This window comes from Lontra canadensis, unplaced genomic scaffold (genome assembly GCF_010015895.1).
Source record: "Lontra canadensis isolate GAN:19392208 unplaced genomic scaffold, GSC_riverotter_1.0 scaffold8, whole genome shotgun sequence".
NCBI lineage: Eukaryota > Metazoa > Chordata > Mammalia > Carnivora > Mustelidae > Lontra > Lontra canadensis.
In genome coordinates, this window is record NW_022631002.1 from 31466531 (window position 1) to 31538349 (window position 71819).

Here is a 71819-nt window from a genome sequence, read left to right on the forward strand (position 1 = left end):
GAAGAATAACCTATTCTGTCGAAATAACTGGGATTTTCAGAGTTCTCCCGGCCAAGTTATAAATAGTTACGTTAGGATCCAGAATTTTTTTGTATTACTAAATTTGAAATAAATTGCATATATGTATTCTCATCTGTAATTACTGTGAACATTTTTCTTAAGTACTAACATTAAGTTCAGTCATATTCCATGTTTTAAAATTGAACTTAAGCAAAATCACATAATTTTCTTGAGACCAAAATAGAAATTTCTTTCCTCCATATATAATTGTATCTGGTGCGATGGCATGATAGAGGGTATCCAGACAAATGCTCAGGAAAGATGAAATGGTTATGACCCAGAGGGGGACGAAATGGAAACAGGGGGATGTCAGGGGGCTCTAGAGGATCCTCTGTTTATATTTATGAAGAGTTTGAGTCTCACTGGACTCATAAGCTTGACTCATGATTCCTGTTTCCCTAGCAAGGGAGTGCAGTAGGAGGCAGTCCCCATCCTCCAGAAGCTTCTAGCCTCCTAAGAAAGATGTAGGTGATAAACTAACCATGTCCGCATTGGGTAATTCTGAAGAAAATGCCAAGGTGTGATGAGGAAGACCATGGAGTCCTTTGGAAGAGCTCAGCCGGCAGAGCCATAGGCTCCCAGAGTTATAAGATGAATAGCTGATAAATCAGTTTTGTGTTTATCATATCATTGTTGGGCACCTTACTCTGTGCCTGTCTCGGATGGACACTGAGCATAGGAAGAAGCTGGTGATCTGATGAGGGAGTGGGCACTTACAGATAGAGAGAATCATGCTGCCATGTGGCGACAGCCAAAACCAGGATAACGCAAAGTCTCAGAAGGGAGCAGTGCCTCTCTCAGCCTGGTCATGGGGAATCTAATCAAGGAAAACTTCATGGAGGAGGTGACCCCTGAGATGGGTCTTCCAAGAAAGGAATTAGCCAGATAACATATTGAGAGTGAGGTCAAGGGTGGGCAGAAAGGAGATGGTGGTAGCTCGGGGAGAGGAAAGGCTGAGGAGGTCGGAGGGTGGGACAGGTGGCCAAGTGTGGAGAAGAGCTCATGTGTTGTCCTGATGTGACTAGATTTACTTTGAAGTTCCACCATCGGAATGATCAGTGAAGTCTGTATCCAGGAAGACAAGGGGGGGAAGCAAGGAGAGCAGGTAGGAAGCTGTTGCTTCAGTCCAGGAGAGGGGATGGATGCCAGGACTAGCACAGACAGAGGGGCGGTGGAGGTGGGACAAAGAGGAAGCAGAGTGACAACATGGAGAGATTAACAGAAGAGAGGATGGGTTAAATCGGGGTTGTGCTGTGTTCTAGGCCTTGAGCTTGTTAGGAGAAAAGTCTGGGCTGCAGGTCAGGTCTTGGGGATCCCCCATATTCATAAACCTGGAACATCAGAGTTGAGAGAGCCCCTGGAGATCATCTACCCATCCCACCACCCATTTCAAAGACAGGGAAACTGCGTTCCAGAAAGTGGGGGGAACTTGTCAGGTTCACAACAAATCTCTGAATCCTTTTCCAGACTGATGACTTCCTTTCAACGAAATGTTTTCCACTTTAATTGCTAAATTAGAGAACTAACTGGGGGCCGGGGGAGACAGAAATCCTAAGTGGAGTGATGGCTTACAACAGTGTTTCCTAAACTCAGGTAGCTCTCCAATGGCACTTGTAAATTTCACCATGGTCAGTTACCTTGTATTTTAATTAACTCCATTTTTTTTTTTTTTGCTTTAATGAACTTTTCAAAAGAGAAAGTTTATATCACATCCATACATGGACGCTGACTTTTCTTTTCCTAGGGAAAAAAAAAAAGGTAAACCTGAAACTTAACTCCATGAAAATAAAGCAATCATAAAGTGTTAGCCAGATACTATTTCCTGCCTGAAGCCTACTCTCTCTTTGTTAGAGAGAGAGAGAGAGAGAGAGAGATTGTTGGATTTTGGAGAGGTGTGAAAGACCTATTGGCACCAAACTGAGCCTTTTTGCTTGTCTCTGTGGAATTAGAAGAATATTGAAAAGAGAAATTTTGTCTTGCTGTGTGGTTCAAGGTTCTGAAGAGGTATGGCCCTATACTTCCTAAAGCATGCCACGCCTTGAGAAATACTGCGATAGTTAAAAAAACAACAAAAAAACCCCAAACAACAGCAACAACAAAGTATCACTTCCACATATCCCGAAGTTGGGCTGTTTTATTGATCTATCAAAGCAAAAGAATGAGAAAGCGCCAAGTTGGCATGCATCTGTTGAATGACTTTATCAAAGATACCATCAAACCTCTTTCAAAGAACTCTTCTTAAGAATGCTTTTGGTTTTGCCATTTCGGTTCAAACAAAGATGATTCCCTGTCTTGCCCCTGCCTCCTGGTATAGTCATAGCTCAATGAGAATTTACCTCCAAGGATTGTGCTTGTGGGCACCTGGGTAACTCAGTCGGTTAAGCGTTTTCCTTTGGCTCAGGTCGTGTCCTTGGGGTCCTGGAATCAAGCCCTACATTGGGCTCCCTGATCAGCAGGAAGCCTGCTTCCCCCTCTCCCTCTGCTGCTCCCCCTGCTTGTACTCTCTCACTCTCTGTCAAATAAACTAATTAAAAAAAAAAAAAAAAAGAGTTGTGCTTGTGCCGATGAACTGTCTGTCAAGATGTCTAGATCATTCCTCGAGGCTACCCCCAACTGCCAAAAGGAAGCAAGGGCATGATGGAATAACACCTCCTGGGAATTAAGTCTTCACCCACTAGGGGTAGGGGTATGCCGAGGACACAGCACACAACCTGGCTTAGTTTGGAACAAACTATGCATCTGTTGCTTTGCAAATGTATGTCCTGGCTGCGCTCTGTATCTTTTGTTTCTCAAGCTTCATAAGTTTGGATTCTCCCAAAAGCAGAGCCTGAGAAAAGGACTTGGGTGCAGATAGCTAATTTGAAAAATGTCCCAGAAGGCAGGAGTTGAAGGAGCAGGGACAGTGACAGAAGAAAGGAATAGAAGCCAGAAAGCATGGTGGGACTGGTTACTGCTACGGGACTGGCTGGGGACCAGGCATGTGGATGGATGGAGAAATGTCTACCACACCCACACCGAGATCAACTGGGCCACTGGGGTGTGGCTTGGGCCCCGGAAAGGCTGTGCTCACCACGTCCTCCCCTGCTCCCAGAAACGTGGGTGGCGTGGAAGCTGCCGGTAAGAGGCACCCCGAAGAGTGCCATTTCTCCTCTGTATCTTTCCCCCGGGGCGGTGGGAGAGAAGGGGGCTGTGGAGGAGGGCAGAGTCCTGCCTCGAATCTCACCTCTCCCCACCCACCCCACCTTTCTCCAGGGAGCTGCCCTACCTTGTCTTCTAGGAAACGTTCCAGGGGGAGAAACCCTGCTTTGGCCTCCCTCCCAGAGCTCCACTGTCTGTTTCAAGTTGACCTTGATTTTCCGTTTCCTTTGCTATACTGCTGGCTGGAGGGGGCTTTTCAGGGACCCTGGTTTTCAGGACCCAGCAGCCTCTTCACAGGTGTGATATGCGGTTTGAGCAAGCTGGTCTGGCTGGGAGGAGGAAGAGGAGCAGGAGGGGGAGCGGCAAGAACCATTCTCTGGACTCAAGAAGGAGCTGCGCCTACATCAGCCTCAGAGCCCTGTGCCTTTGACCCTCCCCCAGACAGTGGCCGGTGACCTGTCCCCCTTGCCAGAATGGAGGCACAGGTGGAAACTGCGGGGTGGGGGTTGTGGAGGGTGAGCTCCCCTCCCCAGCCTCCCTGCCCGCCCCTCTCCCCCGCTTGTCTGCAAGGGATGCAGAAATGTCAATTGTCTCCTAGCCCTTCCTTGGCTAACCCAATCAATCCATATGAAAAGAACGGATTAAATTGACGGATCCGCATATATTTAATGATTGCTGCTCTTTGACCAAGACGCATTTCTCAGGAAGCGCTTGTCACAAGCTATTGATAGAGTCTTTCAATCCCATCTCGCTGCACGTTGGGCTTTCTGGGTCCCCAACATGGCCAGTCTCGGGTGACCCCAGAGCTCACGCTGCAAGAAAATGAGTTGCTTATCTTCACTGGTGGGCGAGTGGGTTTAACTCTCGGCTTCTGGATCTTTCGGCAGACAGGGCTTCCCACGAACACGATAACATGACTTCCCACCCCACCTTTGTAATTTCTCGGGAGGTCTCTGCCGATTGCAAGGAGTGTCACGAAATGCTTGGATGAAATACTTCTCCAGTCCAATTTGTCATGACTGGTGATGCATTATGTGTGGTGATAATATTAGATACCAACCCTTGAGAGTTGGTCTTACATACTTACTGGACTTTATAGTCACAGAAACCCAGAATGGTTGATATTTTTGAATATCCCTCCTTTGTGATGAGGACACTGAGGTACAGAGAGGTTAAGGAACGTGTCTGACGTCACACAGCAATGGCAGAGCTGGGAGGCCAGCCCATCCCGTTAGACCGCACATACTGAGCCATTCACCACTGCACGATGGTAATAATACTTATGCGCGCCATCGAATTTTGTGTGTATGTTGGGTCTACGCCTTGTGATGACATGTGACTTAGATGCCAGGCTTAAAAAGATGGCAGCACAGTCTCCCTCATCCCTGGGGTTCCACTGTCTCTGCAGCCTCAAGGATGGAAAGTCTACAAGACAACCCAATTCCAGGTGAATGTCTCATCTTGCAATATTGTCCAAACACTTCCTCTACTCTCTATGTCTTTGTCTCTCTGTGTCTGTGTCTCCATTTGTCTCTGCCTCTATCTCTGTCTCTCTACCTCTCTGCAGCTGAGAGTCTGGACCTTCTAACTCAACACACACTGTAACTATCCATGTTTTAAAGACCTGTTTCATAGCTTCCCCAAACAACCATCTACCACGTATCTACCAGAGGCCAGCTGCTATGCTAGGAAAAAGAAAACACAGTTCCTGCTCTCAGGAAAGGCACACTCCTTTCTGCAAATGCGTGAAGACAATTGCAATATAGCGTAAGTCCTGTGACAGGTACCTTGGGGCACTGTGGTGACCCAGAGAAAGCATGCCCCCTTAACCAAGGCCACATGCAGAGGGCTTCCTGGAGGAGGCGATATTTGCACTAAGCCTTGAAGTGTACATGGTAATAGTCGGTTGAAAGAGAGCTTGCATTCAAGGATGGAGACCCGGAGGAGCAGGTATTAAAGAGCAGGGATGTTAAAGAGGTCACGTTGGCAGTCAGCAATTCGAAGGGGATGAAGGAGAGGGATGACTTCCCAGTCTCCCGTTTGCTGGTGGGGCAGACAGTGGTGTCACTTCCCAAGACAGTTGTTACAGGAAATGCCACAGGCTTGGGAGGGAATGGAGAGCTCAGACTGGGAAGTGTTGGGTTTGAGGGACTGATGGCCCATCATGGACACTGTCTGGAAGGTGGGTCTAGACTCCTGGCAATGTCCTCCTCTGCAGAGGACTGAAAGCTCCTTGCAGCCTGGGGCATGATTTGCTCTTTTCTATCTTCCAGAGAAGGGCCCTCAGGGCAGGGTCTACAGAATCTTGTCCATCTCTCAAGGAGACCCCAGAACAGATGACCACCACCTCCTGGAAGCTTCTGGGACCACTCCTAGCCCAGAACTCTCTCTCCTCTTCATTCTTACCACGTGACCTCTTCTCTAGGGGGTCACTTTATAATTGCGGCTGTTTAACTGACACATATGTACCTTGAAACCCTAAGTGACAAACTCCTGGAGGGAGTTTGCCACCCATCCCTGTCTGGCTGGGGGTTGGGGTCTCTTGCCGGCTCACTGATGGATGAAAGAAAGCTGCCCGCGGAGGGAGCTCTGGGATGTTCTGCTTGGTCTTCTGGTGTCCATAAATACAGGGACCTTGATCAGCCCTCTTGGGAAGGGGACATCTGATCAGGGAGGTGAGCCACTGAGGAGACCCTGAGATGTCTGTTCGGAGCTCACAGGGCTGGCCTGGGACCTCAGGGAAGCTGGATGTTGGGGTCCCCCCCGCCTCAACCCAAGGGGCTCCGCAAGGCAAATGCATTTTTAGCTCAGCCCCAACTCCCCGGTGTGGAAACACAGCATCAGAGTCCCAGGCTCTGAGAAGGCAGAGCCCACAGAGGGGCTGACTCCTTTTATGGCATCCTCCGTCCCTCTCCCCCAAGCATCCTGACCCTCCATACTTCATGCTTGACTCTCCCGCCCCACCGCATTCCTGAGCATTTGATCTAGAGTCTATAAGTAGATGTAATAAAATGCCAAGTTTCTTTAAAAAGAAAATCACAACCCCCCCCACCCCGAAGATCAACCTGGGGATCGTCCAATAACAAACAACAGGGCTTTGCACCCTGACGTGGGGCCGGGCCATGTCGCCTGCCTGAAGTCTCGAAATCCCGGGGTCCCTGCCTACAGCTCAGTTTTTGCCCATTATTTCTCTCTTAACCTGTGTTTATTTTTGTTTTGCTAAAGGAAGCCACACATAATTTAAGAGTAACATGAAGAGCCTGAGCTAAAAGGCTCTTCTCTCCCCTCTTTCTGCAGATGGGCAGATGTAGAGTTGAAGGGGATGTTGGATTTGGTCCTTTCTGGCTTGTGAGTGTGACCAGACCAGGCAGCGTGCACAACTCTGGTCCTTTACTTGGAGGGAAAGTGAGAGGGGAGGCGCCCCAGATGCAGCGCCAGCCTAGGCAGTCTTCCGTTCTCTAACCAGACACTGTAACAGCCTTCACTACCAGACGGTTACTAGGTAATCTTCCCGTCTGTTCCCTTGTCAGACTTCAACCTTTCCTTCTGTAAAATGATGGATTCCATTGAGCGTCCTGGCAGAAGGGGTCACGTATCCAAGCCGATGAGAGAGGGAGGGTTAGCAGACATCTAGAACCCTCGTTCTTCTGGCTTGATGTAGACGTGACTTCAGGGGTCAAGGGTGTGCATTGCACGCCACACCTTCTGTGAGGCCTGCCCAGACCAGGAACCCCAGGGCCTCCCTCCTCCCTACCTTTGCCTCCATGATTAATCCTAGATACAATTCTTTGTCTACAACAGAGCTTCTTAATCTGAATATAACTGACATTCTGAACCAAAGACTTTTTCATTCTTGGCTTAAATCCTTGTGCATTACAAGGTGCTTAGCACTGTTGGCCTCTCTGCACTGGGTGGCCAGTGACACCTTCCCCTAGTTGTGACAGCCAAGAAGATCTCCAGACACAGCCCAGGATCTTGGAGTAGGGGGCTACAAAGTCACCCCCAGTTGAGTACCATGGTCTATGTGATCATACTGGTTGTATTGTTTTATTTTAAAGCATGCCAATTCATTCATTCATTCATTCATTCATTCCTCATTTATTAGATTTTACTTGAGAAAGAGAAACAGAGATAGAGAGAGCTCAAGCAAGGGAAACAGCAGGCAGAGGGAGAGGCAGACTCCCCACCAAGCAGAGAACCTGATGCAGGGCTCAATCCCAGGACCCTGAGATCATGACCTGAGCTGAAGGCAGATGCCTAACTGACTGAGCCACCCAGGCGCCCCTTACACAGGACTGTATTGTATTATTTGTCTTTTGCACTCACTCTGAGCTCCCTCCTGGTTAAAGCTGCATTTTATTCATTTCTCTGGAACACAGTGTGTAGCATTGGTAGGAGATACAGTAGGTCTTGGAGCCCAATGGACTTTTTGAGCTTTTTAATACTGTAGTTGTCCTCTTATGAGAACTATTCATTGCTGGTGAGTGTCAGGCATCTCTGTTCTGGGGATACACTGGGGATCGTCAAGAAGGGGACCTTCTGTGGCACTTGCATTCTCGGGGGAGTAGGCTGGTGAGGGGAGATGAGCAATAAATGAAAGGACAAGTGAGCAAGATCATTTCCAGCAACGATGAGCTCAATGAGGAGAATATTTAAAGGGCTGGGGGAAGAGAGTGCATAGAGTGTCTTAGACAGGTGGTAGGATACCTCTCTTATGAAGGTGACCTCTGAGCTGTCCTTGACACTTAGAGGGAGGGCAGAAGTACTTCTCTAAATTATTCATCTTTGCTTTCCCATCAATCTCCTAGTGGTCGGCACTTAGTAGGTACTCCATAAAATTTGTTGGTAGAGTGAATTCTCTCCCCTGTCGGTGCAAGGAGAGTCCGGGTTGCAAATGCTCACCACCCTTTGTGTTCTGGTGTCAGTTCTAGAATTATCAACTAGTGGGGTGTGAGCACTGCAATGTTCGTGGACAAAGCCTGAATCAACCCCCCACCCAAATCATCCTGTCTCCATGCAGTTCTGTTTATACAAAGCAAGTTTCTTTAAAATAGAGGAGACAAGAATCTCCTCTCCAAATCAATCATTTAATCACACATCAATCATCATGGGCATTTAAAACCTGAAACCACATCTATACATTCTGGCCACTTCCCGGACCAGGTGTGAACCCCAGGACAGACCGCGGGGGGAATATGTGAGCTTCCCACTCAGATCTACCTTGCCGATCAAGTGTGCTCCGAGGACTGGGTAACGTTACCATTGTGCTCGGATAAGAAAGCCCCACTCCGGCCCCCACCCCACAGCAGGGGGGAAGGAAAAAGAGCTTAATCATTAATAACACTAACTTGCATTTCTAGAGCCTTGAAAATGAGAATTTTGCCCTTTTTTCCCTGGGAGTAAATTGGGTCAGAGTGTCCCCAGAATTTACATTTCAATTAAAAATACAATAATAACACATTGTGCTAATAGTGAATGATTCCGACTCAGGGGAAGATGACACCGCCCGCTACTTTGTTAATGAAAAGCCCCCTTCATTCGGACGGGCCACACATCAGCGGTCACAAATCTCCTGTCTTGTTCTGGGTCTAGCGGGTGGAATGGGCAGGGAGGGGTGCGGCTGGGGGATGCAAGTGAGGCACTGGGACCTTGTCCTGCAGGCCTTCCTGAGGAGGAAGTCTGGCAGCACTGCCCAGTGCCAGTGGCTCCTGTTCTGCCCCCAGTCCACCTGTCAAAACCCAACCTGACTTGGCCTTTAAAGCCAGCCTTTAAAAAAGTAAATAGAGCAGAATTGTTGTTGTTTATTTGCCCCCTTTGTGGTTTTTGTTGTTGTTTGGTAGGTTTTATGTGTTTGTTTTTGTTTTTGCTTTTGTTTTTTTTTGCTTTTCTAGGCAATAGCCGGTGGCATCAGAGAACTTGCCACAGGCAACCCCACGCCCCAAGGCCTTTGTGAGTGGGTTGAACTTTTAAAATATCCCCCATCAGCCTCTGGAGTTGGAATCTGAAAGAAACTTCAGCTCAGGGTTGCCCCTGAACCTGTGGGCCTGGTATTGTTGCTGCTGAGAGCAGAAGCGATTTTCAGGCCAAGGGAATGGTGGCTGCCTTTGAGGGGGTTGCCTTTGAGGGGGTCTTCTGCCTCACTGATCTTCAGACCTGGTCTAAAACTCATCCACACCGATCCCTTTATCTAGGTGCAGGACACATGGGAAAGGGAAGGGAGAAGTCACCCTGGCAGGCCTGGGCTTTGGGAGAGCCTGCTCCCAGGACACCGCAAGGAGAGGGCCTTGCTTCCCAGACACAGGGCGAAGAGGTTTGCTCACACATTTGTTTCTGAAAGTAAATAACCAGGTTCGATCCTATTTTTACTGGAAAACGACCTTTATATGTGGGGAGAGAATATCACGCAGCACGCTTTCTCAGGAGAGGGGGGACCTTCAAAAGCAGGTATGGGATCCGTGAGCAGGCAGGCGGTAGTTGGGAACCACGGCTATCTGGACACATACCACCCCAATCAGGAGTTCTCGATGGACCCCTCATGGGCACAGTTACTCCCATCTGTGCAAGGCCAGCACAGGTGACTGGGAAACATCTGAGGATGTAGTAAGCACAGCCAGTAAATGTGGGTCGTTGCCTTCCATTGGGTGTTATTCAAAATCTTTTAGTGGATTTAATACATAATATAATATAGTATAATATAATGTAGTACAATAATGATATAATATGAAATACAATAATAGGATATAATATATAACATAATAATAAAATAAAATAACAATATAATGCCATATTAATATTTTTGAACATATACTGAAATGAAATGCCTCAAATATTCAAATCCCAAGAACTCTGGAACCTTGAAAAAGGTACAAAAGCAAGTGCCTCAAACATGTCATTCTGCAACCAGGCTGTGAGACCAAGGGATCTGGCTCGAGACTAGGCCTCTCTCTCTCTCTCTCTCTCACTGTTTCTAAATCACTGAAGAAAGAGAAAGATCATCAAAGATTCAGGCCCTTAAGTTTTGAAGTCTAATAATCACCAAGAGTATAAGTAGCATTTTTTATCATAACACTTTGTTTATCATGATACTCATTTTGTCCCAAAATGTGAGCCAAGGAACATTGGGTGCAGATGATCCACAAAGGTGACATTCATTAATATCGGTCAATTATTCCTTTCTTGTTTTCTTTAAGAACTCAATCCATCTGCACTGACACTCAGCCTGACACTGAGAACAGGCCCCCCCACCGCCCAAGGTAACCTGCCTTCACTACTCACGTGAGCCTGACCACATTCAGGTCTTTGTGAGCCTGACCACGTTCCAAGACAGTCCTGCTCAGGCCAAGTGTCTGAATTCTGTGAAGACCCATCCACTCCAGGGAACACACCAGCAGACATTTTATGCCCTAAGATTCCTTTGACTCTGTCCTCTCAAAATCCTTTCCCTGCTGTTTCCACCAATCCTGAACTGAGACACCCCCCTGAAACCATGTTTTCTCAGCTGATTCTGGCCTGGTGTAATATGCCCTGAGACACCACCAGAACTCTGCCAGAGTCCTAATCTCCTTTGCTGTGTTAACAATGAACTTGGGTTGGTCTGGGCAACAGGTTGTGTGGGTCAGGTTTTAGGAGCTCCTGTTTGGCCTCTTTCTATCTTTCTGATTACCTGCGTTGGAGGAATCTCTAACAGGTACTAGCTTGTCTCTGTCTCCTCTCAGATTTTTCCCAATCTCCTTTTTAAAATAAACCATGGGCCTTGGGATGCAGAGCTTTTCAACTGGCAATGATAGCTAGCAAAAATGTAAACAGGGTGTTTTTTTTTAGTTGTGTTAGTTTTTGATTCTTTTAAAAAGTTGGGTCAAAATTATACAGCAACACTACTTAATCCATAACTGAAGAGTATCAGGCTTATAATAAACAGCAAGGCCCTTGGTCCACCCCTACCCCTAGCCCCCAAATTCAAATTCCCTGAAACAAACACTATTGATTCTTACGGAAATTTCTTCTGGGTTTTTTTTTTCTCTCTGTAATTTTAGATGACATGTGTATGCTACTGTCTCCTGATTTTTCTCACACATCGGGTAGATATTATTAATTTCCACATATAAACAATGAGCTGTCTCTTAGACCACTTCTTACTTAGACTGATTCTCTCCTCCTTCAAACTTCCTGCCATGGGTTTGTAGTATTTTTTTTTTCTTTAATTAAATCCAGATTTAGTGTTTTCATGATGATGAATGGGTAAATATTATTCACAAGCTTAGTTGGGTAGTGTCTTAGGATGTCATTCTCTCCTGGCCTTTGCCTCCGTTGGCTTGGTGCTCTTTGAATGTCTGGGTGACTCTTCCCACACCCTCCAGTAGCTCTGTACAAAGGCCTTCAATCCAATTTTACACCCGGCCACACCTGTCAGTTAATCTGTCAGTTCCATTTATTCCTGGAGACATCCCTCCTGGAGCCATCCACCCTCCTGCCCCATCTGATCCTGTGGCTTCCCAGGCCTACAGCACAGCTGTCACCAGGGCTTCCTTTGCTGTTGTTCTAAGCATAAGCTCCTGTGCCCTGGGTATCATGTCTTCATCTTTCTTGATTTACCCCCTTGTTTTGGTGGAGCACATCCCTGATACTTTCCTGAGAAAGGGTGCAAATTTTGGACACCATTAAGTACCTTTGAAAAAAATGTCTATTATTTCCCTTCCCTTTTGGATTGATAGTTTGGCTGTGTATAAAATTTAAGGGTTGGAGTAATTTTCCTTCAGAATTGTAAAGGTACTACTATTCCTGGGCTTCTAGGGTTGCTGAGAAAGACTACCGCCTCACTCATTCTTACATTTTTATATACCTGGTTATGTTGTTATTTTCTTTTTAAATTTTCTCTCTGGAAGATTTTAGGCCCTTCTATTTCTGCTGCTCTGAAATTTCATGATGATATCTTTTGGTGAGGTTATTTGTCCATTCCTTCTGAGGGGTTCACAGTGGAGCCATTCAACCAGAAAACCAAAGTCTTGGGGCACCTGGGTGTCTCAGTTGGTTGAGCAGCCCCTCAATGGGCTCCTTGCTCAGCATGGAGTCTTCTCGAGATTGTCTCCCTGAGCCCCTGCCCCCACTTGTACTCTCTCTCTTTAAAAAGTAAATTAAAAAATCTTTCGAAAAAGAAAGAAGGAAGGAAGGAAGGAAAGAGGGAGGGAGGGAGGGAGAGAAGGAGGGAGGGAGTGTAGGAAGCCAAAATCTTTAGTTTCTGGGAGATTTTCTTGTATTATTTCTTTGATAATTTCCTCCCCTCTGTATCCTCTGGGATTTTTGTTTGTTTGTTTGTTTTTGCTTTTCTTTGGCTTTTCTGTTTGTTTGTTTGTTTGTTTGTTTGTTTGCTTGTTTTGGGGTTTTTTTTGTCCTTTGGAATGTCTATTATCTAAATGGCAGACCTGAAATGATTCACTTTTTTTCTTATCCTTTATTTGTTCTCCTCTAACTGGTTTTTCTTTAAACTTTCCCTGAATCTTCCTTCTTATACTTCTGTTTCTATGTTGTGGATGTAATACCTTTTCTTATCTAATTATAACAGAAGCTGCAGAGTCCACAGGGTCCCCCTCGGGCCTTACCATTTTAGCACAAGCAGGCCAGGTGCCTAAGAAGAGTGTGTCCTCCAGGTAGTAAAACACTAAGGATTTGTGTATGTTGTTAACTGCCTTTTCAACTTTTAGAATATGTGTCATAAAGGTCCTTTAATGATGGAAGGACTGATTTTATTACCAACCTTGACAAATAATAAACTGTCCATCTTCCCCTGGGGTGGAATTGGGGTCTCCCAGCAGGAAGTTGTTGGGAGAGGGAATCTAGGGCTCTGATAGATTCTAATTCAGGCTTTCCATTCATTTTACTGACTGTAGCCCTACCTGAATTCCCACCTTTCCAGGAGATTTTTAGAGGCACTCTTGGTCAGAACAGCTTACCTCTTTGCTTTCTTCCTCACTGACCCAATTAATCTATTCTTTCATTAGTCTCCAAAATTTGGTTGACATCTGTCATTTGCTAGCTACTCTTCTGGTTTTTTGTTTTTTGGTCCTGTGGATTTATGCCTTTTTGTTTTTGATCCCTTAAGTGTCATTTTATTAGGGTTTTAGCAATGAGCCGAGTAAGACATTTGTGTTTAATCCGCCGTGAACTCCCATTGTGTTAATTTTTATAGTCATAGTCTATTTATGGTGTGCAGTATTGGTTTTCCAGTTTGGGCAGTGATAAAAAGTTTTCCTTAAAAATAAATATTCTTTTGTTTTCCTATAAAAGTGAGTTCAATATAAAGAAAAAATAAATAAAATGCAGGGCATGGCCAAATACATGACAGTAATATAAAAATGGTAGAAATTTGACATTTACTGAATCTTGTTCTCTTGTTGCAACAGATAAGACAACATTATTTGTGAGCATTTCTTCCTGGCTACCCCGGGAGGGAAGGCTGACATTGATACTGAGCTGCTCACTGATTTCATAATCAGAGATGACACCACTGCAAAAGTCAAGGTTGAGGTAGGTATGGGAATGTGTGTTCCATGGACTCTTCCCTGAGACAAACTTCAGAATGGGCCTGTGGGGACAGGTGCTGGATTGGGAGCACAACTCAAGTGAAAGAAGGTAGTTTCTGACCACTCACTATGGCTCACTACCTGTTCATTTGGCTCAAGGGTCAGCATGGTTCCTGTCCCACTGGGTTCCATTCACTGGGAAAAGGAAGGTTGTGCTCTGGGAAAAGGAAGGGTTCTGCTAGCAATCGTCCCCAGACACGTTCAAGGAATGCAGAGTAGATTCTAGAAGTTGGTGATGGAAGATGATCCCTGTGTTTTCTCACAGAACCTCCAACGTCCAAGATCCCGTTCATGCTTCATTTTTCCCTCAGTCTCAGCACACTGGACCATATCCACTGCCTTACCCAGCAGAGAGCCCCAGCTGCGTGTGATGGGGCTGGTCTTCTCCTTTAATTATTGCCCTTCCCTACTTCGGGACATGGAAAAGAGGGGTCTCAGCCCCACTCTGTGTGGAGTAGATGTCTGCAAGTGGAGAGCTGGCTGGGGCTGGCTGCATGGGCTGTTTGTGCTTGTGGTGTTGCGATTAAGGAGCATTGATTGGTCTTGGCTTCTAGTGAAAGGAAATCATTCCTGCAGCCTCTGAGGTTCTGGTTGCTGATTGCCTGGGGGTTATTTGTTTATTTAAGTGAAGAAAGTAATGGGCAGTGGCGATGTCTGAAAATTGCCTGGGTTTGTTCCCTTTTTGCTTACCTGTCCCTCCCAGGTACCATTACTCTCAAGCACCTATTGCAAGGGTAATCTATCTCTGATGGGTTAAGTCAATCAGCTCGCAGCCTGGGTAATGGGAGTGGCCGCAGAAGGGGGTTTATTTGATCTGTAGGCACAAGCTGAGGAGCCAGGAAGAAAGCCCAGTCCTTCCTGGGACCAGGGTTCTCCCCCGAGGCTGTGCAATTGTCAAAGCTGGGAAGGTTCCAAGCTGAAGCCAGCTTAGAGCCTTAGTGCAGAAAGAGGAAGCTATAATGGTTGGGGGTTTTGTGGCATCTGTATTCCAAGGTAACATCGCCACTGCCCATTACTTTCTTCACTTAAATAAACAAATAACCCCCAGGCAATCAGCAACCAGAACCTCAGAGGCTGCAGGAATGATTTCCTTTCACTAGAAGCCAAGACCAATCAATGCTCCTTAATCGCAACACCACAAGCACAAACAGCCCATGCAGCCAGCCCCAGCCAGCTCTCCACTTGCAGACATCTACTCCTTGATATGCAAGCAAGGTGATGTGCAAAGTTGGAACAAAAGAAAAGAAACTTCATCCTTACTGGCTCTTTATTTTGAGTTTCAGAAAAAGATTTGTTAGATGAAAGTTACTATAAATAAATTTTAAAACCACTGGCCTCCCCAGTTGGCTCATTGTTCAGACAGGGCAACTGAGACACTGTCATACCTTCAGCCTGGTTTTGGGGTTTGAAGATACAAGCCGGAGGCAATTGTATTTTCCAAAAATGGTCATAGTAATATTTCAGAATTCCAAAGTTTTTTCTAAATCTTTCTGGTCTCTGTCAAGATGTGAGGTCTATTTCTCCTCCCCCTGAACCTGGGTGGGTCTTTGCCCCCAATGAACAGAGATGCTGGAGACACTGCCACATAACTCCTGAGGCCAGGTTAGCAAGGTGGAATGGCTTCCTCCTGCTTTGCTTGCTCATTTTCTCCAACTCCTCAGACCCATGCCTTTAAAGCCCTGTGCAGCCATGTGAGAAGTTTGGCTACCGATAGCCACCAAGATGGCAAGACCTCACGGACAGAACACCTCAAGGGATGGTCCAGTGGCCCAGTTGGTCAAGCCCATGGACCAGACATGTGAGTGAAGAAGGCCTCCAGATGATTCCAGCTAGAGCCATAGTCTAACTGTAATGGTTGTCCAACCCCATCTCCCAAGCAAGAACTGCCCAGTTGAGCCCAGTCACCCCCCAGAACTGGGAGAGGCAATCATAGATCACCACCACAGCTTTAAGGACAAATCTGTGGCAGATCACCCCCAATAATCAATAACCAGAAGACAGAAGGCACACCATTGTGAAATAGGATGATCAGACATCTTCACCCCTTGATGGAAAGATCTAGTACTTTCTCTGTTCCCCATGTTCTCCTCTCACATCTGTCTTTCCTATAGAGACCTGTTAAGTCTGCAGCCTTGGATTTTCCAAATTCCTTCCATGCCTTCACCTACTCCAAAGGAGAAGGTTCTAGCTGGACTTCACATTGGACTTTTCTTTAAGTGTCAGCACATTTCAATGGGGCATGAAAATGCTGGCTGGAGACTAGCTTATTTTTCAGGCTGTACACTTTCTTAAAAAGATCTATTTAATATGTTCAATAGGAACTTACCAATTCCTTGCTGTCTGCCGGTCACTGTGCAGCTCACCTGGGAATGGCAAGGCAGGTGGAGTTCAAGCCCCACCTTCAAGGGACTTTTAATCTCACAGGGGAGATGGAGATCACAATGACTAACTTCAGGAGGTATGGGATGCTGAATTGATATGCAAGCAAGGTGATGTGCAAAGTTGGAACAAAAGAAAAGAATCTGGGTGGGGGGGTTGCCTGGGTGGCTCAGTCATTTAAACATCTAATTCTTGATTTCAACTCAGGTCGGGATTGTGAGATTGAGCCCCACATTGGGATCCACACGGGGGCTAGGAGTCTGCTTAAGATTCTCTCTCTCCCTCTGCCCCCCACCCCAGTTCACACTCTATCTCTTAAAAAAAAAAAAAAGTCTGGGTAAGGATTGAACTGGTGGAGCCCATGGGAAGAGAGTATGCCTAACAGAGAGAAAACCAGAGTAAGACTCAGACATGGAATTCAGTTTTGGGGGACTAGTGGAAAAATATGGAAACAAATTTAAAGTGACAGTTGAGATTACTAGGGAAGAGAAAAGGACCTACAATAATAGGAAGGAATTTATTTACTACATCAAAATTAAGCATTTTATTTCCCTAAGAGTCACTAAAGACAGTCAGCAGGGGGTGGCAGCCTGGGAAAACAGTGACTAGGTAAAGGGGTGATGGCTGACACACCTACAGAGAGGTGTTCAACCTTCTAATAATCAGCAAAATCAAAAGTAAAGCATGTAGGTAACATTCTGTACCTATCACAATTGGTTAAAACAAATTAAGTAGACATTTTTCCAAAGAAGACATCCAGATAGCCAACGGACACATGAAAAGATGCTCAACATCACTCATCAGCAGGGAAATGCAAAGAAAAACCACAGTAAGATGTCTCCTCTTACTGGTCAGAATGGCTCAAATCAACAACACAAGAAACAATAAGAGTTGGCGAAGATACAGAGAAAGAGGAACTTGCGTGCACTGTTGGTGGGAATGCCAGCTGGTGCAGCCATTCTGGAAAACAGCACAGAGGTTCCTCAAAAAATTGGAAATCAAATTACTACCCCATCTAGTAATTTCACTGCTGAGTATTAACCCAAAGCAAACAAAAACACTAACTCAAGAAGATACAGGCACACCTATGTTTATTGCTGCGTTATTTACAAGAGCCTAGATATGGAAGCAACCCAAGTGTTCATCCATAGATGAATGGACAAAGAGGTGGTATGTAGCATAAAAAAGAAGGAGATCTTGCCATTTGCAACAGCATGGATGGACTTCGTGGGTATAACGCTAAGTGGAATAAGTCAGTCAGAGAAAGACAAATACCATAAGATTTCACTCATGTATGGAATTTAAGAAACAGAACAGATGAACATACAAAGAAGAAAAGAGACAAATAAAAAAGGTAGACAAATACAGAGAACCAACAAGAGATAGGTGGGGGATGGATGGAATAGGTAAAGGGGATTTTAAGAGCACACTCACCTCAGTGAGCACGGAAGAATGTATAGAAATGGAGAATGATTATTTTGCACACTTGAAACCCAAAGAACAACGTATGTTAATTATCCTCCAATCAAGCAGAAGAAAGAATGATACCAAACATCGGTGATGATGTGGGCACACAGGACCCCTCAGGAAATGCCAGGGGCATATAAACCAACATGGCCATTCTGGAGAAGACTCTGTTAGCACTTCTGAAACGGAGTACAGACAGACTTCAATATCTTGTCGTTCCCCGCCCTGGCCTCTCACAGCCCCCGTCAGAGAAGGTGTCCTTCTCGGGTAGGTGCGAAACGATGTTCTTTGCAGTGCAGTTCTGTGGCTGGGAGGTAGAGGTGACCTGGTTGTCCATCTAGGACAGTCCCATGGATAAAACATGGCCGCCTGCAGAACACGAGACAGTGTTCAGAAGAAGGATAGGTCCCTCTTTTTTTTTTTTTTTTTAAAGATTTATTTATTTACCTGACAGATCAGAAGTAGGCAGAGAGGCAGGCAGAGAGAGAGAGTGGGGGAAGCAGGCTCCCTGCTGAGCAGAGAGGCCGATGCGGGACCCGATCCCAGGACCCTGGGACCATGACCCGAGCCTAAGGCAGAGGCTTTAACCCACCCAGGCGCCCCAAGGATAGGTCCCTCTTAAAGGCATGGAGTATGGTGGGAGAAGTAGAACTCCACAGCACCATACCATTTATAGGAATATAGAACATCGACACACAAAGCAGCACTACGCATTTTACTAAGACAGAGGCATGAATGATTGTTTATCTAACAGGTGAGCAGGGACGCCTAAGGGGAAGTGAGGGGCCGGTAAGGGGATCAGAGATAGAGTGAGCCGCTTGCTTAGAAGTAAAGGATCTCAATTCTTTGTCCCCCGAAGTTAGAAAGAACAACAGGAAGAAAGCCATGAAAACCACCCCCTTGCAGAAGTAGGGGGTCAATGGATGTGTTTTGAATGCAGGAAGGCTGCCCGGCAGGGGCGGGTCATCTGGGCCACTGTTGTTTCGGAGACCTGCAGGATAACCGCTGTCTGAGAGCTCGTCTTCCTCCGAGAAAGGTGAAGCCATCTGCCATGTGCTCTTTTGGGGGCTTCTGGGGCCCGGCAATCCGTCTGGGCAAGAGTTCTGTCCAGCCTGGTGAAAAGGGCTTGGTGCCTCTAGAGGGAAGCAAGCATTATCTGAAAAATTCACTCCGTTCAACTCTCTTCCCCTGACAGGGGCGGATAAATGAAGCATTCCTGTAATTGTATGTAAATTGTGCTTCTAAAGTGCTTGAAAAGTTTGGTGTCTGGAGTTGGCTGAATGTCACCCTCTGCAAGTTTCTTCACCCTCTTAATTTGCCTAGTAAATCCCTTTTTTTCAGAGTGTGAATTACAGTAAAAGAGGTTTATCTCTTTGGCATTCTGTCAACCAGCCCTGGGGTGCCGGACCAGCGAAATGATAATGGATGCTGCTGGTGGTGACCCCCTCCTCCTCACTGCCAGCTTCTGAGTCATCTGAGAAGGTTGAAATGAATTTCTGCAGACTTGCAGCATTAAGCACACGGAATCGCCAAGCCTTTGAATGTTGGCCACGTGCACAGTAGCGTACTTGGAAACTCCGTTGGGTCAAGGATTTGGTTGACCAGAAGGCCCATGCCTATTGCCATGGAATCATGACGGTCTCAGGGTTTTGGGACCTGGAAATTGTGATGTTCTGGGTCATGGAGCTCTCTTTCCTAAGGGAGATCTTCTTGTAACTGATGCCACAGAATGAAAAGTGGGTCAAAACGTTCTTGCTTGCTGTCACTGCTCAGTCACCTTGGGGTGGCTTCGAGAAGGCCACCAATTTTTGTCCCTCTCCCCTTTGAAAAACAGAGTCCATTTTCCTGGCCCTACAAGGAGGCCTGCCTCGGTGTACTTCAATGCTAGACTGAGACAGAAGGGACGAGGTGCAGGCCAGGCCCCAGGCACAGGAGAGAAGCTCTCTGAGATGGTCGAGCCTCAGCCACCGCCTGACTGCCTCTGGGTGAGGGATCCCAAGCCAGAATAACAACAACATAGTAATAAGTTGTCACTGTTTGAAGTCCCTCTATTTGGTGTGATTTATTAGGAAACACCAGGTAAAGGAAACAATCTTTATTTTTTTGACTGAGAAATTATGGAAATATTAATTAATGCGTTGACCACTCCATTACCTAATTTCTTGTTCGTTTTTTTTTCTACTTAAAAACTTTAAGTGCGTTAAAATATATATGACTAAAATCAATCATTTTCACCCTTTTCGAGACCTACGGTTCAGTGATGTTCAAGACATTCACAGTGCTGTGCAACCCCCTGATGTCACCACTGTCCATCTCCAGAACTTTTTCCTCTTCCCAACTTGAAACTCTGTCCCCATTAAATAACTCTCCATTAATAACTCCCCATTCTGTCTCCCTCCAACCCCTGCTAACAGAGATTCTGCTTTCTCTCTATGGATTTGACTACTCTACGTACCTCCTATAAGTGGAATCATCCTTGTGATTCAACTTTTATGTTTTATAAAACCTCTCACCCACTGGGATGGTTAATTTCATGGGTCAGCTTGACTGGCCCAGGTGTTTGGTCGAACATTATTCTCAGTGTTTCTGTGAAGATGTTTTTGGATGAGACTGACACTTAATTTGGTAAACTGAGTAAAGCAGACATCCCTGCATAATGTGGGTGGGCCTCATCCCATCAGTGGAAGGTCTGAATAGAACAAAATGCTGACCTTCCTCCCAGGAAGAGAGCATTCTTCTGCCTGAAGACCTTCAACCTGGACTAGCAGACCTTCCTGCCTGATGGTTTTTGAACTGGGACATCAGCTTTTCCAGGTCCTTCAGCAGCTCTTAGACTCAAACTGAGACACTGTTTCTGTAGACTTTGGACTCACCAAGCCTCCATAATTGTGTGAACCAATTCCTTGTAACTGATCTCTGTGTATATGTCCAATAAGTTCTGTTTCTTTGGAGAACAATGACTAATACACACACCATGTCCTGAATTGAGATTTTTGCCCCAACACAGACTGTGCGGAAACCAAGCGGTGTAAGGTCTCTGGTTAAGACTTGCTATTGTAATTCACTTATGCCGTAACCAGACAGAGACATCTCCCAGGGGCTTCCTTGGTGGGAAAAGAAGAAGCTGTGTTTTCAGGGGGTACCTAGGGAAAGACTATGGATATTGTCCTGTGTCCAGCTGAAACTTGGACCTCCCAGTGAGCCTTGCAAATCCTCCTTATTCAGGCCTGTTTTCAGTTCAATAGGAACAGACACAGAGCAAGGGTAGGGGATGCAAAATCAGGTATGGACACATAGATTCAGATTTAGAATTATTATGTTTGTCTGACTGTGGTCAACAGACTTGTGCCCAGTTTTGCTACGCTTTGTAGTTAATTAAAGAAGTCATGAGTTGGACACAGAGTCCAGGAGGGCATTCTTACCCTTCAAGGAACTAGAAAACGGTGTGTGCTGAAATACACTGAAATATTTTATCTTTATATCTGCCTATAGGTGGAGTGTTTTCTCTCTCCCTGCCTGCATTCACTCTTGGTGAAGTCCTCCTTGGGAATATGAGAAATGCAGTCAACAACCAACCACAGTCACGAGCAGGCAACCAACCGCCAAACCACCCAACAAACATGGGAGGCTCCATACCATTTTAGCTGTGACGTCTCTTATGTTTGTCTCAAATGATCTCAGGTGTGTGTATTCATCTCTGCATTGTCCTGTTCAGACCAGAAAGGCAGAGTCTAGTTAGTCTAAGTGTTATGAACAGAAGGTATTTAATATAGGGGTATGGTGACATGGTTGACAAGAAGAGGTAAGAAGCCCAAAGAGGTAGTGGGCCAATCTGAGATTACAGATGGCAGGAACCCACTGCCCACTCCCAGGAGTAAGAGACAGTTGTCAAAGAGAGGGTACAGATTGCTGGAATCCAAGGGAGAAGCTGTCGGGTAGGCTCTGAAGGCATCCAGGGCACCTCCATTGGCTGAACTCAGTTGGAAACCAATGCCTATGGAAATCTGGGGTGCATCGTGCAGGGGTGAGTCCTCCCACAATCCAGAGCAGAGCCAGAGCAGAGGATGGGTGAGGGATGCCCTGAGGGCGAACAGCCACCTACGATGTGATTGAGCCCCAAACATGTATCCTAGTCACTGCGTGACCAAATCCAGACCCGCAACCCCAAAAAAACCTTTTTAAAAATCAACATCTCGTGGGAAATTCAGAAAGGATTGGACTTAGGGGTAACCTCGGCTTTACCATTTCCTGGCCACATGACATGGTGTGACTTGTTTCATCTCTCGAATCCTAGTTGTGAACCGGGATAATTACAGTACATTTCTCAAAAAATGTCATGAGATATTGTGGGAAAAAAAGACCAGCCTTGAAGTATGGCTTTTCACATTTACTCAGGATCAGCAGGGAGGAATAAGGGGCCCTCCCCCGGCCCCCACCCCCCGGGGTTGAGCTGGGGGACTTCCCCACCTCAGTTCTCAACATATCCATCTCATTGGTCCTCCTTTATGTATAAATGCAAGTGTTTGTACATGATACCTAGCACGTAATTCTTAATCCATCATACAGGTGTTTATTCATAAATAAAAGTAATTTTAGACATAGACAATACATAAATATGATATCTTCCACCTCTCGCCCCACTTAGCAGCTTCCAGAAAATGTGGTGGAATTCCTAAGAAAAGAAGGCCTGGTACTCCCAAGAAAACAAACTTCAAAAGGCTATTACATTTGAAAAGACATTCAAATATACATTTTGGGAAAATAAAGGAAGTCGCACTAAGTGGGGTCAGATATGCATTTGAAAAGAAATTCAAATGTCCCTTTAGAAAAAAAAGCAGTCACCGGCCTGTTTGCAAGAACAAAGAGAAGCAAAACCTTGAGGGTTGGTAAGGGTTCTGAGGATTGTTCTGAGAGGTAAAACTATAAGCATGGTTTTTATTTTTTAAACCTTTCCACTTTCTAACATGTGACACGGAGCTCGGTTCATTTTGAAGGGGCTGATTTTAGTAACAGAGGATCAAATAAGATCATGCAAAAAGCACACTTAGCACAGGGTCTGGAATGCAAAAAAGTGCTTAAAATGCGAGAGCAGCATCATTACCATGTGTGTGCGCACGCGCATTCACGCACGTGTGATTTTAAGGAGTGTAAATGGGTGGCTTTTTGTCCTCTGTCCTTTTCTCCTGGTTGCCTCTGAAGTGCTAGGAGAACTGGGGCAGCAGGGGGAGGAGCGAGGAAATGGATGGATAAAAAAATTTTGGCAGCCCAGGATCATGACATATTTTTATGCGGCGATCAGTAGGAGGTGTGAGCAAGTGAGTTTGGTTTGTTTTTAAGCTTTAAGAGGTAAAATGCCAACATTTGCTAATACTGATCACAAAGGAGAGCTAGTCAAGTCTATGCACACACAGTCACCACTCATTTGCATGCCGGGCTCTTGACAGGGTGGGTGAGAAGAGGTGACCACATCTCCCAGGGAATGTCACCTCTGCCTGGTTCACCTAAGGTCGTACGTCACTCATGGACAATCATTCAGGTCTTTGGTCTTTGTGGATGTTGTCCGCCATGAACATCTTGGGCACCCGACTGGGAACCCTAAGGGTCAATGTTACAAAAATATCTTTGGAGCTTGTCTCTGGTGACTTTTCCTCACTGCATTCTCGTTTCCGCTCCGAGTGCTCTAGACTCCTTTCCTTGGTAGAGGTCTGGCAGGATTCTCTTAGGTTGCTAGTCTACTCTCTTTGCTGAGGGAGGATGACGTGGGAAAGGACCAGAAGTAGTTCAGCCCCCTTGTGATCCACAGATAAATCCTTCCTTGTGAAGTTTCTGCCCTTGGGGTGGCCCAGTCACCCAAACTCCAATCAAGCCAACCAAGGTCTAAAGGTTCAAGTCAACCAAGCTCAAGCTCTTGGTTGTGCATGACAACTGGAATATTCGGGGTTGATGCTCACAGATGTCTTTGATGCCCATCAATTCTTGACAGGTGCAGCTGGTGGAACCCCATGGAAACAGCTGCCTGGTGTTTCCCCTTATTCACATATTGCTTTTTCAATCAACGCCATCTTTCCTCTGACAATATTGCTCTTCTGTTCCTGTTACCCAGCTTGCCTGGAGAGCTCGAGAAGCTCAGCGGTCAAGGTCAGAAGATGAAACACCTTGTCCAGAGAAGAAAGGGATAGTTGAAGTTCTAAGATTTTAGCCAAAGATAGATAATACCAGGTTCTGTGGTGGAGGAGTCTAGGAATTAGAAGAGTTGGCTTTGAGTCTCCCACCATTCATCCGCCTGGGTGGCTGGTGCCATCTCAAACAGGTCACGTGTCTCGCAGACCTGTTTCCTCATCTGTCACACGTGAATAATCACAACACCCCTCCCACCATCCGTGCCTGAGTCCAGCAAGGATTTGGCGAGAATTTCAACATGGTTTGTAAACTTGAAAGGATGGCCACGTAAAAGGGATTATTGTCTTGTAATTAGTATTATTAGGCATTGTTCCTGCCCAGGTTGTTTTCACTGTCATGGGGAAGATAGGACAACGTGTGCAACGGTTAGCACACAAGATGGTATCTAATCCATAGCAGGATTGTTTGGGCTCACTGTCGGCAGGAGTAAGATGGAGAAGAATATTTGAGGAACGCCTCAGGACACTGGCAGTCCTTGAGGTGGGCAGGGAAGTGCAAACTGGCTGGGATAAAAAGTTTGAAATGGTGGGAAAGTCTTTCTGCTGAATGACTTTCTCCAAGGGTAACGGTCAAGGGGATCCCCAGGCCACTTCCATGATGCTCAGTCTTCCAGACTAACGCACCTCTATCTGACCTTGCGTGTCCCAGAGGATTCTGAAGGAGTTCCTTCTGACTCACACAGTAGTTTCCTGGGGGCAGCCAAGCCTGGCAAAGTTATTACATGGTCATCAACATCTGGATTCAGGTGTGCGTTTGGTGTATTTCCAGATATGTGACTTTTAGGAAGTCACTCATTCCCTGCCCTGAAGTCCACATAATGCTGCTGTCCATGTGTTTTGACTTTGGAAGGTTTCAGTGATATAGTAACAGGGGTAATGGACATAAATGAACTTCAACACACGGAAAGGGTTCATCATTCTGCGAAAGATTTATTTTCCTTAAAGCGAGTATAATTCTCTCCAAAGTTGAGATGGTGACTAATATTTTTCAATTCTCCAGTCACCTGGCCCTGAGCTCTGCATCCAGCAAACAGGTGGGGAAGCTGTAGACACCAAAGGAAGTTAAGAAGGGTTGGATGTGGGGATGCCATCTTGTGTTCTGTGGTGAGGCTGTGTTCAGCCAGGAGAGAAGCAAGCCTCATGGACCTCTTTTGTCAGGCTCAGTCTCAATCAAATTCTGATATTTCCCTGCTCATCCTTTGGGTTCACCTAGCCCCTGAAAAATGAGGTAAATCAGACAACAGACATATTTTGTCATCTTGGATATAGAAGGTGTCATTATGGAGAGCCATAAATGAAGAATCCCACCCAATGCCATGATCCAAACTGAAAATAAGACATCATTTTTGTTTCCTATCTTTTGCCTGGCAATTCCTAGAGTCTCAGCTTCAAGAACTCCTGAGTCATTTATTCATTGTTTTTTCTTGTATGGAACAACTGTTAGTGAGTCCTTGCTCTATGCCAGGCTTGGGGCTAGGTGTGCTAGATTTCATGATAATTAAAGTTGACCATGTCCTTGACTTCCTATAATGTAGACTCTAGGGAGGGATGGAGACATCACATAAATGAATAAATACTTAATATTTCAGGTGACTAAAGGGTTTTGAAAGAAATAAACTGGGAATATCTCAGATTTGAAGGTTACTTTTGAAAGTATAGTTAAGAAGACTTTTCCATAAGGCAGAGGCCTTTGAGCTGAGAACTAAAGCGTAAGGAGGAAAAGTTAGTTTGAAGAGTTTGGAGAGAGAGGCATTGAGCATAGCAGGCACAAAGACACTGAGGCATCAGAGAGAATTTAGAATGTTTAAAGAGTTCAGAGAAACCAGTGTGGGGAAAGAGGGAAAAGTAAAGATAGGAAGGTGGGAGGGGGACAGAGGCCCAGTTCATTATGGAACCCTCGAGGTCTTGTCAGAGGTGCAGACTGTGTTCCATATCTAATGGGAAATGAGTCGAGGGTTTCAGGTATAGACATGATATGAAGTTCAAGTTGGGAGTTTCTGCCTCACAGATAGCAGTCATGGGCACTTACGCTAATGGCCTGGTTCCTTGTCTCTCCCTCACCCCACCCACTAGAACATGAGTTTCGTGAAGGCATGAAGTTTCTTGTGACCCTTTCATTGTTGAATTTCTAGGAACCCGTCCAGTGCCTGACCTTCACTAGATACTCAAGAAATATTTATTGAATTTAATCAAAGTGGAAAAGATAACTAAAATGCTGGGGGAGCTGGTGGCAAACACCAAAGGAATCAGGTGCTCAGGGTTGAAGGGTTTCAGGACAGAAGCCTATCACTTCCGGTCAGGGTAGCCAGGGGAGGCTGCCTGGGAGAGGGGGCCTTGAGTCAGAGACTTGAAAGATGAGTAGGTTGCATGTAGACATAGGGGAGGAGAATCTAGGCAGATGATGTCACGTGTCCAAAGATTGCCAGGCCCTTAAAGAATTAAAACTGGTGAGTGCTCATTTCACCAAGCTTCCAAAGCTAAGTGGATTGGAAATAGACATAGCAGAGGATTCTGGGAGAACGGGACAAACACAAGCTCTCTCCAGCGAGTGGATTCACCCTCTGGGTTTATGCAGTTGATTGCCTATGCCCTGGGGGGTTCAAAAAAACAGTCTCCCATTCCATCATCTGGCAAATCTCATCCTCAGCCTTGACAGCAAAACCCCAGACCAGTCCCATCCCTCAAAACGTCCCAATATTTCTTGATAGACACTTTTGTTGTCTTACGTGCAATAGAATTGTAATCACCTGTATTTAAAACTAATGGATTTGAAATAACCTGCAGGCTTCCACTTTAATGAGAGTTAGATTAATGAAAAAGGACCTTTTGCCTCGGATTGCATGACAACATTTTCAAATTACATTCCTGGAACAGAGAATTCACTTATTCAGAGTAATTGGATGCTGACTTGGGTTAATACGTACAATGTCCTTAAATGAAAATGTTCTATTGTAAGTGGAACTGTATGATACCTGAGGCTTTCTCAATAGATTTGGTTGGACTCTGAGTTAATTATACTGCATGCTATTTTTTGAATGAATTCAAGCATGAATTCTACACGGTAGAGATTGGGATAATTATATTCAATTCTGCTTGGTGCCCCGCTGAAAGAATTGACCTTTTAGATAAAACGAGTCTCCCGAGCAAGAAACCTGAAGAAAGTCTACACAAAGCCGGCAGATGGAAGAGCAGAGAAAGTCTTAAGTAAGAGGGTAAATGGCGGCGGGGGTGGGGATGGGGATGGGGGGCGGGGAGGCAAGCTCAAGAAACAGTAGCATCAGCAAGATTGATTTTTTTGTCACGGGAAAGTATTTCTGTTTTGTAGCTTGTTTTGTATCCTTGGTACATAAAGGTATAATTTAAAACCATTGATTTTACTAAGCTGTTTTCTCATCAGTAACACGGCTCAGAAGTAGCAGCATGAAGAATGAGACGCAGACCAAAAGCAGCCTCTGGAATATCTCTGGGTGTGAGCAGCCCCCCCGCCACCTCCACCCCCGGAAGGACTAGAGAGATGTGAGAGCCGCCATCTTGGGCTGGACCACTGGGCTGTCCTGCCTCCCACTGTGGCTTGGGGCCTAGGGATCATGGGTTTAGAGGTCAGATCCTTCCAGCAAGCCCCACCCCGGATTCCCCCAGCTGAAAGCCCGGCCACTGCGTACTAGGTGTGTGGCTTTAGATGAGAAGCTAACCCTATCTGAACCTCAGTTTCTGCATCTGCCAAATGGGGTTAAGCTCACAGCTTTGGAAGGAGGATTCAACAGCTATGAAACACTTAGCCCGGTGTGAATGCCCAGTAACCATTAGCTGCTTTCACTTATATAATTCTGCTTGTTTGTGAAATCTCTCTCTCCCCCACAAAACGTGGGGAAAAAGGCAACTCATTAAGAGAGTTAAACCCATCAGGAGGATTAAAAATACTTCTCCTCTTGGGGAGAGGAGGAAACTGGAATGAAGGGGACCTTCTGGACACTGGGTGTCAAGGACGTGTCCTTTGAAGGCTGCCACAGGACAGGGAAAGATCACTAAGCCTCCCTGGCCAGCCTAGCCAGAGGGCAGCCCAGTGCACCCAGCCAAAGGGAGGCTCCCCGCTCCGGTAGCCTTCCTGAAAGCAGAAGACTGTGCGTTGCCTCTTTGGCCCAGCTCCCCAGTTAATAAGCACTCTCATTATTCCACGTGTAGGAACAGGCCGCATAGGACACACAGTATCCGTCTTTACACAAGTCCCGGGCTCTGACCACCACTGGGGACAGAAAAATGACTTAATCTGTTCAAGGGACTCTTTCAGTGTTGGTGAAACTTGCTTTCCTGACAAGTGTGGCCACACTCCCCGGCCTGGCTGTGTCTATAGTCCCCTCCCCGGGCGATCCTTTGACGACCCCTTCTGTCCCAGCCTAACCATCCTGCCATAAGATAATGCTTCCCTCACGCTGTCCCTCTTTGCTTCCTGGGGCTGTTAAATTGTTGCAAACTTGCTGGCTTAGAGCAAAAGAAACTTATTCTCTTGCAGTTTGGAGGGTCAGAAGTCTGAGTCACCAGACAAAATCAAGGTGTCGGCTACAATCCCCCCAGAGGCATTAAGAGAGAAACTGTCTCTTGCCTCTTCCAGATTCCAGGGGCTGCCGGCATTCCTTGACTTGCGGCCACATCACTCCAACTGACGTCTGCCTCCAGGGTCCCTTTGCTTCCTCTTCTGTCTGTGTCGTATCTCCCCTTGCCTCTCTCTTAAAAGGTCACTTGTGATGTCATTCGGAGCCTACCGAGATAACCAAGGACAACCTCCTCATCTCAAGATCACATCTACACAAAGGTTCCCATTGAAGACAACATGCACAGGTGACAGGGTTGGGACTCAGTGTCTAAAAAGGCCACCATTCGGCCCACTACACCAGCTCACAGTTTTACTGCTGTCTCTCTCCCTTCTATTTATCAGGGGACATTAACCTGGTCAGGACCCCGCTTTCTTTTCCCTCAACGGGGAAGCATTCATTGACCACTGAGTTAGTGTGGGTTTCACAGACCCCCACCCCTTTTTCCTGGGGGTTAATCTTCTAACCACCTTTGAGGGCTACACAGGAAGTTCCCGAGTTCTCCCTTATCGCTAGCCCCACTGGCAACACCTGTCATTTGGAGTTGCAAAATCCTGAATTTCCTTTGGGGACCGTTGTCCCATGGAAAGGAATGTAGCTCTGTCCATGTGGTTTGAAGGCAGTTAGCTTCCCCCAACCCCGCAACCCCAAAGTACCTTGAACAATGTATACTACTTAAAACTTGCCAGTGACTTAGTACATCTTGGTAAGAATATACGGGAACTGATGGGAGATCCATCAGGACCAGTCAGAGCGCTTCACTGCCCCTGTCCATGGTGAGTGCTTCCGGGCTGGGCATGTGACCCAAGTCCTGGTGAGACTCAGACCTGGACTTCTACTAGCAGAGTCTCTTTTTCTCTCTGATAGACTTGAAGCTGGAAGGATATAAGCCCACAGCTGCTTGGCACTGCTCCATGGGGAATCTGCCCTAAAATGGAGCCCATAAGAGGAAAGAAGAACCAAAACACGGAGGACAAATCTAAGATCCAATGACCAACTTTTGACTTCCTGGATCCAGCCGTGCCTGAAATGATCTCTATCCTGGAACATTTCAGTTGCTTGAACCACATCACCTTTTTTTCCCCCTTAAGTTAATGTCAGTTGGATTTCTGTCATTTACTATTGGGAGAGTTCTCACTAACACATTTGCCATGCAGCTGCCTGCTAGTAGTTGACTTCTTGAGTCTAAGCAGGAGACACTCAATATCACACAGGGCCTAGAGCCCACCTGTTCTGTGCTAGGTACTATGCCTGGGCTTCATACATGAAAAGAGAAAGCCTCCATTCCTCCTATCACAGATTTTTTTTCATTAAACTGGGGACTCAGGAAATAAGTGAAGTCATGCTTCTAGTTGATCTAATTTATGAGGGTTTTCCTCATAGCTTTATCAGCCCATTCACTCTGACCTTCAGATCTTTTTCTATTGTGCGTGAGATATTCAGTCCTACCTTAGATATCCTAACAGTAGGATTTTTTCCTCTGTATGTCTGGGTGTTCAACACCGAAACAATCTCTCTGATTGATGAAGTCAGCGGAGCTTCATTTATGGCCTAAAGAAGGCTGGCTTTGGCCTAGAGAAGCTCCGGACCTGTGAGGATATACTTCTTCCCTGCTAGTATTTTACGCAAAACAGAACTGCGTTGTCCCTTTTTGCCTTTTAGAATGGTCAGAATTGCTGCAGAGTGCTGGGGAACTCTCAGGGGCACTTTGTAAGAAAAGCTCAGCTTCTTCTAATCTCTTCCTGGTTCTGATCACTAAACACCTTCTCACTTTAGGCACCTTTGGCCCTCCCCTTTTGGGGTTTGACTCCTTATTTTCTTAAAGTAACTTCCATGCCCCGTGAGGGGCTTGAATTCACAACCCTGAGATCAAAAGTGGCATTCTCCACTAACTGAGCCACCCAGCTCCCCCTGACTTTTCATTTCTTTTCTCCTTCTCCTTCTTCTTCTCTTTCCTCCTCCTCCTTTTTCTTCTTCTTCTTTTCTTTCTTTCTTTCTTTCTTTCTTTCTTTCTTTCTTTCTTCTTTCTTCTTCTTCTTCTTTTTAAAGTTTTATTTATTTCGGGACCCCTGGTTGGCTCAGTCAGTTAAGCACCTGCCTTTGGCTCAGGTCATGATCCCAGGGTCCTGGGATCGAATCCCACGTCAGGCTTCCTGCTCAGTGGGGAGTCTGCTTCTCCCTCTGCTGACTGCAGCTCTCCCTGCTTCTGCTCTCTCTCTCTCTCTTTCTCTCTCTGACAAATGAATAAATAAAATCTTTTTTTAAATTTTTACCCATTTTATTTGAGAGAGACAGAGCAAGAGAGAACACACAGCACATAAGCAGGGGGTGGGACAGCAGGAGAGGGAGGGAGTGGGACAAGCGGGCTCTGCACTGAGCGCAACCTCAGCCAGAACCATGAGTCAGGAGCTTAACCAACTGCAGCCCCCACTCACCCTCCGCCCCTACTCCTTATTTCTTAAATGAAGGAACTGACCTTGGTCAGGTTTGGCATCTATTTCCTATTGCTCCCAAGTCCATGCCACACATTTCTGGCTCATCGCTGTGTTTTTGCTCATTGAGCCTAAACACAGCCTCAGAATCCTTCTCAACACTGAGCTGGGTGATCTTAAAGTTTCTTCGAAATCTTACTTAACTTTATATGATCCTGAGGCTTTCGGACATTTTCACTACCTATTGTTTAAACTTTACCCCTTTCCATCAATAGCTGGGGTTCATGCGGTTCCTGTCCCCCCCACGCCCCAGACATGGGGCAAGGTTGGAGATCTTGCGTCCCTCCCCCAGATCCAGGAACGTCAGCAACATAGCTCAGTATCGTGAGATGGTGCCCAGCAGCAGAAGGTCTTATTTCCATAGCTCTGTGCAGATTTAGAGGCAAACATACCCTAATTAATTCCATTATACAGTTAATGTAATTAGTCAGATTTACGTGTAAGGACCAACACTTGTGACTCAAATATTTCCATTGTTTTTTGTTTTCCTCTTCTTCGAAAGGTTCCAGCCCCTTAAATTTGTACATTATCTGTGCCTGCTATATCTAGAGAATACAGTTGTCATTCACTTCATTTAATTAGCTTATGGATTCTAAATTATCTGCTACCATAAAATGTGATTTTATACTGCAGATTACAAAGGTTTTCAGAAATTAAATATGCCACTTTTAATTGGTGAAAAGTACCCTAAAGGATTCATAATATTTTTTACTGCACTTGCATTTAGGCTCAAGAGAGAGAGAGAGATTGAAGATGTTTAGTAAGAAATGGGATTTGGGTCAGTGAGATTGGTGATGAATTATTTGGAATAAGGCAAATCTGGAGGGATGAAGTCATAAATATAACCATCAAAGGATTGCGTCTGAGCAGTGAGATCAGTGAGTTGAAAACGGAGCATCTCCTGGTTTTCATACTCCCAGCTCGTCATTTTGATGGACTAACCATGTATTTATGGCATACAGCTCCAAGTTTGCAGCGATGACTAAAAATGATCTATTTTCTGCTCTGCTTTTCCAGCTATTAAATCCATAATCATCTGCGTATACGGCATTACCACACCTTCTAACTGCATTCTTGGCCTTATTGATGGCTAGGCTCAGTTGTACAGCTGGGCGGCCATTGTTCCGGCCAAAGCAAACGGCTTCTTTTTGATCCTTGGACTATGGAAATGCCCTACACGCTGGTCATAATAAAGGGGCTGGGTTATTGGGAGCAACTTCAAGGATTTCCACACTCATCTGTCTTCATGGGTTGCAAATAAAAGTTTATAAAACATGACAATGGGCATAAAAAATCTAGAGCCTTAAAGAGAAGGTTTGGAAAGAGTCAGAGGTCAGGAAATGTGAGTGAGGCCGTGAGGTGTCCGTGCCCCTCTGGGGCCCTCTCTGTTTCGAGAACCCGGTCCTGATTATCCTCTAAAATCAGCAAGGTACAGTGCCTGCTCTTTTGAGTGAAGGCATTGAAGGTCTCTGTTAGAAGCAAGTGTGGAGCTAGGGTTAACTCTTAGTACTTTCATGGTAATTAATTTTATGGGCTGAGTTTGGCTATGGGAAACTGGCTCTAGTCTGAAAGGTTTTCCAGGGGGAAAAGACAACAGTGCAGACTTTGGTAGCAGGCTGGGGAAAGATGGGGATTTGAGAAGCCCAAGCTTGCGTGAGAGTCTGAAAGGGGGAAGTGTGCAAAATTAATAATCGTTATTATGAATAGGTCATAATGCCTAATCCTAGTGTTACGTTTTATTGAGTACATACTATGTGCCAGGCACCGTGCTGGACTCTTGGTTCTATTGGCCCCCGAATGCAAGAGATCAATTATAATACAGTGTAGATTTCACAGAAAGAAAGACAACCATGGGCTGAGATACATGGAATGACTTATCTGCAATCTCACCGTCCACAGAATTAGGTTGTACAAGCAAGTCTGTTTACTCCTTAGGCCAGCTGGGATGGCAGAGTGCTGAGGAGAAGGCTTAGAGGCGTGCTGGGGGAAGCTTCTTGTTCAGGCCAGCAACTTCCAGAGGGTTCTCCCAGGTCAGTCCCCCGCTGACGGAGCACCTCCTCTGGGGAGAACAGATTCTGGTCTGCAAGAGGGAGGCCAATGGGAATAAGATTCTGCCTCAGGCAACTGGCCAGGAATCTCTTTCCAGACTCGATCTTCTAGCTCCTTCTGATTCTCCTTCTCTGGAATATACCCACCCTTTGTTTTCTAGGTACACGTGGAACGTGGATCCTCCATGGCAAACTTTCTTCTCCAACCTTGAAATACTTCTGCCTTTCCTAGTAAAAAGTCACCAGATGGCCTCATTTTGGAAAAACTAGAGACAAGCAAAGGGAAAACATAAAGATGCTTCTGGAACCTATCACGCAAGGGTGGAAAGCAGCGATGTATACATCTGTCCATGCGTGCACATGCACACACACACACGTGCATGCACACAAATGAGTTTTCCTTGCTTTCACATTTCACAGGAGGGGAAATGCCAACGCACAGGGTTTCGCTCTCAGCCTCCCTGACCCTCAGATTTCCCGCTGAGTAAAGGGGACAGATCACAGTGCCTTCCTCACGTTAATCTTTGTGAGGACAGGAGGAAGGAAGCTGGTAGAGAATTGAGAAGAATCTTACACGAAAAAGCGCTTAATAAGCATTACCTGCAATCCCAACTATTAGCAAAACTCTAACATGGTCACACTTCCGTGCTATTAAGCATCCTTGGATAGTATCTCTTTACAACAATTTTACTCTTTTTTCATTATGCGAGTAAATATGCGTATTTATAAAACCAGGGATAAACAAAATGATAAACCGTAAAGCCATCCATAATCCCATTGATAAGGAGATGACTACCATTGCATTTTAGTTTACACATTTGCAACTTCATTTAATATATACACGTGTCTGAGCCTCTACAGCACCTGTGATTTTATAACCCACTCTTCTGCCCCCTTAAAAAAAGTGGTTGTGCCCATTATCTCAGGTAATTATGGGATTTGCCCCCCACCCTCCCACCCAGAAATCAAGAGAGCTCAACAATAGTCCATAGACAAGACTGGACATAATCTACTGAGTCCATTCTCTACAGCAAACATTTAGTCCTTTCCCAAAATTTTGCATTTGTCCACAGTGTTGCCACATCCTTGGGTCCTGGGAGAATACATTCCCAGGATGGGGATTTCTGGGTCAAAGAGTTTGCGGTCTTTAAGGCTCTCGATAACGGTGGCCGCGTGCCCTCGGGGCTTTGTGCAGAACCGCAAGGCAGTCCTGATAGTGCATGACAACCGGGTTGTTGCTACCGCTGGCTGGCGACAGATTTTGAATCCCAGCTTGGTGACTGTATTAGGCATTGTGCTTCTGGGCCGCCAACCCTCCTGGTCCATTGAAGAATAATCAGCAAACGCCTGTTCCCTTTGTGTGTGTGTTAGCCTAAGGATAGCAGGAGGCATACTTGAAAGAAATAAATGATTAGGTTCGACAATGGAAAGGTAAACAGAATCATAATTCACAAGATTTCCCATTGTTCTTTGCTGACTTTAATTCTATAGCCATAAAGCAGACATAATCAGCGATTCAATGCAAGACCCTTATTGAACACGTACTTTGTACAAAGCTGGCAGGTAGGTGCGAAAAATAGTACTGGATATTTGTACAGTGTTCACACTTGGCAAAGTGCTTTCATATGCTTTAAGGGGAAAAAAAAAAAAAAAAAAAAAAACAAACCCTGAGCAGGGACTCAGGAGACCTGATTTCTAGAGTTGCTTCTACCATATAATTGAAGTGTGACCTCAGGCTGAATTTCTCTGCTCCTTGTGTAAATTCAGGCTAAGAATCCAAGCCTTTTCTGCCTTAGAGGGTTTGTGTGATGCTCAGGTGAGATGTTGTAAGGATTCTATGGATTTACAGAGTGAAGCCTGTTATAGAAATGGGCTGCGATATTATATTTTTTAATTAGCTCTAAATTGAAAATGACCTTGGAGATCATTTAGGGCAGTAACTTTTCCAGCCATCTTCCAGGGAGCCCAAAAGTTTCTGTGGGGCCTCCGTGGGGAGAAAGAGGAAGGTGAGGAGGGCTTGTTTCCCCACTGTCCATTCCAACTCTTTACTTCCTCCTCTGGAATCCGATTGCTCACATGGGACCCTGGCAAGTTACTCAAACCCCTTTGGAGTCTCATCAGTTTCCTCATCTGTAAAATGGGCATATGGATTGCTGTGAAGTTTAATAAGTGAATAAGTCTACAGTGTTCAGAATCACAGCAGGCACATAACTCATTCTTGCTATTATTTTTATCCTCCACCTTGGGGGTTTTCCTAGGGCCAGATTCCACTGAAAATAACATTTGAAAACAAAAACCTTTGTCGTCTCTTACTCCTTTATTTTGCGGATGGAAAATTTACAGCTTAGAGAGGCCAGCGTCAATACACTTACTGAGAATCTGCCACACCGGAACATGCCTGTGTCTTAAACATCGCCGTGACCATGGTCCATGAGCGGAAGCACTGTTATCCCCCTTCCCGCTGTTAACCTGCTGGTGGGTGAGAGGGCCCTGTGAAGGGGGTTGTGTGCTATCTCTGGGACTTGGGCGCTTTCTCAGAAAGTCTTGCCATCCAGGTTCTTCTAATAAGAAACCAAAAATTTGGGGGTGCCTGGATGGCTCAGTCGGTGAAGCCTCTGACCCTTGGCTTCAGCTCAGGTCATGATCTCTGTTGTCATGAGATGGAGCCCTGCATCAGGCTCTTTGTTCAGTGTGGAGTCTGTTTGAGATTCTCTCCCTCTTCCCCTCCGCCTCTCAAATAAATAAATAAAAATGAAAAGACTTTATTTTTAAGTAATCTCTACACCCAACATGGGACTTGAACTCACAACCCCAGCACCCCTAGGACTTTTTAATTACAAAAGTAATTCATGGGAATAGAAGGGTATAGGGCAAGAAATGAGACATAATTACCTCTCAGATTCTCAATCCTGATCAGTGTTCTCTTTGAATCTTTTACTGCACGTATAATAAATGAATATCTTTTTTCCTTTTAAACAAATGGAGCCAAACCAAACATTTGTTGCTACACACTCTTGCAAAAAAGGTAACAATTTAAATTTTTTTTTTAAATGTTGACCTTTTTCTGTTTTAATGCAGATAGCTCCTTGCCCTTATATTTAAGTGTTCCATCGTGGTTCATTATCAGGACATACCTTAAATATTCTACTAACCCTTTCTTAACAGCTAGTTACATTGTTTCCAGTGGTTTTATTATTATCATTTCATTAAAAACACAATTGTTTTCATATCCTTCTGGAGTGACTCCCTTTTGCAAGGATGCCTGTGGGATTTATAGCTGGAAGTGGACTGGTTGAGTCATGAGATGTGTGCTTTTAAATTTTTGACCGTTACCACCAGGTGACTCTCCAAAAAGACGGTACCAGGTTTACAGTTCCGTCCGTGGTGGGTGAGGATGTGAAGAGGCTGGGCTCTGGAATTGGTCAGCCTGAAATGAATCATCCTTCCATCACCCCGTTGCTGCAGGACCCTGGGAAAGTTACTTAATAAAGACTTTCTTGCCTCTGCTCACTTGAAAATGGAGATGGAATTTGTCTCTCTATCATGAGTGGTTATATTCCTAGACCATGAGACACATCCACGCTTACTCAGTGCCTTGCACACTGTGACCCCCGAACGCAGGTCACCTTCTGTATTGAACCTGTTGCTGCCCTGACCTTCCATCCCTTTACCCTTTATCATTGGGGTCCTTGCCCACCTGCTCACTGTCAGTTTCTGCATTCCCTTGCCTCTGGCTTTCCAGGCTGCAGGAAGCTTTTGTGCTCATGCAGGCTCTTCGCAGGACAGAAGGGAACACCCTCCTAGCACTTCCAGCGGAAGTGAGTATGTGAGCCCCCCAGATCACTCACCTCTTGGTCTAGGGAACACTGAGGGCCCCCTGTGCCTCACCACAGCTCCCCCCACTTCCTCGGTGGCCTTCGGTTCCAGTCACAGGGGCAACACACTTCTCCCTTCACTCCCCCTCGGAGACCCCAACCCTGATGCTCTCAAGGGCCCCTCCCAGATCAGCTACTTGTGCTCAAACCTGTCTCAGGGGCTGCTTCAGGCGGCTCCAAATTAGGATGAGTTTTAAGCCTTGCCAATTTTTTTTTTAAAGATAATGTTTTATTTTTATTTAATTATGAGGGAGATTGGCCTTCTTTTCATATTACTGGCCAAATATCTTGCTTTTCTCTGCTATCAGCGTGTTCTTGTACTTTGCTCATGTAGCTGTTGGGCTGTTTGTCTTTTCCTTATTGATTTGTAAGAGCTCTTTGTAAATAATAAAAATTAGCCCTTTGTCTATTATGTGATGCTGTTTCCCACATGGTTGCTTAGCTTCTGACTTGGTGTAGGACTCATTTGTTTCTTTCTTTTCTTTTCTTCTCTTCTTCTTCTTCTTCTTCTTCTTCTTCTTCTTCTTCTCTTTCTTTCTTCTTCTTTTTCTTTTTTCTTTTCTTTCTTGCCATATAGATGTTTGAAATTGTAATGTAACCAACAAGAAGCTCAGATTTAAAAATCACTGTTTCTTTCCACTCTTTTACTGCTTTGGTTTTAGTTCTTCCCATAAAAGAGGCAAATATGATGGATGGCACACTCAGCCATCTACTCACGGGTGAGTTTATATATAAACACATATAGTTATAAATTACAAAAAAATTATAGATACTATGTTACACACACACACACACAAACACACACACACACACACACACACACACACGGTCAAGTTCTAGAATTAACTTCTCATCTCGCCGCTCTGGAAATGATCCATGTGTGACTATAGAATTCTGTGTTCTTGGTGGCTTTCTCTCTCGTTTTACACACCAAGTTTGCAAGACAAACCCGCTTCTCTGTGGTCCAGACCGGCCTAGGCATAAGTCACGTCCTGCGTGTAACACCCATCGTGGAGAATTTTTTTTTTTAAAGATTTTTTATTTATTTACTTGATAGAGACAGAGAGATCACAAGTAGTCAGAGAGGCAGGCAGAGAGAGAGGAGGAAGCAGGCTCCCTGCCGAGCAGAGAGCCCGATGCGGGGCTCGATCCCAAGACCCTGAGATCATGACCTGAGCCGAAGGCAGAGGCTTTAACCCACTGAGCCACCCAGGTGCCCCCATCGTGGAGAATTTTTGATTTCTCTGTGTATAACTTTGCTATGTACTGACAGTTATAACTGCATGTTTAGAGTTCCATCAGTCGCTCTTCTTTTTATTTTTAAATTTTTTTAATTTTTAATTTTAATTTTAATTTTGTAAAAGATTTTATTTATTTGTTTGAGGGAAGGAGAGAGAGCCAGAGTGTGTGAGACCCCGCGCGGGGCAGAGGGAGTTGAGTTATGTGTGGGTTTGGTTTCTTGTTAGTCTCCTTGCTACAACCAACCTTCCCTGCATGAGGGCAGGACTCTGTCTGGGATCCCTAGAACCTGACTGAGCCAAGGTAGGTGCTCCAAGTGACGGCCCACGTGATCCTTCCATGAGAGGAAGGATCCAGGCTGCTCAGGGGTGGGAATAGGGATGACTCCCCAGTGAGAGGTATCACTGGCTTCTTCTCACTGGCTTCGTGGTCATGGTGCCCACAGACTGGACCCTCTCAGTTTACAGAGAGAACGGAGCACTCGGCTCAGACACTGTGCAGGGCATCACTTGTGTTTAAAGTCCCCAAATGGACGTGACTCTCCCTGCCGTGTCCCCTGGAACTTGGAATCTGCTCTAGAAGAACAGGAGAGCCATTTCGAGAGGAGACCAGAGACTAAAAAGTCACAGTCAAGTAGAAGGGATCGAGGGGTGGAGCGGAAAGATGTCCCTGCCTTGGTAAGGGCCCCAGGAATCCCAGGAAGTAGGACTAAACGGCCTTATAGTTACCAGCGAACTTTCCAGCAGGTGGATGTGCCTGCACAGGACAAGGAGATGGCCCACAGGACTGAAAGAAAACTGGCTTAAGGTTAAACTACGTGATTTCAAAGACCGCCCAGGAGGTTAAGTGCCCTGTGTCCTTCTCATCCTCTCGCTCTGCCTTTCTCCATCTTCCTCTGCCTCCGTCCCTGTCTGTCTGTCTGTCTTACCCTTCCTCTCGATCCCTCTTTCATGCCCCGTGCATGTATTCAAATATCTGTATCTCTCTCCCTCTGTGCTCCTTGGATGGTGCACGTGTAAGCGGATGGTCTAGCATGTGAGCTCATCAGCAGCCATTTGAACGGATTCCATAAAACCTTTCTGAAACCAAATCCAATGAAAACCGACCCATAAACCGGGTAGAACAAAAGGGCTCTTTGGACTTGAAAAGGTTAGAGAAGACTGCAGGGGCCGCGCACATCGTTCGATCATGTTCGAAGCTGGGGTTTTAATTTAGTTTTCCTATTTCCCCCGTAGAAGTTCCTCACTGCTCAGCTGCTAATGCATTTCCAACTGAAATTTTGTAAATTATATTGGGAAACATTCTCAGCTAGAATAGATTGTGCAAGCTCTCATAATGGCTTCCCGCTGCTGCTTCTGGCAACATGGGCTCTTCAGGAACACCGCATGGGCACGCATGTCCTTAAGAACCTTCTCCATCTTATCCTTGGGGCCCACGGCTCTGCGTTCTTCATGTTGGCTGCAAGCAGAGCAGGCTTTCCAGCAGCCTGAAAAGCTGGGCCATCTTACGAGGACATCCTCTCAATACTTCTGTTCATCTTAAATAAAATCACTTCCTCCCACCAAGTCTATGAAAGGATGTGATTCTTCTCAAGTATAGTTCAGTCTGACCATGTTGTTCCTTATCTTTAAAATCTCCTGCAAAATAAATCCCCCCCCCCTCTTTTTTTCCAGCCAGGCATGTAAGGCTATCTGAAATTTTTGACCCTGATCCATTTTCTCCTCCTCATGGGTAAACTCAGTCTCATCAACTTCTTTCCCCTCTCCACTTACACCTTGACTCCCCATCCTTCATCTGGACTGGTGTGCAGCTTCCCACCTGTCCCACTGCTCGACCCGCTGTCCCACTCCCTCCCCTCACCCCCTACAGACAAAAGCTTCACCCTCAGAATAAAAGCCAACCCCTACCTATGGTCCGCCATGCCCTTTGTGTCATTCTCTAGCTGCTTTTCTCGAACACGTAACCTCATTTTCACATCCCACCCCTACCCCAGTCCACCCAAGGCCTTATATTTGCTGTTCCCTCTGCCTGATGCCCTCGTCCCTTGGACAGCACATGGCTGGTGACCTTACTTCATTCAAACTCAAATGTCATTTCTAGAGGTCAACCCTGTGCATCTGACTTATACTACTAAAGTACTTACTAACTGTTGTCTGTTTCTGCATGGCACAGTGCCTCCCAATCTATCCTTCTCCTCTTCCTCTTAGTAATATAACCCACAACTTTTATCTAGGTAGAGGGTCGTCCAGCTAGAGACTACATTTCCCAGCTTCCCTTGCAGCTAGACACGCCCATGTGACTAAGATCAGCCCAGTGGGCTAGGAGCTGGAGTGATGTCTGTGACCCTCAGTTCAGGCCCTTCAAGGTCGATGCCTGCCCTACACTTCCAGGTGAAAGACAACACCATGCTGGGTGTTGGCAGGGCAGGTGGGAGGAACCTGGGCCTCCCATGACTGCCTACTGGACTTGGCCTTTCAGTGAGAGAGAAATAAACCTGTTTTGCTAAAACCATTGTTGCTTGGTTTCTGTTAATGTGGCTGAGTCAACGTATGCACTGAAATGCACCAATCAACCATCAGCTCCAAGAGGACAGGGATCTGTATCCCAGCACTTGGACCAGTGACTGGTCCACAGATGGCCCCAGCTAAGTATTTGGTGGCTGAAGTTGTGAAGGTGGGTGGGAATGGGGAAGTTTCTGCAGGCTCTGGAATAATAGAGAGTAAGGCAGCAACTCAAAGGCAAGCATTCCTCTGCATAACTGGCCACCCGACACCGGACGTCGGTGGTTGGGACAGAAGCTCCCTGGATCGGGGGCCAGGAGGCTGACCTGGGCACTGCAGCCTCCTGGCCTGGGCAGCCTCCATCAGGCTTGGTCACCCTCTGATTCTCGGTGTCTCCTACGGTGAAATGGAACCCAATTCTCATCACGAAGGTGCAGAGACAGAGAGGTGTGGGTACTATTTGGGGAAGCCCACCAACGCCCCTCAGGGGAAGGCTATCCCTGTGTCACCAGGACTCAGACACCTGACCCAGAGCTCTGCGTGCCACCTAGGGAGGGAGGTCCCATCCAGCTACTGCCCTCCCCGTAGGTTTAGCCTCTAACCCACAGAGTAACGATGGTCTGGCAGCCAGGGGCTGGCCAGGCTCAATCCACCAGGAGAGGAAGCGGGATCTGGTGGAATTCAGGGCAGTTTCCTCTTTGCTTCATTTTGGAGGCAGGGAAGAAAGCGGTGGTGAGCCAACACAAGGGATGAGTGAATTCCCCATGCCTCATTGCCAAAAGCAATAGAGCCAGTAAGCCGGTAGAAGGAGTGCCTATCCTTGGGGCCGGAACATAGGGGAGCCATGTTCTGACCTCTGAGCCGTCAGACCACCCACATCTGGGTGAGAAACAGGAGAATTTCATTGATTTATTCATTTGTGGATCCCAGAGATGCGTCTGCTGGGAGGACAGACAAGTGACTTTTCAAAAACTTTACTTAGTCATTCAGGAGGCACTTATATTGTACCTACTACATACCCTGCACAGTGCTAGGTGCTCTAAAAGGCAAGGAAGAAAGGAAGAGTACAAGCTCTCATGGAGTGCCCATCATGATCCTTCCGCATATAGGCCAGTCTCTAGTGCATCTTCTTATGTCCTCAGAACACCCTCATGAGGTACATGGTATTTTTACAGAAGATAAGGCTAAAACTCAGAGAGGTTAAGCAACGTGCCCAAGGCCACACAGCCGGGAAGAGGTGGAGTGGGGAGAGGCAGGGCCCTGCACTAGCTGGCTCCAAAGACTATCTTTTTTCCCACAGCAGTTCAGGGAGGCTGGGAACTGCTCCCTGACCTCTAACAGCACCCTCCCTGGACTTGCTATTAGTCACTTGGTATTAATAATTATTATTATTAGATTGTCTATTTTAAAAACCCTTATTGGGGGTGTCTGGGTGGCTCAGTCGGTTAAGCATTTGCCTTCAGCTCAGGTCACGATCTCAGGGTCTTGGGATAGAGTCCTGTGTCGGGCTCGGAGGGGGGCCTGCTTCTCCTTCTAGCCCTCCCCCCACTTGTGCACACACTCTCTCTTTCTCTTTCTCTCTCAAATAAATAAACAAAATCTTAAAAAAAATAAAAAATAGAATAAAAACTCTTATTGGAATATATCACATACACAGACAAGTACATATATTCATTAGGAGGCTATCCGATAGATATTCACAAATACACCCAGGCAACCAGCATCAGATTAAGAAACTGAGCATCGAAGCCTCCAGAAAGCCCTCTTGAGTTCCCTGTCCATCCCTACCCCACCCGTCCCGAGAACCGCCCTCCGCACCCCACCCCACCCCTGACCTCTGACAGCACAGATTTGTATCTGATGGCTTTCACTCAACATAAAACCTTGTTCTCCCGGCTGCATAGTATTTCCTTGTGGGAACATACCAAGTCATTCAGCTGTGTCCTGCTGATGGGCCTGCGGGCGCTTTCCAGGGGTGCTCCTATGAACACGAACGTCCACAGGCACATCTATTGGGGGACCCGTGAATCTATCCCTCAGGGATATCCACCTAGGAGGGAAGTGCTAGGTATCTTTCAGGCAATCTCTCGATGCTTTCCCCCAGGGACCCTATGAGCTGGTACAATTATTAGCCTCATTTTACAGCTGAGCGAGTTTAGGCTTGAAGCGATACTCCCAAGATCCCCCAGGTAGAAGGCAGCAGACCATATATAACCCTGCTTCTCTGACTTCAGAGCCCGAGCCCTTAACCCCCGCATTTTACTACAACATTCTATGCCTCTGCCTCTTCACCTAGTAGCTTAAAAAAAAAAACCAAAGAGACAGACAAGACCCTCTTTGAGACAGGTGGCATCACGGAGAGCTGGCCAAGAGCACAGACGCTGGAGTGGGACTGCGTGGGTGCCGACCACCGCTTAGGAACCTCGTGACTTTGGACAAGGGTTTTACTTTTCCGTGTCAGTTTCTTCCTCTGTAAATTAGGGGTGGCTGTGAAAATTAGATGGGTTTAAAAATGAGATTTAAAATAGCTAGAGCAGGGGCACCTGGGTGTCTAAACTGGTTAAGCCTCTGCCTTCAGCTCAGGTCATGATCCCAGGGTCTTGGGGTTGAGCCCCGCACCAGGCTCCCTGCTCAGCGGGAAGCCTGCTTCTCCCTCTCCCTCTGCTGCTGGCCCCTAGTCGTTCTCTCTCTCTCTCTCTCTCAAATAAATAGGTAGAATCTTTTAAAAAAAGACAAATAAAAATAAAAGCGCTGAAGCATTCCTAGCATGGGCAAACACACAAGAAATGTTAGTTAGTGGTTAGTAATACCGTGCAATGAGTAACACTGCGTGGTTACAAAGTAAGATAGCCGGTTACAAAGTAAGATAGCAGGTTTCACCTGTGTGGTTTGCACCTGATGCTTACAGCTGGAAGGGGGCTAAGCGCTCTTTGAGTCCAAGATGCTCATTTTACAAAGGGGAAAGCAGAAGCAAAAAGAGAGGAAACCCTCCCTCCCGGCCACCCAGCCTGTTCATGGAAGGGTGACAACGCCCCGACCACCCCCGCGTGCTCTCCTTCATGAGCACCACACTGCTGCAGGAGGAAGGAAAGCTCCCCATTTGTTGCTTGTGCTCCATGAAAAGGCTTTACGTCAACAGCGGCACTTCACAGCCCTCGTTTCCCCCTGTAGCTGCTGATCTCGGTCCTTCTTTAAGGTCTCCTTATCGAGAGAAGCCTTCCAGCGAAGGTGAGCCGTTCGTTCCGGTTTCCTTTGGGTTTTTCTGAGTGTTGAGCCTACAAATCTCACTTTGCTTCAGAGTGGTGGGTCCCAGCTCCCAGCCTACCGGTTATGCTCCGTGTCCCCCGAGTTAGCCAGCCCATGAGCCCACATGTTTCCCAGGGATGCCTCCACAAAGCTGCAGGACAGGAACATGGGGAGCCAAGACTTCCAGGTGAGCAGTTACTTTCCGCAAAAGACACACTGGCTACAGTTTCAGAGAAGAGTGGACAAAAAGTCAAACATCTCCAGAAATAGGCAGACAGACATCTCAGTGTCTGGGGCTGGTTTTATATTTCCCAGATTACAGCGAGCTCCTGGGTAGAACATCAGATGATGCACACACCAAAACCTTGGGAATAATCGTATATGTTGATGTATTTATATGCGTGTGTGCACAGACACGCACACGCGCGCGCACACACACACGCGCGCACACACCCAGATACCCATTTCATTCACCACCTTCCTCAAGCTACACATAAGGGACACTCAGTATCTATTTGTCAAGTAGCTGAAAACACAGGTGTCTGATATGTTTGGGACTGTGTCATGGTCCAGTGGAAAAGCAGCAGAATTAGAATCAGTTGGATCGGACTTTGAGTCTCAAGTCTGCTGATTTAAAGGAGCTCAAATGTAAATGCCAAGAGGACACTGTAGGTCATATAGGGAGATTAGACTGTTGGAAATGGACCCTCCCTCTCTCTCCAAAGAGGGCGGGTTCTGCTCATTTCCAGTGTCCGCTGCCGAATAGCAAATCCGGATTTTTTTTTAGAGGGGGAGGGGGAGAATGAGGGTCAAGTGTTCTGATTTTTTTTAAATGTTGGGAGCTAATAAAAAACACAAACCAAACCAGACCCAAAATACCGTGTGTGCCAAGTAAAATAGAACCGAGGCCTGGGCTGGGTTCTCAGGCTCCTGTGCAGGCAACCTCTGTAGCACATTGGTGTCTCCCCGTGCCTCAGTTTCTTCAGCTAGAAAACAAAGAGGCTAGTGCCTGCCCTGCTTTCCTCTCCATGAGGCCCTTGTGTGAGTGCCCCCCTCAGCCATTATGACTCTGTGTCACCCAGGACAGCCGTTTCCTTTTCTGGAGGAAGCGATACTCTGACCTTTTCCAAATATGTTTGAACATTGTTGTGCTTTTCCCACAAATTCCGTTTGTACCAGAAATATATATATTTGTCTCCTTTTCTGCCTTCTCCTAGAAATGTGGAGCGTTGTGTTAGGTAGTCAATCTATCCCAGGCTTCCAAGAGTTGTTTTGCTGAAGTCATGTTGCTCTGAATGTCAAGCAAGTCCAGCCAGTTGCTGAATAAAGGAAATGTTGTGTTCATAGTGGGGTCCAGCCTCCCAGGTCAGGGGTGGCGGGAGAGGCAGGGATTGGCAGACCTATCAGTCAGGGTTCAATCAGAGGAGAGAATCCACTGGGAGATATGTCCTTTCCAGGGGTTCGAACTTACAGGGAGGGGAGCTGGTTAAGCTATCCCTGGAAGGCTGTTCTTCCATGTCCGAGGCTGGGGCTTGTCCTCAGGGCAAAAGCAAGAACAAGCATGAGTTTGAGTCCATGACGGACAGAACCCTGTGTTGGTTCCCGTCTCTGATCTTGGCAGTGTGGGTCCTATAGAACCTGGGGGCCCCTCATTGGGTTCTAAGATGCTGAAGGAAGATCTAGGGGAAGATCCAACTCCAGCTTAGTGAGCCAGCAGACACGTGACCAGTGACATGCGTCAGTTGCCCCATGTTGTTCCCTTCTGCCCTCCCGATGTCCCCCTTGGACCTCCCTGGTGTTCAATCTTACCAGAACTCCACAGCGAGGGGGATTTCGGGGAATGGTTTAGCCCAGCAAAATCAGCACCTCGCAAGGCTGGCACAGTAGAACAAGAAAGAATTGTTCTTCCTGGTGATGGCACTGGAAGGTTGGCGTCCAATGCTGATGGCTGCCTATTTTAATGACAATGGGTTTGGGCCAGTTGGCCATGTACAGTGGGTCCCCAGATAGGCATAGGCACAGAGCAGAGCAGGGGTGGGGTGAGAAGGTGGCTGAAGGCTTCCACGGAGCTAGAATCCAGATGTTCTTGACTTAGTCGTATGTGTAACATTCACTTCCTGACAGTGTGTCAGGCCCAAGGGGAGTAGTGATAGTGTCTAAAACTTGGTTACCACCCCCAAAAGCTGGTGGCATGTATGAGAGAAAGACCAAATCTTGGTTGGTAGATAATAGCCTATTTCAGAGATAAGATCAGTCGATCTAGAAAAATAAAACAGAACACAACAAAATCACCTTTGTATAGCCTTTTGTCATAATCCCCTCCCTCTCAGAACTCACCATGGTCACCCCACCCAATGTCCAGCCTCCCTCGCCTCCTCAACTTCCCCATGGGGTTGAGCACCTGCCCAAAAGTCCTCTTGCCTGCAGGCTACATGCTGAGCCCACCGTATTCCCCTCTTTCTGAGGAACTTGAATCAAAAGACACTGAGAGGAAATTGGGTGTTTGCGATAGGGCTTGAAGCAGAAAGGCTGGCAAACAGGGGAGATAGGTTGTTAGAGCAAGCGGCCACCTTGGGCCATGCACAGGCTGATGCATGACAGGAGAAAGTATACATGGACGGGCCCGAGACCTCTTGAACAAGCCCCCTTCCCAGCCCCCTGCCCCATAGATAAACCCACCTTTAGGACTCTCTGAGCCCAATAAGGTAGTTCTTTACAGATCTCTCCAGGTCCCTGTACCCTTATACTCATTCCCACTCCACCTCATCCCCTTTCCTTGGCTAAGGAGAAGTTCTGTTACCTGAGCAACAACTCCTTGTCTAGAACAAGGCCACGCTTCTGCCTCTCTCTGTTCCCCCATCAACCCTGTCAAAAGGGATCCTTCCTCTTTCTGAGACTCAGAAAAGTCCAGTGCTACGGCCAACGTGAGGCAGCGTGTGGGAGAGCCTGGATGCAAACCTAGGCTATAGGACCCGAACTCTCCATTCTTCCTCTCTACCAACTGCTCCCCTCCCCTGCTCCGGGCCTGGCAAGCTTATAGTCTCTAGGTATGCTCTTCGAAGGTGTGTCTTTTCTCCCAGAGGAGAGGCTAGGAGGGCAGATGCCATCTGAGATGCGGGAAACCAGGACCTCTCTTGGCGTCAGCTTCTGGAAGTGTGGTGGGGGCCAACTTCCCATTCAGGAGTGTGTGTGAACCGGGCCCAGAGGACTCCCACAATGAGGTGACAATTCTGAACCGACGGTCTGAGCTCTTGGTTTGTGCTCCACTTCTGTAATTCTTTCCTCGGTCTTCTCATCCGCTGAGGGGCTGTGGAGAGAGAGTGACATTCCAGTGAGAGAGTGATGTGGTCAAATTGCTTCTGAAAGATGGAGAAAACAGATGGCCCAGAGGAAAGACTCATGCCCTGATTATCTCCCACCCAGGAACTTCTTCCAAAGAAGCAATCCTTAAGAGGAAGAAAAAGAAATTCTGCATGCAAAAAGATGTCCAGGGTTGCGGGGGGTGGTGTGTGATCTGTAAAATGAGGCATGTGTCCCCAAGTAAGTGGCAGTGCCAGGCTGAGGCCCAAGAGTTGTGGCCTCCCACCCAAGGGCCTCACCCTCCCACCCCAGTCTCTGCTCAGGAAGACTGCCTCAGCCTCCCCAGACCCGGGGCTTCCTCCTAAGCTGCACCCAGGCACTGCGGCCCACAGGGCCCCTTATGAGGCCGCTGCCTCCCCCACTACGTCAGGTCCTACCTGTCCACCTGCTTCACCCAGATCCAACCCCACTGGCAGCCTTTCTCGTCTTTAAACCCAACCAAATACTTCCCTGCCTCGGGGCCTCCCCATTTGCTGGGAAGCTGGATGGCTCCCTCCAACATACCCCAGACTGGGTGGCTTACACTATTGACATGTATTTTCTCCCAGCTCTGGAGGCTGGAAGCCGAGATCAGGTGTCGGCAGGCTTGGGTTCTCGTGGGGCCTCTCCCCTTGACTTGCAAACGGCCGCCTTCTCACTGTGTCCTCTGTGGGCACGCATCTCCAGTGTCTCTCCAGGTGTCCAGACTCCCTCCTCCTATAAGGACCCCAGTCATGTTCGATTACAGCCCTCCCTCAGTCCTCATTTTTACTTTCTCACTTCTTTAGAGGGTCTACCTCCCACTAAGGTCACCTCCTGAGGAACCAGGGGATGGGGCTTTCACAGGAATTTAGGGGAGACACCACTCAGCCTATCACAGCGCCCTTCAAGGGTCTCCTTGAATTTTTTTTTCCAGAAGTATCTCTAGGGCCTCTCCACAGACATGTGCCAGCAGCTAATGGGGTGATGCCTGGCTGAAGGGATACGTCGGCCTTGCTCTGCCTGCCAAGCCACATGCACTACATGGTGCTGTGTCCATCTGGGGGAGGGGGGACGCCTTCCTTTGCCAAAAGCACTGTCGGCTCCTGGAGCCACACACACCCCTGGGCTGAGCCTGCCCACAGGGGACCCCCACCACACAGGCAGGTGGGATCCCTCCTCCCCACCCTTTACCTTCTCTCCTTATCGCTCTGTTTTGTGTGGCTTTTGACCTTTTGCCCCTCTAGAAGAGCCCTTGCCTCAGGCAGGGTCGCCTCCTCGGCCCCTAGTACAGAGCCTGGTGCAAGAGTAAATCTTCACAGAAGGAAGGAAAGTGCTTTGCCGCCCCTCCCGAGTGCTCCCTGGCAGATGCTGGGCCCGTCTCGGCTCCCTTTGGCTCCCGGGTCCGATGAGCTCACCCAGGAGGCCAAGGAGAAAGAAGCAGGAGGCTTTCGAAGGAGCGAATATGGAGGAGTTCACCAGAGGTCAGGCGGCTGCTTGCCGGGCCTGAACCCCAGTGGCGAGTGGAAATGCTGAGTGAGTCGGAAAAAGCGTCTGGAGCCCAGAGGAAGGAGCTGAGTGAGCCTTGGAGACACATAAGGTGCACTGACGGGGCAGAGCGAAAGCCAGCCCAGCTGCTGTGTCAAAGAGCCCACAGTCTGCAGGAAGCCGGCGGCCCAGGCAGACCCGGCCTCAGGCTGGCGGGAGGCAGCGAGGCCCAGACGAGCTCGGGGAGGACAGCCCGTCATACCTGCAAGGCCGGCCCGTAAATCACTCCCCAGGCTGGCGTGTTACAGAAGACATTACCCTCTGAGGGAAATCGTTTCCTGACCCGTTGGCTCATCTATTTCAGGGTGTTGTTTTTGGAATAATTGCAGGCGTATAACTTGCAAGAGCATCATTTGGATGTTTTTCTTGAGGCATGGGGAAAACCCGAGTCTCCCAGGTGCCCGTTTCAGCCAAGGACTGCCCGGCCGGGTCATTGCCCAGACGATCATACTTGGGGTTTCCTTTTCTTGGCTCAGTGGGCCATTGTAAAGCCAGGGTCATAGTTTTCCTTGCAGGTGAACGTACTCCCTTTCGGAGGTGGTGTTAGGCCACACAGAGTCCATCCAAGTGGCCCTATTGTTCCAAGTCAGAAGACAAAGCACCGAAGTCCGGACGTTCTTATAAGAGGTCTGATGGATGGACGACAATGAAGTTTCTTGTGTTCTTGCCCGTGGGACCCGCAACTGTTCATCTATAACTTGTTACATGGATTCAAACTTACTAATCATTTGAAAGCCAAATTCTATGCAACGATTAAAATAGAAAATGAGGACTTGGTGAAAGGAAGTGTCACCTGGCACCATTTTCCCTCCTGGTGGACACCAAGGGGCAGATTCTTAAGTTATCACTCTGCCCCTCCAACAGAGGATGCGGGGGAGCCGATCTGTGGGCCAGACTGGGGAAGGCTGGAATGCTCCTGGAGGGAGGGGAGAGGGTGTCATGTCTGCCCCATGCACAGGTGTAGACAAGGCCATAAGGCCCATAAGGGTCCAGATGAGACCTTTGGTTTGGCCACAGTGGTATTGGTGGCCGCCTCCCAGGTTTGCTGCCAGGACTAGGAAGCTGGGCTGGCAAGGGTTCATCTTTTCTGGCCAGAGCTCATCATGAGAGTTCTAAGTTCTCCTACCTGGGCAACACTCTCAGATTCATGAACCGCTTCATATCCATGGTCCCTTGTCCCCATTATACAGGTGAGCGAATTGAGGAGCAGAGAGAAAAAGTGACCAGGCCAGATTTCGGAGCAAGCAAGATTACCCACCCCTCCCCCACGGCATCCCACTGTGTGCCAGGCTGGGCCCCTCCAGGGTGTCCGAGACTTGGGGGAGACTTGGGGCAGAATGAGGGTTGGGTCCTGGGAAGGGAAAAGGACCTCCTTCTCTTTCCAGTAGGATTATGCAGTTGACAAATTCCCAACCCTGGCAGTATTAAGGGAGAGGAGATGACTTTTTAAAAAATTATTAGTTATTAAAACAAAAATTTTAACTGGACTCTATGCCCAACATGGGGCTTAAACTCACTATCAAGAGTCTTCGACCACTCATCATTTATAGGAAACCAGAAACAAATCACACTCCGATTCACCGACCAGGCAAATCTCTTATCTTGGCAATTCGCGACTTGTAGGACACTCTGTTTCGAAGGAAGATTCAGTGGCACGCGCTTTGATGGTGCGGGAGGAAGGGTTTGTCAGAGGGTAGGTAATTTGGGGGCACAAAACCCTCTGTCTCAGTCCTCCTCAGCCTTTCCATGATTCCTATCTGCTCTCAATGTCCATAATTATTCAGCAAAAGGCAAGGGAACCGTTTCCTCGATCCTTGTGGCAACAGACAGGATCACTATGGCACTGGACAGAGGACTCGCCTGCCTGGAGAGCCATTTCCTGCCCTGAGCCCGCACAGCTCTGGGACATGGCCTGATGGAGACACAGAGCCAACAGGCTGGTCAGAATCGGATGAAAGACAGGGTGAGAAATAATGATCCACACAGAAGCTCTCTGGAGGTTTTCTTTAGGGTTCTCTGTCTTTTCTCTAACCTCCCCGATGACAGTACAGAAATCAAGTTCAATGAGATAAAATGTTGCAGTGTCAGGGAAGGAAATGGGTTTTGATGTCAACTCTCTAGCTGTGTGGCTTGGGGAAATTCACTGAACCTCTCTGATTCTCAGTTTCTGTATCTACAACGTATGTGCTGTGATCCTTCCCTTTTAAGATTCTTGTGAGAATTAGCTGAGATGATCTCAGTAAATAACACCGCTCCTTTGTCTCAGATTAAACATGGCCACAGCATTTTTTCATTAAATCTTAATTTTAATTCTAGTATAGTTAACATAGAGGGCTGTATCAGTTTCCGGTATACAGTACAGTGACGCAACCCTGTCATACATGACCCAGGGCTCATCACAACAAGTGCCCTCCTTCCTCCCCATCACCTGTTTCCCCCATTCCTCACCCACATCCTTTCTGGTAACCATCAGTTTGTTCTCTAGAGTAAGAGTCTGTTTCTTGGCTCCTCTCTCTCTCTCTCTCTCTGTCCCTACACCCCACCCCATCCATTTGTGTTATTGCTTAAATTCTACACATGAGTGAAATCATATGGTATTTGTCTTTCTCTGACTGACTGTCTTCACTTAGCATTATTCTCCCTAGCTCCATCCATGTTGATGCAAATGGCAAGATTTCATTCTTTTTGATGGCTGAGTAATATTCCATTGAGTATCTATACCACATCTTCTTTATCTACTCGTCAGTTGATGGACACTTGGGCTGCTTCCATAATTTAGCTAATGTTGATAATGCTCTGTAAACACAGGGGTACGTGGATCCCTTTGAATTAGTGTTTTTGTATTTGGATGGTAGACACCCAGTAGTGTGATTCCTGGATGATAGGGTAGTTCTATTTTTAACTTTTTAGGGAAATTCCACACTGTTTTCCAGACTGGCTGCTCCAGTTTGCATTTCCACCAACAGAGCAAGAGGGTTCCTTTCCCTTCACATCCTTACCAATGCTTGCTGTTCCTTATTTTTCTGATTTTAGCCATTCTGACAAGTGTGAGGGGATATATCATTGTAGTTTTGATGTGCATTTCCCTGATGATGAGTGATGTTGCGAATCTTTTCTTGGGTCTGTTGGCCATCTGGGTGTCTTCTTTGAAGAAATGTCTGTTTTTGTTTAGGCCTATTTTTAAATTGGATTGTTTGTTTTTTGGGTGTTGATTTGTATCATTTCTTTATATACTTTGGATACTAACCCTTTAGCGGATACGGCATTTGCAAATGTCTTCTCTCATTCCATAGGTTGCCTTTTATTTTGTTGATGGTTTCCTTTGCTGTGCAGAAGCTTTTCATTTTGATGTCTTCCCTATAGTTTATTTTCCCTTTTATTTCTCTTGCCCGAGGAGACATATCTAGAAAAATGTTACTATGGTCAACTTCAGAGAAGTTACTCTCTGTGTTCTTTTCTAAGATTTTTATGGTTTCAGGTCTCACATTTAGGTCTTTAATCCATTTTCAGTATATTTTGGTGTATGGTATAAGAACGTGGTCCAGTTTCATTCTTTTGAGTGTGGCTGTCCAGTTTTCCCAATACCATTTGTTGAAGAGACTGTCTTTCTCATCCATATTCATTCTTCATTTGTTGAAGATGAGTTGACCATAGGTTGTGGGTCCATTTCTGGGTTTCTATTCTGTTCCATTAACCTATGTGTCTGTTTTTGTGCTAGTACCATACTGTCTTGATCACTCCAGCTTTGTAATAGAGCTTGAAGTCCAGAATTGTGATGCCTCCAGCTTTGCTTTTCTCTCTTAAGATTGCTTTGGCTATTTGTGGTGCCCCAAATGGTTTTTTAGGATTTTTTGTTCCAGTTCTGTGAAAGATGTTGTTGGTATTTGGAAGGGGATTACAATGAACGTGTAGACTGCTTTGGGTGGTATAAACATTTTAACAATATTTGTTCTTCCAATCTATGAGCATGGAATGTCTTTGTGTCATCTTCATTCTCTTTCATTAGTGTTTTATAGATTTCAGGGTACAGATCTCTCACCTCTTTAGTTAAGCTTATTCCTATGTACATTATTATTTTTGATGCAATTATAAATGGGATTGTTTTCTTAATTTCCTTCCTGATGTCTTGTTATCAGTAAATAAAAATGTCCCAGATTTCCGTATGTTGATTTTGCATCCTGAGACTGTACTGAATTGATTCATCTGTTCTAGTAGACTTTTGGTGGAATCTTTGGGGTTTTCTATATATAGTATCATGTCACCCACAAATAATGAAAGTTTTACTTCTTCCTTATCATTTTGGATGCCTTTTATTTCTTTTTGTTGTCCAATCACTGGGGATAGGACTTTGGTACTACGATAAATAAAAGTGGTGAGAGTGGACATCCTTGTCTTGTTCCTAACATTAAGGGAGAATCTCTCAGTTTTCCCCCATTGAGTATAAAGTTGGCTGTGGTTTTTCATATAAGGCCTTTATTATGGTGAGATAGGAATGATTATTTTAATATACTATTGGGTTCCATTCGCAGTATTTTGTTTAGGATTTTTGCATCTATGCTCACCAAAGATACTGGCCTATAGTTCTTTTTATTGTTGGTGTCTTTATCTGGCTTTGCATTAGAATAATGCTGGCCTCATAAAATGAGTTGGAAGTTTTCCTTTCTTTTCTTTTCTTTTTTTTTTTTTTTTTTTTTTTTTGAATAGCTTAAGAAGAATAGATAACTTCTTCTTTAAATGTTTGGTGGAATTCCCCTGTGAAGCCGTCTGGTCCTGGACTTCTGATCTTTTGACTACTGATTCAATTTCTTTGCTGGTTATCAGTCTGTTCAAATTTACTCTTTCTTCCTTATTCGGTTTTAGCAGTTTGTATGTTTCTAGGAATTTATCCGTTCTAGGTTGTCCATTTGTTGGCATATAATTTTCCATAATATTGTCTTACAGTTGTTCATATTTCTGTAGGATTCGTTGTTATTCCTCCTCTCTCGTTTGTGATTTTGTTTATTTGAGGCATTTCTCTTTCTTTTTCTTGATGAGTCTAGCTAGATGCTGATCAATTCTGTTGATGTTTTCAAAGAACTGGCTTCTGGTTTCATTGCTCTGTTCAATTTTTTTTTTTTAAGTTTCTATATCACTTATTTCTGCTCTAGTCTTTATTAATTCATTCCTTCTGATGGCTTTGGATTTTGTCTGTTGTTCTTTTTTTAGCTCCTTGTAAGGTTATGTTGTTTGAGATTTTTCTTAGTCCTCAAGGTAGGTGTAACCCTAACACATTGCTGCTCCTTCTACGGAGCCAGAATCCATCTTCCCATCTCTGAGTGTGACCTGGCCTTGCCACTGGCCTTGACCAGTAGAATGTAGCAGAAGTGACATCACAGACTTTGGAAGGTAGGCCTTAAGGGGCACTGTAGATTCTGCCTTGGCCCTCGTGGGACTCTGCCCTGAGACCACCAGGTCAGAAAGCTGCTCTAGCCTCCAGCAGGATGGGAGGCCCCATAGAGGGCCACCAGAGTGCCATGAAATGTTCCTACACAGCTCCTTGTCCTGTGAACAAGCCTACCCTGGAGGCTTCCAGTACCACTGACCTTCCAGCTAAAACAAATGAGAAGAACTGCCAGGCCAACTTCAAGATATGTGAGAAACAATAAGTCATTGCAGCTTTAAGTCATCAAGTTTTGGGAGGGGTGGGGTTGTTCATGTAGCAAAGGCTACCCAAAATGGTCCCCCAAACTGGCTGAATTGAGTAAGAGTAGAGGTCAGAGCCCTTTGGAAAATACAGCCTGTGCTTTCGAACCCGAGCTGCTAATATCATTATTATCCACACTGATTGGTGCTGAGAATAAAATAAAGGAACACAATGGAATAATTGTTACTGGTTGATGACTTCTTCTTACCCCTCCCCGGGGAAAGACCACGATCAGGTGGAAGAGCTTCGACAGGCTCAGGCGAGCAGCAACCTTCTCTGCACACAAACATTTATAATCTCTCTCTTTTCGTGTCTGCCATAACTGCGTCGCCTCATCTAGCCGCCTGGGCTGGTGCCACAACTCCCATTAATATTGCCGTACGTGGCAGCATTGTGCCCGAGTGCCATGCTCTCGCCTGCCTGTGTGGGGCACAGAGCCTATTTTTAGTGTTTTACATCTATAATTATGTATGTTTCACTGCTTCTCAAATGCATATTTGTTCTGGGGAGAGGTTACGGTTATGTAATCTAGGTTATTTTTGATAGGGCAAATGTGTTATACCAACCTGCTAAGTCTCCTTCAACCAGAGAAAAATGTCCAGCTGTTTCTTCCTCACTCAGACTCCCATGGAATCACGGGTAAATTTAAAAATATTGAAGTCCTAAAAAATCAGATTCAAACCAGCCATGACCTCACCTGATATGTAGGGAGGGGATATCAGTCTTGCTCGTAAGGACCCATCCAGCCTATGACTCCGTTTGTGATTTTTGCAAATTTCAGTTCCCTTCAAGGGAGCCAGTCCCCCGGGAATAACACTGGTCTTAACAGGATGGTATTAGCCTTGTTGACTGCCTGGACTGGTTTCCCAGGGTGTCGCGAGCTTGGGCAAAAAGTTTCCCCCAGGGTGGGGGGGTTTCTACCCCAAAAGGATGAACTGGCGAAGCCAAAGCTAAGAGGGTGGGTGGCAGGGAGGGAGATCTGGAGTCTGGACTAACCGATGCAGCAGGGGAGCTGGGGAGCCCTCCGGTGGGGCAGACCAGAGGGAGTCTGGGCAGCCTCTCCAGAGCTTGGAGCAGCAGGGTAAGATGCGTAGGGGTTAAGGTAAGGTAAGCAGCTGGAATCTGGAAGCAAGAAGCTATGGGCCGGGGTCCCAGATCTGCAGAAACAAGGCCAGCAAAAGATGCCTCCCCCCAAAAAGTCCATTTTGCTTGGGTAAAATGCATATCATTTTAAAAAAATATTTATTCATTTGCTTTTAAATTCCAGCATAATTAACCTACAGTGTCGTATTAGTCTCATATATATAATACAGTGATTCAACAATTGTACATGCTATTCAATGCTCATTGATAAGTGCGCTCCTTATCCCTATCACCTATTTCAGTGATTCCCCCACCCACCTCCCTCTGGTAACCCTGAGGTCGTTCTCTATAGAAGAGTCTGTTTTTTTGTTTGTTTGTTTTTCTCTGTTTTTCTTTGTTCATTTGTAATGTTTCTTAAATTCCACATATGAGTGAAATCACAGGGCATTCATATTTCTCTGACTTTTTTCAGTTAGCATTATACCCTCTAGACCCGTCTATGCTGTTATCTATGACATAACCGCCTTCTTTTTGATGGCTGAGTAATATTCCATTGTAGATATATTTCACGTCTTCTTTATCCATTCATCAATTGGTGGACACTTGGGTTGCTTCTGTATCTTGGCTCTTGTAAATAATGCTGCAGTAAACAGAGGCATGCATATATCTTTTTGAATTAGTGCCTTCATTTTCTTTGGGTAAATACCCAGTAGTGTGATTGCTGGATCATAAGCTAGTTTTATTTTTAATTTTTTGAGGAACCTCCATACGGTTTCCCAGTGTGGCTGCACCAATTTTCATTCCCATCAATAATGCATGAATGTTCCTTTTTCTCCACGTCCTCGCCAGCACCTGTTATTTCTTGTAAAAAACACACCATCTTGTATTCACTCACTCATTCAACAAACATTGACAAACTATGTACCGTGAACCAGATACTGTCCTAGTTACTAAGGAAACATAAAAATTACCTTAAACATCCAGCTTGCCTTAAGAGGTATCTTTTTTCTGGGGTGCCTGGGTGGCTCAGTGCGTTAAAGCCTCTGCTTTCAGCTCTGGTCATGGTCCCAGGATCCTGGGATTGAGCCCCACATCGGGCTCTCTGCTCAGCAGGGAGCCTGCTTCCCACTCTCTCTTTACCTGCCTCTCTGCCTACTTGTGATTTCTGTCTGTCAAATAAATAAATAAAATCTTAAAAAAAAAAAAGAGGTATATTTTTTCCCTGTGTATCAAAATAGTTCTAAGTTGTCTTAGAAAACAAAGAAAAGCATAAGGAAGACAGTTCATCTTCTGGATTCCCAACTCTTAGCGAGAATCCTGAGATATATCCTTCTTACTGTTCATACATAATATATATATTTTTTCTTAAGTTTATTTATGTAATCTCTACACCAAACTGGGGCTCAAACACGTGACTCCAAGATAAAGAGCCACACGCATCTTCCACTGAGCCAGCCAGGTGCCCCCAGAATACATATTTTTTTAATCTCAGAATTGGGATCACATCATATAAACTCTTTTTTCACTTGATATTATATTGTGAGAAGTCTCTTTTTCCTCCAATATCCTTTATAAATATGACTTTTAGAAGATGTAGAGAATTCCATCTCAGGAACATGCCAGTCCCCAGTTATTGGTCATAAATGTTATCTCCAAATAAGGAATTTTTCATCTCCCTCAATGTGTCATTTAAATGCCATGAAAAAAAAAATGCCACCTACTGCATATTTTTCAGGAAAAAATGAAAAGCATCTAAATAAAGAATGGAGGTCTCTCCCATTTGAGAATTGCACCAGTGAAAATTATAGAATTAGGGCAAATAACCTTCAATTTGCTCTAATTTGTACAAAATTTTTCAAACTTCTGTACTTCTGATACATTATTTTCACTATTATTGCTTGCGGAATGATAATGATCAGTGTCGGCAAGGGCGGAGAGAAAGGAATACTTCTATATTTCTGGTGAGATTCAAACTTCCATTGTGTTGAAAGATTTAAAAATACTCAGACCCAGCATTTTACCTTCTAAGAATTTATGTTAAGGAATTAGTATTAGAGATGTGTCCAAAGATTTATGAAAAACAATATTTATATCAGCATTATTTTTTTGTGCTTCGTACACAGTAACTTCTAAAAATGGAAGCTATAATTACCAGTATTACCATCAATTCCTTTTCCAGCCCCATCTGGCTTTTAGAATAAGAATATTATAATTAATATATTTTTACATTGTATGCCATCTCTTTCCAGAATTATTTTTTGACACTTACATTGTTTTATAATCATGTTAACTGCAATTATTAAGAAATTAGCTTTAAGTTTTTTGGTTCTCTGCTTGGCAATCTTTCTTTTATACTGCTTTTCCTTCAATCTGAATTTCTTATTTTGCTTCATTTTTTAGCCACCTGGGATATTTCTTTGATCTTCTTTTTTTTTTTTTTTCAAGAAAGTAATAGCCATGGAATATATTCTGAGTCCTTCCACGTAAGATTTCCAAATACAAGAATGACAGCCTGGCTGTATATACAATCCTCAGTTCCTAGTCTCATTCTTCCAGAAGTCTTTCCATTTTGAAACATTTTATCCTAGAATTTGCTAAGAAGCTTGGCCTAATGCAATTTCTTCCTCCCCTTTTCTTTTCTTTCTTTCTTTCTTTCCTTCCTTCCTTCCTTCCTTTCTTTTGAGAGAGAATTTGGGATTTTCTTTCCCAGAGGACTAAATCTTTATAGGAGTTAAAAAAATATATATGTATACTTAAAACTCAAATATTTTACCCACATGTGTCTCAAAGAATTCTTACAGGGTTGGCAAACCTTTTCTTAGAGGGCCATGTGGCTTTGTGCATCCCAGATTGGCCTCAACTATGCCATTCTGTTGTTGTAACCCAATTGCAGCCATGGAGAATATACTAATGAACAAGTATGGTTGTGTTCAAATAAAACTTTATTTACAAAACCGTTTGGAAGGGCCACAGGATGTACCTTGCCTTTAGATCCTCAAGGTGCAAGTCTTTCTTCAGCTCAGAGGAATTCTCCATCAAATCTTTATTGAATTTTTTTCACCCTCATTTGTGGTCACCATTTCAAATCTCTCCTACATGGATATTTGATCCCCGGCATCTAGTTTCTACCCCCCAATCCCTTTCTTTTCCTCTTTCCCTCTTTTCTCATTATCTCCATTTGTTTTCTCTTTTACTGATTTCTGGGAGAGTTCCTTGAGCTCATTCTTTAACTCACCGATACAGTTTTCTGCTCTATTAAATCTGCTCTTCATTGCCTTAATGGCATTAGCAAATTTCCAGGGTTCTTTTTCACTGGGGAACTATCTTTCTGAATTTCAGGGTTTTCCATTAAAAGAAGCAAAATCTAAGCTTATGGGGAAATACTCAAATTAGAGATTTTTTTTTCTTACTTCTTGGTATATTTCCTTCGATTTCTCAGAAGAAGCCCCATTTTTTAAATTACAGGAGCTTTGTTAAATAGTATCATATATCCTTGCAGAGCGAAAACTGTTGACCCACAATTGGAAATTGAGATTCCGGTAGAATCCTTATTTCAATGTTACTCACAGAGGAGGAAAAGAACGTCTTTGTCCTTCCTACAGTTTTATTTCTAAGTTTGGGAGTTCAGTTGCCTGCGAGGAGCAGGAAGTGAACTTGTGGGGAAGGTCAACAAGCAGCCCAGAGGTCGACTCGCCAGCTTGCTGGTGCAGATATGGGACTGCAGCCTCTGAAGCCCCCTGAGGGGCTGAGATGTGCTCTCTCCACCGCTTCATCCTTTCCCTAGTTACACTCACCTGCATCTTTCATGTAATAGCTCCACGTGCTATCATGAGACAGGGACCTTTACTGCTGCCCCTTGCACTATTTGGCTGTGACTATAACAACAGCCCTAAATCGGGGCACTGGGTCCCTTCCCTCACTGTCATAACTGTTCTCATGGTGAGTCCCCTCACCAACACCTGTTCCTTGCTTCACACGCCATTCATGCCCTGTGAAGGCCAGGTGCCAATGGTACTGCCGGCTATTTCCTATTTTCCCAAGTCCTTCAATGTGTCGCATACCACCTGCTCTGTGGGCCACCTTAAACTCCATGACTCCAAGTGTCAGGGGCTTTTGGGACTCTTAGGGAATCCCCTCCTCTTCTGACTGGACACTCCCCACCCACTGGACTGCAGGCTTCCTAATTCTTTACTTCCACCACCCCCTTCTCCATCATATCTTTTCTTTTTTAAGTGATTTTTATTTTATTGGTTGATTGGTTGATTTTTTTTTAAAGATTTTATTTATTTGACAGAGAGAAACCAGCAAGAGAGGGAACACAAGCAGGGGAAGTGGGAGAGGGAGAAGCAGACTTCCCGCCAAGCAGGGACCCAGGACCCTGGGATCATGACCTCAGCTGAAGGCAGACACTTAACAACTGAGCCACCCAGGCTTTTAAAGTAAAATAAAGTAATTACTTTTTAAAGTAATTTAAAGTAAGCATGAGCAGGGGCAGAAAGAGAGGGAGAGGGACAAGAAGACTCCCCACTGAGCAGGGGCAGAAGGAGAGGTAGAGGGACAAGAAGACTCCCCACTGAGCAGAGAGCCCAATGTGGGAATAGATCCCAGGACCCTGGGATCATGACCTAAGCTGAAAGCAGATGCTTCACCAACTGAGCCACCCAGGCGCCCCTCCATCATATCTTTAAAAAAAAAATCATCCAAGATTCTAATTCCATCATGACCTATCCTCAAACATGATCTTCCCTCCTTTCTCCCTTCCTCCCTCCCTCCCTTCCTTCCTAGCCCCTCTCTTCCCTCCCTCCCCCCTTCCTTCCCTCCCTCCTTCCCTCCCTCCTTCCTTTCCTCCTTCCTTTCTTTTAATATTTGGTCATAATGAGGCTTTGGGAATTAAACAGATAAACCCGAAGTGCTACCTAGAAATGGAAATCACAGTTTGTTCTTGATTCCTTCTGACAAACTGAATTAACAATCTAAGAAATTTTTTCTTGTTTCTTGTAATAACTCAACTCTCTTGGAAGGCACCTATAGTCCCCTTTTTGTTGAAGGGTTGTCTTCTCCTGTGTTCTGTGATTTTTTTTTTTTTTCTTTCTTTGCTTCTCTGTGTCACAAGGAGTTCTGCTGGAGATTGTTTGGGTCTCTGTCTGAGTCATTCAGGCCGGGATGATAGGGGAATGGGGTAGATTAAACACAATGGAGTTTTATTTTGCTGATTCAAAGGTCCCGAAGCTGAAGGGAGAGGGAGCTAGATATGGATAAGGTAAGGGAGTCAGAGCTGGAGGGAGCTGGGGCCGGAAGCTCGTGCTCTTTGCTCAAGAGTCCCTTTATTGTGTGTTTGATATTTGCATCCGGGTCTTTCTATTGCAAGTGACACAAAATCCAACTAAGACTGGGTTAAGTGAGGAACAGAAATCAAAGGGCCTTTCTGGTTTCAAGCAAAGCTGGATTGAGAGCAGAAACCATGTTCTTGAGAATACAGTTGTCTTTCTATGCCTTGGATTTGCCTTCAGCTAAGTCACTTTCATTCTCTAGTTCCCAGAGTAGCCCTTGGAATTTCTGAGTCGTCAAGTGGCTGCCATAGTGCTGGCCCCTTGGAGAGTGAACAATGTTCATGTTTGAAGGTCAATTCCTGCTACACATTGGGTCTTCGTCTTGGTTCCCACTAAACTTTTTTTTGGTGACAGCTTTATTGAGATGTAATTCACATATCGTCCAATCTGCCCACTTGAAACATACACTTCAACAGTACCGGCATATTTACAGAATCGTGTGACCATCAGCAGTGAACTTTGGAATATTTACATTCATCTCAAAAAGAAACCCCATATCCATTAGCAGTCATTCCTCATTCCCCACAGCCACCCAGACCTAGGCAACCACTTAGCTACTTTCTATCAACAGAGATTTGCCCATGCTGGTCATTTCTTATGAATGAAATTATATCATGTGTAGTCCACTCTAAGTGGCTTCTTCCATTTAGCATATGCTTTCATCCACATGGTTGGTAGCATGTGTCGGAACTGCATTCCTTTTTACGACTAAATAACATTTCATTGTATGGACGTACCACATTTTGTTTATCCATTCATCGGTTGGTGGACATTGGTTCGTTTCCACCTTTTGGCCATTATAATGCCATTCTAAACATCTGTGGACATTGTGCAGACATTTGGTTTCATTTTGCTTAGGTATATATTTAGGAGTGAAATTGCTGGGTTGTATGGTGACTCTATATTTAAGGTCCAGAGAAACAGCCAGACTGTTTTCCAAAGCAGCTGCACCATTTTACAACCCCACCAGCAGTGTGGGAGCATTTCAATTTCTCCACATCCTTGCCAGTTGTGGTTAGTATCTATCTTTTTGGTCACAGCCGTCCCAGTGGTGTGAAGTGGTATTTCATTGGGGACTCCCACCAAACTTCTAGAGCCATTCTGGTTGGACTACCCCGAGTGGTGTGACTGTTCCTGAACCAATCACCATAGTCCATTCTGTGCTATATTGACCAGACCTCGGTCATGAACTCCATCCCGGAAATCTGCTCAGACCAGGTGGGCTCAGAAAGAAGGAGTGATTCCAAGTTTAAAATCAAAGTCAGCACTAGGATAAGAAGAGCTAGATGCTGACAAGAGGAAGAATGAATGTCTAAAGAAGCTCAGCAGCCAGGAGTTGGTTGGGACCATGCCATGACCCAGTTCTGGCATGGTGGTCTGTTTCGGGCAGACGCCTCTGCTGTGGGCATCACTCTCACTGTGCCCTTGGCACTGTGGGTACTTCCTCACAGCACTGACCAGCTCCAGATGTGCTAGTCCACTCTCTTCTCCAGTTCTCCTCCCACTCTGCCTCCATAGGGCTATTGGTGAGGTTTTGCAAAGACCTTTTTGAAATTCTTATCAAGTAGACTATTCCTTCCTGTTCAGGAAATCATAGGTCCAATTGGCTTGTCTTTCGCTCTAGTCCATTGACTATGTGTCTAACAGAATTCTGCACATCTTCTGGCCTGTAATCATCCCTCTTCTAGAGAACCCAGTGGCTTATATAAGTGTTTTCCTGTTTTTATACATGGTTGGTTATTCCCCTGGGAACCTGGGAAGAAGGACAAAGCTAGATGTGTGCTTAAGACTTGTCTCCTGCACTAAGGAAGTAACTCCAGCCTATGGAGTTACTTGGGAAGAGCTTATGACCCAAGGAATCTGTTTCAAGACTATGTTAGGAATGATACTACGTTCAAACAAAGCATATTGCACTGGACATCTCCCACGGTAATATAATAAAATTCAGCTACTATTTATTGAAGGTTTACCATGTACAGGGCACTGTGTAATGTACTTTTCAAGCATTATTTCACTTCACTGTCATCAAAGCCTCATGGGGTAGACAATATTATCTTCATATTATAGGTGAGGACACCAAGGCTCAGAGAGGTTAAATGACTTGCCAAAAGTCACACAGTAAGTCCTAATTAGTTACCCATAATGCCAGGATTAAGTGTCACTGCCTCCCACTATGATCCTCCCACCATTTCTCCCACCCACAGACTCTCACCAGACTCTGCAAAGCCTCCCTTGCAAGTATCTGAAACCCAGGCCCCTTTCTACTCTGGCCATTGTCATTGCTGGACTTACCCAACTGGAATAGCCTCATCTTTGGTTCCTGACCCCACCCAGCCTTGCCCCTCCATTTCACCCTCTGCCCTTTTGCCAGCTTAGACTGGCTGCACTATAACGTCGATCATGTCACTCTCCTGATTCAGAACCTGTCAAAGCAGGGAGTTCAGAACTTCGTGGGCATGTCTGATGCAGTCTCTCTTGCCCTTTCATGTGGCCACCTACTGATAATGTGAACCATCTGCAATTCTCTCAGCGGACCTTGCTTCCTCTTGCTTCTGTGCCTTTGCATAATGTGTCTCTTTGTCCTCTTACCTCTTCCTCCCATTCCTCACCCTTCACCTGGCTCACAGTTCCATTATCCTCATCCTCCAGGGCTAACTCTATTTTGCAGCCTATAGAAGAAGTCACTCCTGAATCCCACCCCAACCTTCTCAGCATTGGAACTTTAGGCACAGAGAATGTTCTCGGGGTTCCTATAGACCACCATGGTCATCTGGTCAACCTTAAGCCTTTTCTCTTTCCTTAACAGAGACTGGCCTTACCCCATTTTCTGACTGATCCAGCTCATCTTCTCGGGGCTGCTTCAACAACCCTGTACATCTAGAACCCTGGGTTGGACCACGGTGTTTTCCTCTGCAAGCCAGAAGATAACATCCTTCAAATAATTTGCAAAGCCCTTTCTCACTCTAAATGTCAAGATTCCACATATTATATGATCTTAGGGTCTACAGCAGGGTAAACATGGCCTCATATTTTCCATATTGATTTCTCTGTCTCTATCTCTCTGCACACCACTCCCCAGGCCATGTCATTTGGTTGCTTCCAAGGGGCATCCTGTTCCTAGATCCTGGAAAGCTGTCTGCTCTAGGAATGGCTATTTCTTTCTTTCTTTTCCTCTTTTTTTTTTTTAAGATTTTATTTATTTATCTGATGGAGAGAGACACAGCGAGAGAGGGAACACAAGCAGGGGGAGTGAGAGAGGGAGAAACATGATTCCGCCCAGCAGGGAGCCCAATGCAGGGCTCTATCCCAGGACCCTGGGATCCCGACCTGAGCAGAAGGCAGATGCTTAACGACTGAACCACCCAGGCGCCCCAGAATGGCTATTTATTTCCACTATACCTGAGCCTCGGATCCTACAGTCTTGCAAGTGGAGGTCTGAGCAGTGGGTCCCTAGCATGCTGTGTGTTCTACTTGAAGAATAAAAGGCAAGCCTGCAGGATGGATAAACAAACTCATACATTTGTTACCAAAAAGAAAAAAAGGGGGGGGGGCGAGAAAGAATGAAAAGATATTGATTACGTGGCATTGAAGTGCCTGGGGCTTGAACAGACATTCAAAATTGGATGCATTGCTCAAGATCAATAGTAGGTTTTATGCTTCTGATCTAAAAAGTACCAGCGCCATGTAATTTAAACACAGGCAGCTGTGAGTAAGCTCTCCTAACATCGGACACGCTCGGCTCAGGTACTTCCGACGCATGCGCACACTTCTCCACGGCCATTTTCCCTTTTTGCTGGCGGGTGACAGTGGACAAACACAAGGATGCTCAAGAACGTAGAATCAACTGTTCCTGGTCTCGTCCCTTAAATAATACCCTCATGAAGCAGTTTTGAGCCCCGGGGTGGGGTGGGGGGAGGAGGGACGGCAGCTGACAAAAGGAGGTAGGTGGGGTGGGGTTTTGAGGTTGGAAATGATGAGGAGAAGGGTTTGGGAGCGCCCACTGGGGCTGTTGGGGGTGCTCCTGGGTTCTCCTCTGTCTCTGTCATGGCCCTGTGGGATGGGAGGCGCCCAGCTTACAGAGAAAGAAACAGTCAGTTGCTTTCTTGATTGAATGGGAGCTTGGCTGCAGCTAGGGCCAGCCCACATGGTTTCTAAGGGGACGTTATTACTCCAAAATTTCTATTCACGTGTGTGCACGCACAAACACACACACACTTATCACTGGTGTAGAACAAAATAGAAGCAGAGGAGCCTCACCATTATGGCGATGGGTTCTGACAGCCTGAAGCACAACCTCCACTCTGCCGATTGCTAGCTGCGACCTGGAACCAGTTACCTAACTTGACTGTGCCTCAGTTTCTGCATATGTAAAATGGGATAAAATAATAATGACAATAAATAATAATAGTATCTACATGTCAGTCTCATGACAATGTCTACATGCTAAGTTTCTTGGAAGGGCTAAAAGAGTTCGTATAAAATTTAGCACCTAGCAAACATTCGATAAATCTTACGTATAAAGTTTGCTGCTAGTAGGCAAGAGGCCTTGCAAAGAATGTGACTGTCTCAGGTTGTCAAGACGCACACGTATAAATGGATTTCTATAGAGACTCTGGTTCAGTTTGGCTGAGGAGGGCCAGAATCCACTTTAATGTCCCAGACGCATGCGTATGAAACCAAGCTTGGGGCCAGCTTCCCCTCCCAGGCAACGGACTCCTACCTACTGTTCTATCTCAGGTAGTGCCCCCTGGGGTCCCCACCGGAGCACCCTAACTGAGTGAGTCTGCAGCTTTTCTCAGTGCCTTGGTTCTCACAACCACCACCCCCCTCGCGCCACAAGGGACAATCTTCGCCCCTTCTATACCTTCTTTGTTTACAAGCACATGTGCATTTGTTGGGCAAAGTTGTACAAAGTTCTTTCCCTTAATTTTGTGGCAGGATAAGATGGCTAATCTGTTTTGACATGCTATCTAAACGGCCTCAGATCAGTATACGGAAGAAGTCATCCAGAAGTCATGTCTTTTATACACGTGTACTGGTGTGTACAAGAGAAAGAGTTATATTGGCTGTGAGGGGTTGAATCATAATGGCCGTTATTATGGCGAATTCAGGGTCCTCACATTCACGCCACATATCAAATCCTCTTTCAATGAGACTGGTTCCATCAGCTGTCAGATTCTATTAAATATATCCCTCGGACCTACTGACCAGCTGACAGGAGAGAAACTTAAAACCATACCCCCACCATTAGCATCATAAAATGTGAAATCAGCTGGAAGGAATGATAACAGAACTGAAAACAGAAGAGATGAAAATCTGTAATGCCCTTGTGTGCTTCTAAATAGAAAGCCCAAGAGTTACAAACACACCCATAAAATACCGAGGTGAAAAAACAAAACAAAACAAAAAAACCCCACAAAACAAAAACAAAATAAAGGTCATCCTGTTGTATGCTTCATAACCTATAATGGTTCTATTACCTTTTGTTAATGTGAGATTTGCATAAATGTTTCATGAGGTTAATATAATGCAACAACCAAAACATTTATTGGGCAACATCTGTGCTGTTTTCCCCGATAATGCAGTGCTTCTTCCAAGCCAATGAAATACAACCTATCATAAGGTTGGGTTGTTAAAATACTTGTGCGAGGGCTAAGATCACATTTTACACATTTGCGGATGCTCCGATCGTCCCAGAGAATTTCTTAATCAGGCAAGAATGGGCAATGGCTGGCACCCAAAGAGAAGGTGAAGTTCTCAGGGAGGCAGAGCATTGGGCCAATCAAGGAAATAGACTCTGTAAAGACAAGAGAAAAATTTCTTTGTGTTGACTAGATCTGCTTCACCATTTCTTCAGCTTAACTTTTGAAGTTTGGATATATTTATTTATTTGTTTAGCTGAAATATTCACTTAATTCTCCAGGGTGGGGAAAAAATTAGATCTGTTCTTAAAATCTCCTAAGAATCCAAGAGTGGGTCAAAATGCCCAATGGCTTTCTGCAGCTATAATCCTATCATGAGATTGGTTCCATATGGGGCTCTTTAAAGCAAAAAAAAAAAAAAAAAAGTTATGAGACCAATAACTCTTAACGAAACTTGGCTTAGCTTACGAGCAGGTCTAACAGATGAAACAGCAGTCCAAGCTGGAAACATGACTTTTCTTCTTCCTGTCAGGGATGAAAGAAAGCATCGTTTCAATTAAAGAAGACCCTAATGGAGATGTGTTTTGTATTATCAATTTTAAGCAAGTAGGGGTTTAAGCATTGTCTCTTTTACCACATGTCTCTACGCAAGTCTTCTCTTGCTCTAACGGAAGTAGTAGGCAATTTTGAAAGTGGGCCCCTTCTTGATTCTGAAGATTGAGTTGGTTTTTGTTTTTGTTTTTAATTTGACCATTGAATCTTAATGGAATTTTGAATTTTTTGACAGAAACTTTTGAATTTTTGATGGAAAGTTTTAGTAGAACTTATTAGTCTGTTTGGGCTGCCCTAACATGATAACATATACTTGCTGACTTACACAGCAGGAATTTATTTCTCATGGCTCTGGAAACTAGGAAGTACAAGATCAAGGTGCCAGCCAACTCTGTTCCCCAGTGAGGGCTTGCTTCCTGACTTGGAGGTGGCCACCTTCTCGCTGTATCCCCACACGACTGAGAGAAAGGAAGCAAGCTCTCTGGTGTCTGAACTTATTGGTCACTAATCCCATCATGAGGGCCCCACCATTATGACCTCACCTCAACCCAATCACTTCTCAAAGGGCCCATTTCCAAATATCACCGCTTTAGGAGTCAGGGCTTCAACACATGAACACAGTTCAATGCACAACAGTGTCATTTGAAAGCTCCTAAAACTTTGGAAGAATTTTGGGTGCAGACTCTTCAGGAAATGAGAGTGGTATTCTCCTGTTCTCGTGCTCACACTCACTCTTCGATGCACGTGTATATCACTTTAGTGTAAGGTTTCTGAACCTTAACACTACTGACATTTTGGACTGGATCATTTTTGCTGTAGGGGGCTTCCCCGTGCATTGTAGGACGTTTAGCAGCAACCCTGGCCTCTACCCACTAGAAGCCATTAGCATCCGCCTCTCACTTGTGACAACTAAATATGTCTCCAGACATCACCAGATGTCCCTTGGGGGAACAAAATTGTCACCCTCAGTTGAGAATCACTAATTTCAGTGTGTTCTGATCTTTGAACATCAATAGGTGTTTTCGGCCGTAGCTGGGTGTCCTCCATAGGATTATGGGCTTAAGAACAAAGGTGACTTTTTGCTTAGGTGTCATCGAATTTAGCTCAAGTCCAGTGGTCTAGTGCCCTCCGTGTTGGGAAAGCCCATGCATTAGATCACAGAGGAAGCACACGGTTGTAAGTAGTGGTGAGTGCCACCTGTATGATCGTAGGAAGAAAGGAGCCACAGAAGGACCCTCTCATCCATCCATCTTGCCTTCAGATGAGACAAACAGACCCCCCGAGACTCTTGCTGTTACAAGTGCCAAGGTGGGGAAGGTGGATCTTCCCAATAACTTCCCCTTGTCCCTGCCTCTCATATTCCCCAGTGCTCTTGCGGCCAATTGGAATTATCCTGCTTATGTATATGTTGACCTTTGTCTTTATTTTCAATGGACTGTCTCCTGTTAGAATGCAAACTCCATGAGAGCAAAGACTTTGCTTGCCCTAAGTGGGATCTTACTGGTGGACCCAAACACAGGAGTCTTGGTTTCAGACTGCCAGGGTTGAAATCCAAAGTCTGCTCTTTATGAGTTTTGTTGACCTTGGCCCATCATTTAGCTTTACCAACCCTCAGTTTCCTCCTCTGTATTTATGTATAACTAAGATAAATAGGTCTAGTTTCTAGCATATGGGACTAAACGAAGTAATACTTATTGCAAAATATGTGCTCAACAAAGATAAACTATTACTTTCACTGCTGTCATTATACCATGCAAAGTAGTTCCTGGCATGAGAAGAAATACAGTAAAGATTAGTAAAATGAATGAGTGAATGAATGAATTCTCTCGTGTCTGTCTCTGATTTTCAATTCTTCCTATTACAGTTGGTAATTTGCTGCCTATCCAATCCTCGTTTCTATTTTCACTATAGCTGGGAAGCAAAGGTCTAATCGGATGTTTGCTTCTAAGCAAGGAATTATAGCAATCATATACAGATAAAAGGGCCCAGACTCGGGAACAATATACCCCCATTAATTTTTCACGATAACATCTCAAATTCTCTACAAGGATTCCATTGTTCTGTGAAGCTCAACTTTGACCCTGGTGCTCCTTCCTTATGGGTTTGTGGGGCTCTGTCCCTGCCCCACACCAGGCACGAGCCAGACAGGGATGATGGCAAGTGGCCCGCTCGGCATTGGGAGGAAGTGGAGCTGTGGGATGGAGAGACAAGGCTGCCCATGCGCAGGGCATCCGCTCAGCCTCCTCCCGCATCCAAATGGTAAATCACCATTTGTAAGAAATGTGCTCAATCAGAGAAGAAAAAGAGATGTAATTATGTCGTTTATAATGAATTCTGGAGAAACAAAGAATTTAAGGAGAAAACTCTGGAGACAACCAGGGAGCCAAAGCCTCTCGGATCATCTGAGCTGCCCTGGAGAAGACGCATAACTGATCAAACATTTGTGTTGATCACAGGGGGCCCTCCTAGCCCCTGAGAATGTTCGCAAGGAAGCAAGAAAACTCAGGAGCCCCAGCAAACACAGACCGACTTTTATTAAATAAATTACATGCTCCTCTCAGCTTCCACCAGCATCAATAATATCAACTTTTGGACAAACGGTTCTCTCTGGGGAACGGGTTCTGAGATTCACTCCTAATCTTCTTTCTTTGAAGTGTCCAAGGGCTTAAAGGCATGTGTCAATATCTAGGGCCTCTGGCCTTTGTTGGGGGGGCGGGTGAGAGGGTCCTGCTGTGGAGGGGAGTGAGACCACCAGCATCCACATACCCACCCCCCCCAGCTGACTATTTGCATTCAGCCCGTTTCCAGGGTTCTCCAGATCACCACCCGCCCACACGGGGGTAAGAATTCCCAAAGGTCCGATGTCTCCTAAGGAACTGGTTTCCATGAGCCTCTAGTTCTAACCTGGCAACACCCGCCGGTCTTTGCTTTCAAGAATAATTAAAAAAAAAAAAAAAAGAACACAGAAGGGGCCTTAGTAGTGAGCATAGGCCTTAAGCTGAAATTTCTAAAAATTTCTAGAAGATCGATTATAGCATCTGTTAAACCATAAAATAAGGACTACCATTAACTAACCCCTTTCAAGATTAACGCAAGAACCAAATTCATTAATACCTTTCTAGATTCTCTTTACCAGCATTTCCCAAGCATGTTGAAAGAACAAACAGCCAGAATTCAGCCTGGATGTCTTACGTCACAGGTTGTATCTAGCCATTCACAAGCTTCCTCATGTGTGTTCTCCATACCAGCCCCGTGAGATAGGGATTATTATTCTCATTTTATTGGATCCAGACCCTATGTTTTTAACCTATAAGCTATTAAGTTTTTGTGGTCAAGCAAGTTTGTAAAAACTCAGAGTTCACCAAGATTAACAGGTTATTATAGGAATTCTCAGCCTTTTAATATACTTAGATCCATTAGAGATCTCCAAAAGGAAGAACAAAATATATAGACTTTCCTCAGCATATTTTGCCATGGAATGCTTATTTCCCCTGGTGCATTTCCAAAGAGTATTGTTCTCCAGGAGCACAAAGGTTACACTCCTAAGGAGATACAGGGTTGTAACTTTGTGCATTAGACCTAAAGCCACAAAGCTGATTGTTGAAAGACTTCTTTTGACTTTTTAAAAAATAAATGATGCATTAGATTCCTATAAGCCACTTACAAAATTGTAAATACTAGAATTGAAAGTTTGAAGTACAGTCGGGTTCATGACATGCTGGGTACCAAAAGTTGTAGGAATACTCGGGCAGACATTTTCACTGTTTTTGGAATCTGTCATTCCTTTCCTCACTTTACCCTCTAAGCACACTCCTAGCCTATAGGATCTTCTCCTGTGCTTGGAAGAGGCTGTGCCCGCAGAAGCTCTCTACTCTTATACTAGAGCAGAGGTTAGCAAATAATAGCTTATAGGCTAAATCTGGCCTGCCACTTGTTTTTGTAAATAAAGTTTTATTAGAACACAGCTATGCTCATATATTTACAAACCTTTGGCTGCTTTCATGCTACAACAGAGTTGAGTAGCTATGACAGAGATTTAGGGACCCACAAAGCCTAAAATACTTAATATTTAACCCTTTACAGGAAAAGTTTGCAGACCCCTGTCCTAAAGCTACATGTTTACAATGATCATAGAGCCTGGTTGCAATGCAGAACTTCTCCAGTAGAAGCCACTGTCTAAAACACCATCCATTCAATGTGAGGCAAGCTACCGCCATGACTTACCCACGCTTTTATTTTATTTTCTTTTAAGATTTTATATATTTATTTGACAGAGAGAGAAAGAGAGAGAGGACAAGCAGGGAGAAATGCAGAGGGAGAAGGAGAAACAGGCTCCCCACTGAGCAGTGGGATCCTGATGCGGGGCTTGATCCCAGGACCCTAGGATCATGACCTGAGCCAAAGGCAGACGCCTAACCAACTGAGCCACCCAGATGCCCCATGCCCACTCTTGTGAGGTCAGAAATCCTATGTGATAGGGGTTTTCTCCAATGAGGGAGAGATACTAAGGAAAGGGAAAAGACACCAGTATTTTTTGGTCTGTGGTTATGTATCTAGAAAGATGCTTATGTTGTCTATGTACAACAATCTTGATAAAAAGATATGACCCCATTTTAAGGGGAAAAAAAAAAACAGTCGAACAGGTAAATTATTTGGCCAAGTTTACATGGTAAAGAATTTGCATCTCAAACTCTCTAACTCGGGTGAGCACTGATTCTAAAGGACTGGTTAAGAATACAGGCTTTGGGGGGCGCCTGGGTGGCTCAGTGGGTTAAAGCCTCTGCCTTCGGCTCAGGTCGTGATCCCGGGGTCCTGGGATTGAGCCCCGCATCGGGCTCTCTGCTTGGCGGGGAGCCTGCTTCCCCCTCTCTCT

At 45.5% G+C, this 71819-nt stretch overlaps 3 long non-coding RNA genes across 3 annotated transcripts in view; 2 read left to right on the forward strand and 1 right to left on the reverse strand.

Annotated features, from left to right (window-relative positions):
- Positions 1-10798: 10798 nt before the first annotated feature.
- LOC116865983 lies at positions 10799-27283 on the forward strand. Its single transcript, XR_004382288.1, has 4 exons — positions 10799-10885; positions 13596-13719; positions 26926-27004; positions 27198-27283. It is a non-coding gene; the product is annotated as an uncharacterized LOC116865983 (long non-coding RNA).
- Positions 27284-27438: 155 nt separating this feature from the next.
- On the forward strand, positions 27439-29520 carry LOC116865984. Its single transcript, XR_004382289.1, has 3 exons — positions 27439-27465; positions 28533-28636; positions 29257-29520. It is a non-coding gene; the product is annotated as an uncharacterized LOC116865984 (long non-coding RNA).
- Positions 29521-66452: 36932 nt separating this feature from the next.
- The window catches only part of LOC116865985, a 12247-nt gene continuing 6880 nt past the window's right edge, over positions 66453-71819 (reverse strand). The window contains exons 2-3 of the long non-coding RNA XR_004382290.1: positions 66863-66919; positions 66453-66549 (exon numbers count right to left, since the gene is read on the reverse strand). This is a non-coding gene — a long non-coding RNA (uncharacterized LOC116865985). The remainder of the gene's footprint in view (positions 66550-66862; positions 66920-71819) is intronic.